This window comes from Dermacentor silvarum, chromosome 5 (assembly GCF_013339745.2).
Source record: "Dermacentor silvarum isolate Dsil-2018 chromosome 5, BIME_Dsil_1.4, whole genome shotgun sequence".
NCBI classification, from domain to species: Eukaryota; Metazoa; Arthropoda; class Arachnida; order Ixodida; family Ixodidae; genus Dermacentor; species Dermacentor silvarum.
The window spans coordinates 154,907,108-154,979,196 of NC_051158.1; the positions used below are offsets into that span (position 1 = coordinate 154,907,108).

Genomic DNA, 72,089 nt, shown 5'->3' on the forward strand with positions numbered 1-72,089 from the left:
TAGATCGCAGCATTTTGTGGAATATTCTACAAAGGGAAGGTATAGGCAACGACTGTATACAGCTATTGAGGGAGATTTACCGAGAAAATACCGTTTGCGTTGAATGGGAAGGGATGACGAGCGAGGATAAAGTTGATATCAACAAGGGACTGAGACAGGGCTGCCCTTTATCCCCGCTGCTGTTTATGATGTACGTGGCAAGGGTGGAAAGAGCGCTAGAAGGAATCAATATCGGATTTAACCTCTCATACAAACAAGCCGGCACAACAGTTGAACAGCAGCTTCCAGGTTTATTTTATGCGGACGACATTGTGTTGCTTGCTAACAAGCAAAGTGATATGCAACGTCTGGCTGATATCTGTGGAGAAGAATGTGAGAAGTTAGGATTAAAATTTAGCGCTAAAAAATCAGGTTATATGGTATTCAATGATAACAGTGAACAGACAGTGATGATTCAGGGCCAGGAAATACCTCGGGTAAAAGAATACAAATACCTTGGTATATGGATAAACGAAGGCGATAGATATCTGGAGACAAAGGAGAAAACAACAGCAGCAAAAGGGAAGAGAAATGCGGCCATAATGAAACACAGGGCGCTATGGGGATACAAAAGGTACGAGGTGCTCCGGGGTATGTGGAAAGGTGTAATGGTTCCAGGGCTTACATTTGGAAATGCGGTTGTTTGCTTGAAGTCAGGAGTACAATCAGGACTCGATTGTAACCAAAGGTCAGTGGGACGCCTCGCTTTGGGCGCCCACGGAAAGACTACTAATGAAGCTGTGCAGGGTGATATGGGCTGGACAAATTTTGAAGCAAGGGAGGCTCAGAGTAAAATTGATTTTGAAGAACGACTGAGGAAAATGGAAGAACGTAGATGGGGTGCAAGAGTATTCAGGTATTTGTACAGGCAAAACATTGACTCACAGTGGAGGAAAAGAACTAGGAAGCTTACCAGCAAATATGCGACCGGTATGGCCAGCAACATGGCAACAAAGAACGTCAAACGCAAAGTGAAAGAGGCTGAGACAAGGTTATGGGTGGCGGCAATGGAAAAGAAACCTGCTATGACTAACTACCTCAAAGGAAAAAGGGAAATCAGGAAAGAAACAATTTATGATAACTCAAAGGGAAGCTCCTTACTTTTCGAAGCGAGATCAGGATGCCTTAGAACGCGCAGTTATAAAGCGAAGTACACCAAGGACGGAGTTGCATGTGCTTGCTGTGGTAAAGCTAGAGAAACGGTGGAACATGTTTTATTGGAATGTGAAGAAATCTACCCAGCGGCAAGTGTAGGCTCCTCTGACCTCCTTGAAGTCCTTGGGTTCAGGGATAGCACGGGCAAAGTAAACATGTCAGCTGTAGAGATTAGTAAGAGGCGGTTGGAAGTTTGGTGGCAGAAAAGTAGGGAGACCACAAACAACGGAGACGTACAGAAACAGAGTTCCCAGTAATGGTTCAAAAGGGTGATGCCTGGAATTCTTTGTATTTGTATGTTTCTCAAAAATAAAGGTAGGACATTAGGCAAAATAATAACAAGAGCTTGGTGGCGCAACCCACCACCCCGTTTCAAAGGGGACGCTCACAGCATCCATCCATCCACCAGTGCGTCTCCTCCTCTCCCAGCGTGACATTATCACGACCAGTGCTCCCGCTGGCGCCGGCCTAGAGTTTCGCCTCCTGTTATTCTTTCTCCGTGGCCCAGGGGTGCCGTCTATGTGACGCAGAGGCCGAAGAGGTGTGTTGCCTCCGCCGGGGGGCCTTAAAGGTCCGAACAACCGGCATCAGCTCAACCTCCAGGATCCCCCTTTCCCCAGACACGGCTCAGCCGCGCACGGCTACACGCGGGAGGGTCCAACCCTCATGTGCTCGGGTCCGTGGTGGCGCAACTCACCAAACGCCTGCTTGCGCAGACGCCCCTTCGGGGGACCACGGTACGAACCAGCGTGACTTCCGGAGCGACTCTTCGCGCGGCGTGCAGGCAAGCCCGGGCAACTGCGTGCTTTGTGTTCGTCGTTCCGCGCGTTTGGTAGGTGAACAAGGCAGCCGCGACGAAACGCGCAGGGACGCGCGGCAACTCGTGCATCGTTTTGGTACGCGCCCTCTTTCTCTATCGGACGCGCCGTGGCGTCGAATGAGCTCGGCGCATGCGGACGCTTTCCAACGCGTACGTCTGGTTGGGGCTTAAGAGGCTTTAGGGCGCCTCACTGCAAAGCATGCGCCGCCCCAGCTGCTCGTCTCAGCTCAACCGTATTCTAGTACACTGCTCCGCCTATTCGTTAAAACGCCCAGCTCGCCTGTCGTTACCGGACACGCTCGGCGCTGCGACAGAACTCTCGCAACGCAAGGTGCTTGGATGGCTGTCGCTGGGGATCGACGGCCAGTCGGCTCAAAGACAACCGGAAGTAAACGACAACACGTCACATCATGATGTAATGCCAGCGCAGGCGGAGCTTAACCCCGATCACTCGGCGAACTAGTTGAGGAGAAAAAGCATGGCTAGAGAGGAGGGTAACTTGTAATCGTCCGTAGCTCTCTTAATATGAGACGCTTCAATTAAATTGTGACGCGAATGGTTTACTGTAGTTGTACCCTACGAGTCTACAAAATTTGTCTAAACCGCTTGAGGGACCCTTCAAACATTTCTCAAAAAATGCTACCATTTATTGCTCAATAGACTTTTCAAAAAAGGTGTTCATGCATTACAAGACGTTAACCAGGCGGTAGTTAGAAAGTGCATTCGTATCACCAATTTTGTAAATTGATATCAACCTGCCTGTTGCAGTTTGAGAGAAAAAAGTGGAATGAAAACTTTGAATGAAAACAACACTAGGCAGCATGCGACACACATGTACAATACAATACAATTTTATTTCCATCAAAAAGACGAAGGAGGCTGCGGCTAAAAATGTCCTTAAGAGCTTGACCGAAGCCCACAGCCCCCTTGGTACAATGCAATCGGCGACAGCAGCTTGCAGAAGACACTACTGCTAACTGTCGAAACACATATTAACCAGATCGCAAATAAAAAAAGGGAAATAAATAATATCCACTGAGAACGAGAAATCCCTAGGTTTCGTTGTACGGTTGTTATAGGGACACTAAAGAGAAACCGGAAGTTGAGCTTTAATGGTATATTATCCTATCACAAACACAGTCATACCATTTTTACGGCGAACAGATGTTTAATCGATGGATGGATGTAAAACTTTAATGAACGTCCTGAGGTACGCGACTCAGCGCGCAGCGGGCCGCTCCCACGTTGGGACAGTCAGGCCATGCCCGACCGCCGCATCGTGGGTAGAGCATTTTTTCAGCCCGGGCTCGGCCCGGGCCTGTTTCTACGTTGGGCCGTCCGCCCGAGCCCGACCAAAAGTTTTATGGCGAGACCCGGGCCCGGCCCGGGCCCGCAAATAATCTTTCCCGGCCCGGGCCCGGCCGGGAAATAACCCGGCCGGCCCGCCACCCCTTTACCTTAGGCCCGAGCCCGGCCCGAGCCCGGCTCGAAACCGGCCCGAACCCGGCCCGAGACTGAAAAAGACATGCTTTTCAGAGTCGATACGCACGCGGATAACTCGATGCACGTTACATGCACACCACCGGAAAGTCCAAGCCCGGCCCGGCCCCGGGTCAAAAAGCACATGCCGAGCCCGGCCCGAGCTTCTGAAAAAACTTCCCCCGGCTTTCGGGTAAGCCCGAGCCCGTGCAGTGTTCTAATCGTGGGCCCTCTGGACAGCCCATAGTTGCACCCTGGCATCGGGGCTCTTGATGGCGGAGAGCCACTTGTTCAATAAGCGAGAAAATAGCGAAAAGCTGAACGATAGGTGCTGACGCCCCTTCGAATTTCCCGCACTACACGTTCGTGACGTCGGAAATTACAAACGCAGGCCGGTCGCGATACGTCGAGAGCGATTTATCGCTGTTAATAAAACGCAAAATTAAATACACCTTAAACGTGCATAAACAGCATTTGCCAACTTTTTAAACCGTTTCAAGCGAGGAAGTACAAGTGTAGCACAAACTTAAATAAAAAAGAAAAAATGGCATGGCGTTACATCCGGTCGTGATAGTTTCATAGTTGCGTTTTTGCTCCATGCATCATAGCGCGCGCCTGTTCCGCTCTACAGTGTTTGGTTGCATGTTGCGTGGCTCGAAAAACGTTGACTTCACGGGAAACAGCCAGAAACTGCCTCGTGTGTGTAGTGTTGAGGGCTGTATAAATGGCCGAAGGCGCTTGTTCAGGGGCAGCGGCAGTGTTGATCCGATTGTGTGCTTTCATGTAGTGCCACGCGATGAGCCCCGGCTCCCCGGCGTTCGCAATGGCTCAGTGCTCTGCCGATAATAAAACCGGAAAAAGCCAGAGAAACCGATGGTGTGCTCTCTGCATTTCTCGCCCTCGGATTATGTATATAATCCTGCCCTCGGAAAGTATCTTCGCGTGCCCCAAAGGCCAGTCCTTCCTCGAGCAGCTGTTCCCTTAATGCGGCTTTCATCAAACCCCCTGCCGGTGCCCCTGCAGCAGCAAACTGGCGGCTCGGTGAGTGCTGAATGTCATTAAATAAAGCCACGAAATAACCGTACCGAGTACGTGCGCAACTTTCTACGCTTGTTCTGTCGGGAACATCGTCACTTGGCGGACCGGACGCCTTGCCTTCCGTCGACGAAAACGAAGCTCTGCTTTCCGCCGGCGCGGCCGGCGGCTGACCGCCATCGCACGCGGAAACACCTATACCACTCGAACACGGAGGATCATTTCGCGCTCCGTTTCACTGAATATCGCCGAGATGCAGTCCTGCTTCCCTGGCGAGCTCTTCGTTGCAAAGTTCAGCGGCAGCAACGGTATCCATCGCAGCGAACGCAAACGCAGCGGCCATGCAGCCATGATGCAGCCAGCGCCTCGGCCGTTTACGCAAGCGGTGACGTATCATGGCGCATTCTGATTCGCTGAGAGCAATGAAATCTGTTACGACACTGCTTCAGCGCCAAATCTGGGGCGAGAGAAATTGAAGAAGAGATATTTGGTCTTTGTTTACGAATTTTGTTTGCAAAGTATAAAAATGATTGAAAGTCTTCAGGATTGATGTTGATTATTTCACTTATACTCCTTTTTGTGTGAATATTGAGATATTCAAGGTATTATTACTTTCGTACTTTCCTGTACAAATTAAACACTGTATGACCTACACTGTATGTAAATGTGACTATGTATTGCCTTCACGTGTACACTTTTGCCCCTCCTGCTAGGGCCCAAGTCGGGCCTGCAGTATTTTGTAAATAAATAAAAAAATAAAAAAAATAAATTTATCCGCTAATAACTTATATTTTTTCACCCAACAAAAACTGCATGCATTCCTGAAGGTCCCTCTTTTATTCCAGCAGAACTTCCTGTTTTTCTTCAGTGTCCCTTTAAAATATCAATCCCAGATGTATTAAGTTCCTTCAAAAGTAGAGGGAGTGTATTTGACAATATTTCATTCGAGCAATTCGTTTTTGCAATAACCACTTTCCAATATTTTAAGATGGGTGGCCCATGATGTCACATAGTGCTGAAACCTAGCAAGGTTGCTCACAAATATGCAACTTGCCTTGAATTCTTTTTTGAAGGCTATAGTTAGCTTGTACTAGTACACAATAAAACCTCGCTAGTTCGGATCTAACGGTACCGAAAAAAACAAAACAACTCTGAATTAAACGAAAGTCGAATTATCGAGGATGTCAACAAAATAATAAACACATGCTTACTACAGCAACACACTTTTATTCACTGAATGAATGGCAAATCACATTTCTATTTTGCATAAATGCAGTGTGAAAGCTGCAATTCTCGTCATCTTATGAATAATAAATGCTCACAGCGGCTAAGGCCTCGCGACTTCCTTATCAGCGCGGCCACATTTTCATCCGAGACACGCATTTCGCTGCCGTGCGCACATCCCAATTATTTTTTTGCCAGTGAGTTGGTCGCCAACAGATCGCCCATCACCATGTAGCCAGCGCACTTCATCCTCGACGGCTGCCGCTGTTTTGTGAGATTGCGTGTGCAGCTGTTGTTACTGAGTCAAAGCAAAACTACTGTTTGCTTCAACTGCTGCGGACAAAACTGTGGTCACTTTCGATGCAAGCATGGACCAATATATAGCCCAACAAGACGCTAGCTTAAGGTGTTTACGCAGCTGGCTTGGACGGTAGCCTTCCGCTGCCAGCGAGACCGGCTGCAAATTCCGCTCTAAAAATAAAGATTACAAAACGTAAATCGGAGACCTTCACGCTGCCGATGCGAAAACAATGCGATGGTTTCTCGTCATATCGTTAAAGTACCACACGTTTTACATAACGAACTCTACGTGCAGCTGCGCAAAGTACCGCTTGCTGCCTATCCTGGCTATAGGCTGCCTGCGGAGAGGGCATCGTAATGGCGGACGCCGTAGCAGACGACGCGGTTGTCTCCCCCCTCCACGGCGGCGGAAGGGGGCGCACGCATCGAGGAACCCTATGCACAACTCCAGAGTCTGACGTCTGTGTGCGTGGGCGAAATGACCCCCCCCCCCCTGCTTTTCCTTCCCTCTCTTCGCTGTTGTCTGAGCCGGTGACTTTGATCTTTGATGCACTTAAACTCACATCCTGCTTGATCGTTAGGCACCCAATTACCGGGCATCGGGATGAACCTGGGGAGTAGTGGGTTTTTCACAGTACACTGTACTAACAAGGCTATGCTCAGGAAGGCAGAGCAGTAACATAGGGTCGGGCGATCATGGCGCCGACATGAAAGAAGGGAAGCACGGGTGGATGATACGCTCCATTGTGTTCATGGCCATGTCTTCTGGGTGAAGTATCGCGCCGGGCACAGCTTCGACCTACTCCACGTTTCTCGTGCGAAGCTTTACTGCCATTTTCTTTCTCCTGCTAGCTGAATTTTTGTTCGTGCTTACATTCGAAATACATTTCGATAGGTTGGACCTAAGATCGCATCCTCCTCAGAGAGGAGAATCCAAGCATGGGGTAGTGGGCCAAGTATGCGAGAACGTATGAAAAAGAACGGGAGCAAGACCCCGAGCCAAAGGTGGGTTCCGGTGCTTTTACTTCTAGATGGTTTGCCCGTAACGTCATGGATGCAGATACTCATTCTACCAATATCGAAACATGTTTGCCACGATGACATCAGTGCACCACGTCACATGAACTTCACCCACCGTGTTAGCTTAGCTTGTGAGGTGTCGTGCTGCTGGATCGATGATGCGGGTTTGATTCCCGGCCACGGCGGCCGCACTTCGATCAAGGCGAAATGCAGGAACACCCGTGTACTTAGGTGTACGTTAAAGAACCCGAGGTGGCCAAAATTAATCCGGAGTGAACCACTGCGTCATGCCTCCCAATTATATCGTGGTTTTGGCATGTAAAACCCCAGTAATTATAAGTGTTTTAGAATAGGGACCTCAAACGTAGCGGGGCCCCAAATAAATAGCGTCGAAGTCACTGCGCATGCGCAAGACGGCAACTGTGTTTGGGTTTTGGGTGGGCCACGCTATTTCATCGATTTAGTGGGAGTCCCAAAAGCTACCCCAAAAGCTTTCGTCAACAAACCTGGCGGCGCCGATTGAAGCGACGGCTCTAAACTAACACAAAACTGCGCTCGATTCGTGGTAACACGTGCAGTTTGTAAGCTAGAAGTGATTGCGGTTATCGCTTTCTCTCAACTAACATGTGTAATGAAGATTGATTCATTCTACGCCGCTGATTCCGAATTCAATTGTCGATTTCATGGCTCGTAGGCCTATCACGGATTGACTTTGCTGGGTGAAGGTGCGTAAAGTTGGTTACCCAAAACTAAGCGCAACAAGCTGCATGCTGCAAATAGAATTGGTTCTAAATTGTAATTAAAGGCGAAAACACGAAAGTCTAAATTAGTTTTCTTATCATAAAATTGTTTATTTTGTTTTAATATTTATAACAGCTTTCCTTTGACGCCGTAGTGACGCTGCAAACGCAACACGCTATCCGCAAACGCAAAACGCCTAATCCAAAACTCTTCATTCCTCCATGCCCCTATGCTAACACCCGCAAAGCTCTGCGGGACCCAAAACTTTAAGAGCCCCTATTTTAAAAAAGCCCGCATTTCCCCGAATGGAAGTATGAGGAAGTGCGAAGCACGGGGTGATGCTATGAGGGGGCGCGCGCGACTAAACTGCAGAGCCGAGCGAAGGAGACGGCAGCGAGAGAGCACGACTGACGCGCCGGCGCCACACACACAATACGTGACGGCGGAGCGAAACACGCCAGGCGGTTGGAGAGGGGGTGAGCGGTGGGGAGAGTACGCACACGAGGGGCTGTTACCGGGCGAGGAGGGAGCTGTCAGCGCGAGGGGAGAGGCGGCGGCCGAGGGTGAGTGCAAACCTAACGGGGAGAGAGGCACACCAGCTGCATGGCGCCGTGACGTCACGGCGCGGAGAGGGTGCGAGGAGCCGGCGCGGCGCGCGCAGCCACGGCGCGGAGGCGCCAGCTGCACAACGCGCCGTGACGTCACGGCGCGGAGAGCGGTGCGGAGCCGGCGCGGAGCGCGCGCAGCCACGGAGCGGAGGGCGGAGCGCGCGCAGTCACGTGGGGCGTGACGTCGCTGCGCCGTTGCTACAGACGCTCCTCTCCGCTCCTCGCGCCGTTGCTAGGGGAGAGGAGGAGCGCGGATGCCGGCGGAGTTTTCGGGGTCGCTTAAGAAGTGCATTCGCACTTAAAATTTATTAGCCATCAACATGGTTTGCTTTCTGACAGTAACCGGTGTTCACAGCATTAACACTCTTATCAATTTGTTGTTTACCATTCCTGTTTGTGCGCCGTCGTGGCTGTTACTATTTCGAGCGAGTTAGTTCGGGACGTGCTCGTCGCCGAAAACTGCGCGCTTCTTACACTAGTGTGCCGATTCGCGCAGAAATCTTTTGAAGCTCCGCTTACACCGATTCAGACAGTGAGTGGCATCTGTTGTCTGTCCCTTTTCTTAACGCATGTTCTTGGAGTGCTAGAGACCTAAGATGGCGGCCAGGTTGATGTAAATTGACGCTATATATATAGTGTGTGTCCCAGCTAATCCGGGCCAAGCTAATTGAAAAAAAAACAATAAAAAAACGAGAAAACAAGATAGGACGATGCGACAAATAAAGCGAGATATTATAGCGCAAAAGATTTGTTTTTGCTGACTAAAAAAGAAGCCGTGAGCATGTCGCCGTCGCAGATCACTGGACAGCTGAGCTTCTACGCCGTAGGCAGAGATAACGTGAGAGATCGATGACGCTGAACGTTATTTTGTGTTCACGACAGCTAAAAAGCAGAGTTTGTAGTTATTATTACTGTAAATAACTAAAAATAATAACTTAGCACTATCTGACATAAAATAAAAGCACCGATTTCGCAATCTTCAGCGATTCGCTGGAACTTAAGAGATTCCGGGGCCAACGAAAAAGTATTCTGTGCAAGCATGATGTCGCTGTTGTTGATGTAAAGGACCGACCGTCACGGTGGCACGGACATTTTGTTACGACGGGTTGTGCGAAAAAGGACTGCCGTGGTGGAATGTGAAAATGTATAGACAAATAAAATTGCAAATAAAAATGGCTATATTTGGCTACGAAATATTTTGCACTTTATTACTCTTTGGCTACATTTGGGCTACAATTTCTCTAGCTTTTGGCTACGCCGCCTCGTCGGACCTGGCAACACTGTTTGTTACGACGGGTTGTGCAAAAAAGGACTGCCGTGGTGGCATGTGAAAATGTATAGACAAATAAAATTGCAAATAAAAATGGCTATATTTGGCTACGAAATATTTTGCATTTTTTTTACTCTTTGGCTAAATTTGGGCTACAATTTCTCTAGCTTTGGCTACGCCGCCTCGTCGGACCTGGCAACACTGAAAGCCGTCTCTCTCTCGTTCTTGAAGCCGTGAGTATAGTGCCTAGAATATACTTACTAAGTATATTCTAGGCACTATACCGTGAGGAACCGTTCCTAGAGAGCGCTCAGGAGCGAGCCGGATTAAAGCCCCTATATAAAAAAGTAGCGACACTCTCCTCCTGCGCCTTCCCTCCTCCTCGTTTCTCCTCTCTCTCGCGCTCCTTTTTCGACCGTTGCGCCGCCTACACCGCTTGAAACACGTGCACTTGTTTATCTTTCGCCGCTGATCAGATTCGACGATCGCTGACTGTGTTCGCCGCTGTCATTGTGCTCCTCGCCAGTCGGTAGACGCTTCTCGGGCGAAAATGGCGATGGAGCGTGATCGTAAACAAACACAGCCAGCGCCCGGGGGCTCGACGGTCCACGTGATGCCATTAGGCCAATACCGACTCGGCGTCGGCCTCGGACAGGGTGTGCGAGGAGGCGGCGGCATTCTTCAAAGCGTGACGCTACTTTTTATATATAGGGGCTTTAAGCCGGATCTTTTGAGTCGCTCTTTTGTAGTAGAAAACATTTATTGTAAAAATATAGGACGAGCGGTCTTCAGGTTGGTCGGGGCCCCTATTCTAGCGCTCCGCTGGCGTGTGCTCTGCGGCTGGCCTGGAGTGTGGCAGCTCTCTGGGCCGCCTCCTCCGAGCTGGAGAGCAGGGCCTCCCATCCCTCTCGCGTTGTGGTTTCGTGAATGTTGTCTTGAGGAGCCTTGGCGCATTCCCACGTGATGTGGTCCAGCGTGGGCTCGGCCCCGCACCACGGGCACTCATCTGGATACCTCTGTTTATCTATTTTGTGTAGGAGATGCAGGTGCGGGTAAGTTTTAGTTTGCAACCTTCTCCAAGTGACTTGTTCCGTTTTGCTTAGTTTCCAATGGGGTGGGGTGAATTTCATTCGAGCTCTTCTGTAATATTCGAGGATTGCCGATCGGCTCCAGTCTACCGGTTCGGGTTTGATGCTCGCCTCACTGTCACGGTGGCACTGGTATGTTGCGTGCGCAGTGGCCACCATGTGGGCGAGTTCATTTCCCCCTATGCCAGTATGACCTGGTATCCAGATGAGTTTGATTGCGCCAAGGTCCTTGTGTTCATTTATTATCTTGGCGGCTGCCACGCAGACCCTACCGTTTCGGTAGTTTCTACACGCCTGCATGGAGTCCGTCAAGATGTGGCCTACCTCGTTTGTGTTTGCGTGCGCTGCAAGAGCCATAGCGATGGCTATCTCCTCGGCCTATATTGTGGGCCCGCGCTGTGGTACTCGTGACTTCTTTGTAACTGCTATCTATCACTGTGGCTGAACACTGTACACGTGTTCTGTGTACTGTGGCGTATGTGTAGTATGTGTTATTTCGGCCCTTATATGTTTTCTTGTAGTGCTTAGCCCTAGCTTCTCTGCGTCGCGGGTTTAGGACAGGGTCCATCCCTTGTGGGACTGGAGAAGCCGTGATTTTTTCTCTCTGGGCGGTTGTGAGGTCCGCCTGTCTGTTATGGAGTTTCGTGCAGTCTCGGAAGCCCAGTCTGCGCAGGGTGTCTCGTCCCGTTGCTGTCTGGGTGAGCCTTAACTTTTGTACATTGAGCTTTGCCTCCATGAGTTCGTCGAAGGTATTCGAGACCCCAAGGGCCATAAGGAGTTCCGTTGAGGTCATTTGGGAAAGCTGCAGGGCCGTTTTGTAAGCTCCCCGCAGACAGGTTTCTATGGAGTCTATCTCACTCTTTAGCAAGTTGTAGTCAGGAAGACTGTATAGCATTCTACTTTCGATAAGACTTTTGACGAGACGAATTGTGTCGTTTTCTCTCATGCCAACCTTTGTACTAGTGACCCTTCTGATTATTCTAGACACCTGTTTTACGGATGTCTGAATGCGGTGGAGGTTGACGGTGCATCTTTGGTTTGACTGAACCCACATGCCCAGGATGCGGATGGTGGTTTTCTCCTCTATCTTTTTCCCAGCCAAGTGTACCTCTAATTTGTGTTGCATATCCGCTGGAACCGATTCGTTGCCCTTGCCTTTCCATATTCTAATTAACTCTGATTTTTGTGGGGCGCATTGCATGCCGCGTTCCACTACGTATGCCTCGATGATGCTTGCGGATTCCTGCAGTCTCTCTTCCTTTTGCCCCAGCGAGCCTGTGGTAGTCCAGACCGTAATGTCGTCCGCATACACAGCGGACCATATATGCCGCTGGTCCTGGAGTGTCCTAGCTAGGCCTAGCATGGCTTCATTGAAGAGGGTTGGAGAGATTACTGCTCCTTGTGGTGTTCCGCGATGTGGCACTTGTATTAGTCGCGATTGTAGGGTGCCGATCTTGATTTCAGCCGTGCGATTACTTAGAAAGGCCCTAACGTATTTTTAGATTCTTTCCCCGCATTTTGTGTCGGTGAGGCCGTCCAGGATCCCCTGATGGCTCACGTTGTCAAAGGCGCCTTTTATGTCGACAGCCATAACAACGTGCTCGCATCCTGCTGCGGGTTGTATCAGCACCTCCTCTTTCAGCTGGAGCAGGACGTCCTGAGCTGAGAGGTGGGGCCTGAAGCCAAAGACGTTGTGCGGCATTAGGTCATTCTTTTCGAGATGGTCCTGCAGCCATTTGTTTATCACCCTCTCATACAATTTGCCTATAGGCATTACGTGAGGGAGATGGGGCGCAGGTTTGCTACTTCCAATTTCTTACCGGGTTTTGGGATTAGAATTACCTGGGCATGTTACCACTGTTGCGGGATAGTGCCAAGTGCCCAGTGCTCGTTAATGAATTTTGTAAAGGCCGTGATCGAGCAGTCGCTCATATTTCTGATCATTGCGTTGGTGATTTTGTCCGCTCCCGCTGCCGTATTCTTTGTCATGCACCCGATGGCTGCGCGGACCTCGAATTCGCTAATGGGGGCGTCCCACGCATGGTTGGGCTTTCCTTGATATTCTGCGTCGTAGGGGCGCGGGGCCATGTCTCCTCCAAAACGTTTCTCCTCCACCTCGGCCAGGAATTTCTCCTCCGTGCCTGCGCACGTATGGAGCAGGCGTTCTAACGCCTTATTGTTTTCGCCCTTAGTTTTGGTCGGGTCTGTGATAGCACTGAGTATTCGCCATGTTTTGCTCGTACTCAGAGTTCCGTCCAGACTGTCGCAAAATTTCTTCCAATTACTTTCAGCCAATTCTAGGCCATAGTCCTCTGCCTCCTTGGTGATTTCACCAATGCGGATTTTGAGTTTCCTATTTAGTTTTTGCCTCTTCCACCGTTTGGTGAGCCCTCTGCAGGCTTCCCATAGGTGGAGCAGATGCGGATCGACGCCTGGAGCTTCCTCTGTGGTGGCCACCTTTTTGGTCACCATGTTTTTGTGGCTGCGGAGGTCGTCACACCATTTGTCCAATGTTCCCATGTCGAGATCCGCATCTGTTGTGCGTTCCCTGTATGCGTGCCAATCCGTGACTTCAGCGGTACCAATTTGCCTTCTAATTTTGCGGGTTTTAAAAGAGATGCTGAGTATGTAGTGATCACTCCCCAGGTTTTGAGAGTGTTCAGCCACACTGCGCCAACGAGATTTCTTCCCATTGTTAGATCGGGACTAGTGTCTGCCTGTGCGCTATTCCCTATCCTTGTAGGGATTGTGGGGTCCGTGAGTAGTTGTAGGTCCCACTTGTCCATAAGTTCTACTACCTGTCTTCCCTTGACGTCGTGGGTGGGGTAACCCCATGCCCGGTCCCTTGCATTGAAATCCCCGGCGATTAGTAGCGGTTTGGTGTCCGCTTTTTGAAGCGCTCCTTCTATTATGCCGGTACAATCCGCTGTCCTTTGGCGGGGGGGGGGGGGGCTATAGATGTTTCGGAGAAAAACACCATGCCGTCCTGGGCCCTTACACAGAATTTCTACTAATATGTGGAAATTCAAAATCAAGAGGGGTGGCTGACAGATGGAGTAGTACACGAGGAATAAAGATTGTAAACAGGGATAAGGTGCCTCAGAAAGGCTGGCCAACGTTTCAAAAGGGGGACCTATCTTGATAGGTACCCCTATCGAAACGTTGGCCAGCCTTTCTGAGGCACCTTATCCCTGTTTACAATCTTTATTCCTCGTGTACTAATGTGTGGGAGATGTCCGTATCGACACCAGTATCGTGTTTGATTACCGTTACGGATTTGTGTATGAGCGTTGCTACCCTGTGCTCTTCCGAAGCAGTAAATGCTTCATAGCCCTGCAAACTTGGTACAGTGCCCACTTCTTGGAGTGCTATTGCGGCCGGCGGCGTCTGTTGGGACTTAACGAGCTGCTCCAGCAATCCCTTTTTACGCCCGAACCCTCTGCAGTTCCACTGCCATACCTGTGGTTTCCCTAAGGCCCCTGTGACGTCTAGCCATGACTGACTGAGGGGTCCTGTCCGAAGGTGCGCAGTCCGGGCCTATTATAGGACTTTTCTGCCCTCTCTCTAATAGTAGTGTCCTTTGTTTGCTTTCTTTTAGCTGCCTGCACTCAATTTGTATGGCCTGTGTTCTCTTTTCCATCTTTTCTTCTTGCTCGGCGAATTTCCGATCAATGTATTCTGTGAGGCGGGGGATTATCGTGTCTACCAGGTGTTTTACTGTTTCCTCCGTGACTGGTGTCTGCTGTGCGGGCTTGGCAGTGCTATTGCTCACCGTCGTTGTGTTGTTTGATTTAGGGGGTGACTGTTGAAACGCGGGTGTTTGTACCTGATTTTTAAGCTGCCTGTTTTCTCTCTCCAAGTCGCCTAATCTGACTCTTGTGATTTCTAACTCTTTCCTTAGCTGCGCTAGTTCGGCAGAAAGTGCGTTGTCTGGTTTGGGTTGGGAGGCCACCTTTGCCCAGCTCACCTCGATTTCTTTGTTAGCTTGTTTCAGTTTCTTCTGCTTTTGCTGAGGCGGTGGTGGTTGCCTCGCCTCTGGGGAGCTGGATCTCCCCTTAGACTCCGGTCTCGACCTGGACTTGGACCCTCCGGGAGTGACTGAGCGCTTCCTCTCCGAGCTCAGCCAGCGTTCCTTGATGTTCCCCCGCTGATTGGGCCGGCTCCGATGCTGCTGCTGTAGCGGTTTCGGTCGGTCCCGTGACTGGATTTGCTTGACCTTCTTCTGACATTCTGGGGCCCCGGTGGCGTGTTGCCCGCCACAGAAGGCACAAGTGGTTTTGCAGACGTGGTCTTGCGGTGGGTCCCCCATTCCACACTGTGCGCTGTGGCTCGTCACTGCTTTTGGGCAGACGTCCGTGCTGTGGCCCGTCTCCTGGCAGGTCCTGCAGTACTGCCTCGTCGGCTGGTATGGGACGCACGGTGTCTCGCCGCCGAAGAGGTAGACGTAGCGAGGCAACACGTCGAACATCAGCAGCACTGTTTTGCTTCCCCCAGGCGCCGGGCCTGGAGCACCTCCACTCCATGCGTTCTGACGCAGATGTTGTCTATAATTTCGTCATCCGTGACGTCTGTATTGATGCCGTGTATTACGCCCTTCAGGAGGTATTCGGGGGTTGTTACTTAGGTATACAACGGGTGGGACTTGCCGTTTAGGTTGAGATGCTTGATTTTTTCGATCCGTTTCCCGTGTTCTTCGAGCGCGGTGCTGACGATCACGATGTTCGAGCCCGGTCTGAGGCGGATAATCATGTCGTCGCATTCAAATCCCGCGGCGGAGCCCCCTGCGGCTTCCATGATGGCGCGCGCCACCTCGTATGTCTTGAGATCGCGGACGGCGAGCCCCGGTTTCGGTTTCAGGATGATCTTGATGTCGTTCCGAGGGAGAGGAGGCGCACGCTGACGCGGGCGGCTCCTTCTCTCTACATCCGCTGATTTCTGGTCGCTAGCAGTGCCGCGGCCGCCTGCTCCTCCGGAAGTTCCGCTATCTCCCGTGACTTTTCCCTCAAGGCCAGCGGGGTCGGTGGCCCCTGCGGCGTTTTCGGCTGTGCGCTCCTGCCTCCTGACCTTTTTGCGTGCACGAAGAGACATGGCGATGTCCCACGTACCTCCGTTCGGGTCATCTTCCTCGGTGTTCGTGACCGCGGCCGAGACCTGTCCGTTCGTGGCGGCGGGGTGGAGGTCTTCCACGGTCTCCGAGACGACGTCCATGGAATTCTGGGGGTCCAATGTGGTTTTCGAGGTGGTGCTTGACGTTCCGTGATCATGATCCATGTTTTTTTCGCCGCGCAGTGGGTTTACCGCATGCGGGCTCGATGTAGTTTCTACTCCGGCGACCCGGTAAGATGGCCGGCGCGGCGGGTCGGCGTGGTCGTGGCTTTCAATGCGCGCAGTGAAAAATTCTGGATCCGCTTTGCCAAAAATTGGTGTCAGTCGATCCGGAATGACTTCATGCACCACCGTAGCAAAAGTGGTGAAAATCCATGGAATTTATCAAACTCAGGAAAGAAAACAGTCAGGAGCCGATGTGCATGCGTCCGCACTCCTCGGCGCCACCTGGCGATCTGCTCTTTTTGAAGAGCGAGGGAGCGGTGGTTCAGTAAGTGAGCGGCGGTTCTTTCGGAGAGAGGAAGCCGGTTCTATCTCGTTCAGTGGGCCGTGCCGAACCGTTCCGTCAGAGCCGGGCCTTCTGCTGGGTTTCGAGGTTTCGTTTTCTGACCGATGAGCGGTGGCCGGCGTGGGCAGACTCGCGCTACTCGTACTCGCTCGCAGTGTGTGGTGTGCGCAGCAGTCCCTTTGGTTTTTTGTGCGTCCCGACGCCACCGAAGGGAGAAGTAAAGAAGCCTTAATTAAAAAAGGATTGTACCGTTCGTTGCTTGCTGCTGTTCGAACGATGTCTCACGGCTCTCACGGATCGCACATCGTGCGCTGGTGCAACAACACTTCGAAGATGGTCCTCCGTGTCTTTAAAGACAACAGGTGAACGTACAGTTTACGTCCTGGTCTTCATTTATGCTAATTAGCGTAGTCATGAAAATGTCACCTATGGCATCCATTTCATTGTATTTTCTGAGCGTGTATCATTAGCACGTCAATAAAACGAGGCGAATGATCTGTTGTGTTGTAATAGAACTTCATTTTTTTTCTTTTTTCGTCCTGGCGCATGATCGCCAGTATCGCGCGTGCGCTCAAGAGAGAGAGAAAAAAAAACGAAAGGTACGTGCGGTAGTCTTGTGGATCTTTAGTATTATTTTTGTATTGTACTTCAAGAGATGATTTCGATATTCATTTTGCATGGCGTTACAGCTCACTCATATTATAGTGAGCGTGCGTAAGAGAATAAATGAATAAAATTGAAAGATAATGTACAATAATTTTGTGTTCTTATTTTGACCAAAGTTGATTTTAAGGTACCACAGAAACAGAAAAGCTCCTGTAATGACGATGCAATTACTTTTTTTTCTGAGAAAATTACATCGCATTCTGCCTGTTACAGTATTATAAGCAACTTATCCTCGATATGAGAAAGGAAAGTTTAATTACAAGTAACAATTCATGCTTTTAAAATATGTAAAAATAATCTCGAAACAGAGCGAAAATACCAATAACACGGTTATTCAATTATGCATATATCGTTTTTTTTTCAAAGCCAAATAACCATAGAATATGCATAACACCGGTGACACGTTTAAGTGAACTGGTGAGCCGTTCAAATGAACCGGTTCATTTCAGTGAGCTGAGCCGTTCCGAGCCGCTCACTGAAGTGAGCGGTTTTGCCCATCTCTACTCTAGACTGACGTCATGAGCTGGGCAGCCGGTGACCCCACCGACGGAGGACATGGCAGCCCGCGCTTCGAGCTAGGCCGAGTCGCGTCAGCGGGACTATTTCTTTAGTCGCGGTGGATGCTGCGCTTCAGTGGTCAGGGCGGGGCGCCTCTCATGTCTTCTTAAGTTATAACCAACCTTTTTTTTTATATAGTTGCAACGTGCGGAAGTACGCTGCGCGGGAAAATTCGCAGTGGAGCGCGATCGGAATTGCGCTGAACGCAATTGCTTCTAACTTTGATTTTTTTTTAATATTTGCTTTCAAGTTGGAGGTGCGGCTCTTACACGGATTTATACGGGAAGAATCTCTTTCGTGTAATTGTGTTATGCTTCGCTATCATTAATACTGCTTCGCCTTTCCGGCAAAACTGCAGCCTTTTTTTTTCCGAGTCCTAGTAGAAGCTCTGCTGTGCATGACTGCTATTGATTCTGATTTCGAGTGAATCCGGCTTGGCCTCACTTTGGTTACTACGTTATTATATATATTTATGGCCTCTGCATGCACGTTGCGATGTTTCCATCCTCAATAAATGTTGTAAATTATTATAAGTTTAATTTTTCATGAGTCGCTAGCATCACCTACTGGAAAGAGAAGCAATGCTGAGACACATATCATTCTCGTGTATGTCACACACCGTTGATAAAAGATTGCCGAAGGGGTCACTGAAGTCTGCAGGTCTTTTTAAGTATCAAAAAAGTGTGCAAAGCGAGTTGAACATACAGCAACATATTGATTCTCTAGACATAGGCTATCCATATCAGTAGAAATAATTGTTAGTTGGCTACCTCTTTCTCTTTCAAAATATCATGAATTTTTTCCTGTGTACACATTGAAATATAATGTGTCTGTGCGTGGCGTTCACACTAGAAATTAAAATACCATGTTGAAGTGAAAAAATACGGATGAGGGAGCCGCCGATGGTGCTTCTAATAGGCTTGTTTTCCTATTGCCAGGATTTTCATAAATAAAGCGAAATTAGGAATAAAAGCCGTGCACGTCCTCGTCAACAATGATGCAGTTAGTTTTTAGCCACAATAACATTTTAAGGGAAAATGTAGAGGCAACTCATAAGAAACCAGAAAAGGTTTGGGTAACAGGACTCTGGTACTGACATTTCATGATTTCGGGGGGGGGGGGGGTGGGGCAGAGCCTTCCCCCGGAACGCCCCACCCCCCATAGTCGGCGCCTATGAACACAGCTATATTGAGGTTCTGAATACATGGCGTGCTAGACTTGTTGGGAAAAGTCACACTTCGTTATATCGAGGTTAACTGTATATTTAACTACTTCAAAATGTGAATTCCCGAATCAAATAGCAGACTATTCAATTCGTATTCAAAATCTTGAATATTCGCACATCAATACTCCTTCCTTTGCAGGTGAAGAAATTACTTTGCAAGAATATACTAATTCAGAATACTTGTGCATTGTTCTTTGAATTTTAAGTATTGCACATAGCATCAACATCGAAACAAAGTTGTGACAAAAAGTGGAGGGATGAAGTATGCAAAGGGGAGCATCTTTTCGGGCATTCCCTTACAAAAAAAATTGTTGAAAAGTTGTTGAAAAGTCATTGGTCAATGTCAACAAATAGCATTGAAAGCACATTGAGGCTTTGTTGAAAGATTATTGAGGAAATTGTTGACAGGTGTTGAAAATTGACCCGCGACATTTTGTTGAAACATCATTGGGTCGTTTCAATTTGAGAAGTCATTGATGGATTGTTGAAACCATGTTGAATTCCAATATTGAAAGCCCATTGAAGAACTGTTGAAGATGTGTTGAATGTCAATATTGAAAATCTGTTGAGACATTGTTGAAATATGTTGAATGCCAATATTGAAACCTTATTGACATAATGTTGGAACTGTGTTGAACGTCAATATTGAAACCCCATTGAAATATTATTGGAGCAGTATTGAATATCAATATTGAAACCCCATTGAGATATTATTGAAGCATTGTTGAACATCAACATTGAAACTCCATTGAAGTATTATTGGATGAGCGTTAAACGTCAATATTGCTTGATGGAGGCAAAAGTTGCTACATATCAGAAACAGGACACAAGAGGAAGAACACAGACAACACACACGTTAAGCACCAAACATGTGTGTTGTCTGTGTTCTTCCTCTTGTGTCCTGTTTCTGATGCACTATGCCTTTTGCCTCCATTATATTATACCAACAAGCCCAATGTGCAATGTTAGTCAATAATGCAATACCATTCAAATATTATTGGAGCAGTGTTAAACGTCACTATTGAAGTCACTTGAGAGCCCACTGAAGTATGCTGTTTGGTGAATAGTGTTGAAAACTGCACTAGACTTTTCTTTAAATACCGCTGAGCTACGTTGAGTCTCATGGCATTACCACTGATGCCATCCATATTGATGTGGTCTTTGCATACTAGAGGACAGGGGTAAACTTAAATTCAGGCACTTCTGTATTGAAGACCTGGGTCACCTAGGGATCAAAACCACTTTTAGATATAGCCTGTTATAAAACATATTATAGAGCTGCTAGCAGAACCATTAAGCCAGTTTTTGAATTGGCTTAACACACAAAATCAATACTCCTTCACAAAATCAACAGCTGAAAATTGATGTGGACAAAAAGCATTTTTTTCTAGATGAATTGTTTATTGAAGCCAAACATTTGTTAACTGTACAGCCATGTATGCCTTGAGATCTTGAGATCAAAAAATTCCTAACGCAATCTACAAACTGCCAGCAGCTTGATACAATAACGACATTGAATACTGAGAGATGTAAAGTTTGCGTGGCCCTAAAGTAAAACATTTCTCAAAATTGAAATATAGAAAATAAATATTATACAAGCATTACAGTAAATACCATTTAAAATGTACTTGATTTCTCTATTTGGTAGCCAGTAACTTAATAATTACGGCACAATCTGCATGAGCCCACTGAGACTCTTATTGGTTAAATGGTGTGCCCATTTTACTAAACATTATCTACCTCGGAAACGACATGGTAATTACAATAACTTGTGCCATGGCAGCCGTTTATTGTGCTGCATTGCTTGTTGCAGGATCCAGTTGCGTTTTCTGCCATGATTACTAGGTTCCTGGGCAGGTCATTACATACCAAGCAATTTATTCACTTTGACTACTTAAGATTTTTATCTGATACACAGTGGCCATTAGTTACCTGCTGGAAGCCTTAAATGAAACTGGCATGAGGAAATTTTGTTTATTTTGAGTGCCGCAAGACAAGTTAGAATGAAAGAATTTACAAGAAATCAGATTTCATGCATACAAGCAAGAAGGCACATCGCTGCCTTGCCCGAGAACTGTTGTTGCACTCTGAATTTAAGCAAACTTTAACACTTAATTCTTACTGTTTTGAAATAGCAAAATAAACCATTACTACAAACATATGTTAAGATGTAGTTTTTCTTAAACAGAACCACTCTGACAATAGCACAGATTCCACTTTCCGGTGTACGTATGAAACCTAATTTTCTGTAAAATTTCTCACTGGGCCTACTTTTACTTTATCAAACAAACTTGAAATGGTGTGCCGTCATGGAACAGTCTTGGCATGAAATGGTCATGGAGCAGACTTGAGCTCTTCTGGACACTTCAGGTCCCTTGCGAGAAGTGAGGCCAGAGTTTTCTTAATGTACGTCATGTTTGTCCCAGGAAACTTGTGACAGGTAAAGCCTGTAAAAAAAGGAAAAACAGCATGACGTTAAAGATCAATGTTCCACATGCAAAAGTGCGATATACAGTACGCCCTGTTATAATGAAACTGTTTCATTTGTTTTGTTTATTCCAAGTTTTCACGAGTTCAATTCTAGAGAATGACCAGCTTTCAAAGTGGAGTGGCACCGGAGGACTCCACTTAGTACAATATGCAGAAGGCAAACAGGAAAAGCCCACTGTGGCAGAATAACTTCATGAATATCCTTTGTGTTAAAATGTGAACGTTGCTTGCTTAGGAACAAAATGGTGGAAAAAAGACTTCATACAGTTGGTGAAAAAACTTAAAGGTAGACTACTGGCAACTAAAATTAGTTCTCTCAAAAATCATAATCAAAATGTGCAGCACTTTATTGCACTTTTCCTTGCAGGAGTTGCTCTAAATACGGTTATGCGGCCAGAATTGAGTGTGGTATATCTGAATTTGTTTTACAAGCTCATATGCTTCTGAAGTGCACTTCTCGCATCATGATGACCATTCTTATGCCTCTCTACTGAAAACAAAATACTGCTTATAACGAGGATTTACTGCGGTTGCACGCCGACCTGGTTACACTAACACAAATAAATGCGAAGAAGAAATACGAAGAAATGCTCAGTCTTACTAGAGAAATATGCAAGTGGACTGGCTCTGCTAATCCTTTGAATGTCACTGCCATGCATGAAGAGTGGTGGAAACAAATCGTGTGGTCGCGACCATAAATATGAGGCGGCGAAAGAACATATAAATAAGCATACCTTTTAAGAATGAAGTGTCCCCAAGCATCACATTACAGATTCTGTAACCTTCTGCGACTTCTACAATAATCCTGATTGTGCTGTTGCCACTTGGCTTCTTCCAAAACTGATCTTTCTCTTTATTCTATGGTGCCCATCACTACAGTAGTTAGGGAGTATTCAACTAGTTTAATGTTTTGTGAGTGTCATTACATTTGAAAAATGTGATTATGCTAGTTTGCCCTGCATGCTACAATAAACATGGTGTAAAACAGCGGACACTAAGAAATCTTTGTTACTTTGTGACCTAAAAAATTATTTACCCATTTTTTTTTCTCGAAAGGTCACTCTGAAGAACGATCCAGAATAAAAATATAACACTTAAATTGGGGGACGTTTGCCAGAAAATATGTGATCCTCAAAGGGTTAAACATGAACACCTACAAAGCTCATTCAATCTTTGATAAATCTAAACCCATAGTACTTGAGCACTGGTTTATAATAACGCTGAAAACAGGCAAGTGCGTCCTTGAATTAAGAAAGCCAGGAGACATTTCCAACAATTTCAGAGTGGGAGCTGTGGACATGCCTCATGTTCTGTAATAAGCTTTATATAGTAGCTGCCAAGGGCCTATTGAGTACTGATAATTTTATGGGAACGTGAGGAAAAGTCAAATAAATACCTTTGTTTTTTCCACATCCTAGAATACAATGTGATAAATTGGATCTTAATTGGTTGAGTCCTTAGAATGAATGGACATTGCTAAACATAGCAATGTTGACAACGAATTGGGCAACTGTTCCTATTGTTGCTTTCATCGAAACAACCAAACAATTATGCCCCGTAACTTAAGCTCATTCTGCTTAAACGCTACTGTCTGCCACCACACGGACCTCCTTCAAGACAGGAGCAATTCAAAATTCAATGTGGTCTGTTGAAATAGGTGAAACCACTATGTTTTGCGTTACAGAATCTGGAGGGCCATTTTGATTGCTGAAATTTGGTGGAAGTGCTGTCCCTCGAGTTGAGCAGTAACTGCACTTGAGCATAGCTTCTCCACAATTCCTATAACAACACTTTCAGGCTACTTAAGCACACCCACTATAGCAACAGATTGGTAGCAAGCTTCACAGATTGGTACTACAGATTGGTAGTTGCTTCATTGCAACTGTTCATTGCAATGACAGTCAAGTAGTGCAACTAATGCGCAAATACACCTAACTTTGTCAGTTGGAGCCACCAATCACTTCTGGCAGTTAATGCTGCTTTTAAAATTTAGCACTTTAGTATAGAGGCGTTAGAGACTTGAGATCAAATGAACGTTCATTCCATATAGTAGGCTATTGTAGCACGTAGTTGCAGACACAGGCTACTTGAAAGTCATTTGTTGTGCTAATAGCAAGCTGGTAATTCCAAGTACAAAATGTGAAGGCAAAAATGCAATGGGTAAAAGGATGTACGGTACTTGCCTATAACAGCGTTGACCCTGATAAGGCCAAGAGCCTCTTTTTGCCTATTGGTGGTGGTGTTTCCGAGAAGTAAGTGGCCCATGAGGTTCTCCTCAGTGAACACATGGTGAATCAAGGCCCTTGCAAACTTGCCTGGTCCACCATGGCAAGCTGTGCCAGGATCATCTGAATGAGCACCTCTCCAACCTATGTGAAACGGCACGTTTAGGTAAATAATATTAGTGAGGTAGTTTAAGGATTTTAAGCACATTTACACAACAGCCATACTCCGAATAAATCACAGAAATACTGCCTGCTCCAGACCTAAAATGTCAACTAATGTCACTAATAAAACAACTAAAACTAATGTCATAGCTTGTTATGCTGTTGGGATGTCATGTGCTTCAGAAAAACAAGGATTCACCCAGTACAAAATAAAATAGTAAGTAAACCAAAGCATTGAAAACTTTAATGCAAGTAGCATTTTTAGGATACTTCACATACTTTCGGGTGTCTGTCTAACTATTTTTCAGCCAATTTGTGTCACTTGGTGGTCAATGGCCTAATGGGTAGGGCTGCTATGTAGACGGGAAGTGGGTTAATAACCATCTGATGGACCTGCTTGGATCTCTGGGTATGTTACTCAGAGTATGTGCCATACTTCAATGAACCTCTTTCACGCCATCGTGGGCAACTGCCGCTTGTGTTGGCAAGCAGCAGTAGCAAGCAGCTCAAACAGGAAGATCTCAAACAGGAAGATAACTGTCGACGTTAATGCGATATTACCACTACACATCAGATTCGCTTGCTGTGTCCCAGACCTACTCAGCTGAATGTGTACATAAGACACAAAGACAGGGTGTGCCTCATCCACCTCATCAAATAAATGAATCGACTCACAAATCAAAGGCTATGCAAAATCGCAAAGGAGACACTTAATGCTACCATTTTTACTAAATCTTAAGGAGAATACCTCCCAGCAATACATTCTCCTGGCAACAGTGCATTTGATAATGGTGATGCTAGATGATGCATGGCCAAAGAATTCACCTTTTGCATTCCGGCTGTGGCGTCTCCAGGCTCATTTTGATTCTGAAAACAGACGTCAGTATTAAATTGTGACGCCACGATAACTGAAAAGCAACAATCAAAACATCTACATGGACGATTAGGCCGACATAAATGGATGGATATAAATGACTGATTGAAAACATTAAAGCATGGCTGCTCTTGCCACTGGCAGTGTGAGGTGGGCAAATAATTTATTTTTAATTTCTCTCCTAAATTTTAAAATTATTTTTGCTCATCTACTGCATGAACTGTTGCGGCCACATCTTAAAGGTAGCTCGTTCATATAAAACCAGTGTTGCATTTTTTACTCCCCATCTAACTGCTGCTACTGCAGTTTGCTTACTCTCTAAGTATTCCACAGAACTGCTCCACCAACAAAGCATTGTTCCAAGCTTATGGCAAAGCGTCATTTAGATCACAAGGATACGCTCCCCTTTAACTCTCTCTCCTCTTTAGTGTGTGAATTCAAAGCAAAATAACTTATTGACATAGCTGTCTCCTTCTATCTCATAAAAAGCCTTGCTAATTTTTGACATTTGTTGATAACGCTTACATGCCACTGGGAGCACAGTGGGACGACACGGCAAATATGCCCAAGCATCTCGTTCCTTTACTGATTTTCGAACTTAGTTATATCAATCAGTTACTGAAGGGCCAAAGGCTGAAACTTCACACGATGACATTATTTTGAATGTTTCATCCCACTAAAGCAGAACATAGCATCCCACAGAATCTGCCTTTTCCGTGAATATAGAGCGCCTACGCGAAGGCGTTAGCGCGAAGTACTCGATGGCGTCGAAGGGAGATAATGGTTAAAAAAAAGTTCACCGCGCGCGTACCAGTGGAAAACAAACCACACATAACCTGATGATTTCACAGCATTCACTGGCATCAGCCCTTTTTTATCTCACCTATCACATAGAATCACATATACGCCATTGCGATTCTTTATTATTATCACGCCACAGCGCGTGTCTACCGCACGGCGTATCAGCGGACTCTGGGCACTCGATCCTCAAGCGAACAGCGCAGCAGAATACATTAGAACGGCAAAACGCCCCGCGCATATTTTCGCCCATCCCGACACGCCATGTAGTAGATGCACGTCAATGGACGGCGTTGCGCGAACGAAATATACTTGATTACAGTACAGTTCGGATTATTTCACGTCGCATTGTTTCCACGAAAACGGCAAAGCACGAGCGCTCATTAATAAGGCTAATTTCAATCGGTGCTAGAACACCGTACCAAACATCGTGGCGCGCACAACATGCCCTGTTTTAGCTGGCTCCACATAGCTGCCCACCAAAACGGCAGAGCACGAGCGCTCATTAATAAGGCTAATTTCAATCGGTGCTGGAACACCGTACCAAAAATCGTGGCGCGCACAACCACGGCCGGGCGCGACTGGCGCGCGCGCCAGTCGAGCCCGGCCGTGACACAACATGCCCTGTTTTAGCTGGCTCCACATTGCTGCTTTACGTCGCCGCAAGCGCGCTGTGAAGTTAAATCAGGACAAAACTTCATGCTCAATATCACAAATCTAGTGCTGCACAACCAATTCTCGCAACGGAAGGATAGTACTAGTAATGAAAACGAGCACACAGGCGCGTGGAAGACACGCACGGGCTCTGTACGCACTTTTTCTGATAGCGTCGCAATGAACGAGCAAGTGGAATTCGAAACACTCGCTCACCTTCGATGTGGCTGAGTCGGAGGCGATCATGGTGATCTTCGAGGCACCGTGTAGCCCATAAAGACCGAGCAATAAGTTGTAATATACCAATGATGTCACAGCGAGGCAAAGGGCACAGAAAACACAGCAAATTCATCACGCAACCCGCACACATACGCCGCACGCACAAAGTTCCGGAATCCGCCAAAGAGTCAACAGCGCAAGCGCGCATTCACACAAAAGCGCGCATACAAATCCACGCTTTCATAGATGTGAATTGCCATATTTATTAACAAATCTTGTAATATAATGGTATTTCTTAACAATTTCTGTGGTTTGCAAGAGTGTGAAAGTTTTCTGCTTAGCTTCCTTGAGGAACTATTTTCTTTATCGCGGTAACGCAGTGCGCCGGCCGGTCACGTACGGAGCGCGCGGGAAATAGTGCAAAATTCAAACGTCGCAAATGTCGCGCCCTGTGTGCGCGCACAGTTATAATCGTTTTTATTAAAAAGAAATATTTATTTTAATACGTGAAGCAACCGGCGCGAAGTGAACTACGGACCAGCAAGTACACAATTGTCGCTGTTCGTGCTTGTTAGTTTGACATCATGACGAACGGTAGACAGCATGCCGTCCCGTTGATTAAACATTTGTACCGGTGCTTCTGCGCTACGATTTGCTACCGGCAAAGTATAACAGCGTAGATTGTGCGTGGTGGCCAAGCAGTTTCCCAGCACACTGGCCAGCACCACGTCTCTACGTGTTACAGAATAGACCTAGGCTTTCATGTAAAATATGGACACCACGTCGCAGAGATCACCCAAACTTGTTTCATTTTATTGTGCGCTAAGGGCTAACAACTAAACAAAACGCACTCTTTAAAAACATAGTTATTTATTATGCTTACATACTCCTTTTCCCACCATCTCGCCCATATTTAACATGGAGGCAATGCCGTTTTCTGACACAGACAGGGCACTGGCCACTTACAATAGAAGCCGATGGGAATCCAGGAGGTGCCCAATCATCGGTCATTGGTCACTGCTTGTTGGGACGTTTGTCTTGTGCTCCAATTTTGTGTCTATATATATATATATATATATATATATATATATATACAGGATGGTCATTGTTAAGTCTTACGGAAGCTTTAGAAATCGCCTGTGGCAGGTAGCATAATTCTTATCATTGAGCTGGGTTAATCGATGAGGCGGACATTAGTAGCACGAGCAATCGAAACAAACATTCAACTACTTAAGAAGAAATCACTAATTAACTTCTTATTTTATTACTTTACGACACATATTGCGATTTACGAATTTGAGCCGGTGATCTTTTCAGCCCTATCCACTTGGAATGAATTTCCAGAATGACACCAGTTTGGAGATATGCGCCATCAAACTCGCCGTAAAAACGCACTGTTGTTACACTGACTTTGTTACCAAAATGCTGTTTTATACGTAACTAAAACGTAACTAACTAAAGTAACTAAAACGCCCATGTATTTCGTCCCACACTTTGGGCAATAATATCTCGAAACTGGTGTTATACTGGAAATTCATTTTAGGTGGATGCGTCTTGCAAACTCACCGGCTACAATTCATATATTGCAATATGTGTCGTAAAATAATTAACTAAGAAGTTCATTAGTAATTTTTTGTTAATTATTAGAATATTAGTTTCAATTTCTTGTGTTACTAATGTCCGTTTCTTCGAATAACCAAGCAAAGTGATAAGAATTACGCTACCTGCTACAAGCGATTTTTAAAAATTTTCGTAAAGCCTATAATTTTGAACACCCAGTATATACAGGGTGTCCCAACTTTCTTGCACCGACACTTAAATATAGGCAAATGCCAAGTAGCTGGACAGAACCAAGGTAATGTTGTTTGCCGTCGCTTACAGATACTCAATTTTTTGCATTAGATAACTAATTAGACAATCATTATAATTAATAATTATTAATCAATTAATAATAAATAATTAGCTTCTCAGATATTATATTTAGCTGAAAAGTGTCAATCAGAAAATTATAGAGCAACAGGAAAAACTCCCGATACAGCTTTCTGTTGCCCAATACGTGGTACATAAAAGTGTTTTTTCCGAGCGTGAAAGAAGCCTGCGGATACACGCATAGTGCCTCGAGTGGCTAGTTGTTCGGCAATTTTGCGTGTATTCGCGGGCTTCTTTCACGCTAGAAAAAAAAAAGAATAAGAAAGAAAATCAATTTTATGTTGCACGTATTGAGCAATAGAAAGCTGTATCGGGAGTTTTTAGTGGCAGGAGCATCGAGTGCCATTTGTTCTTTGGACAGTACTTTCGGTTCACCTCCTGAGATGATCAAGAGGTGAAAATATATCGAAAAAAATAGTACAGTACAAAATTCACGAATTTCATTATACGTATGATATCAGAGCATAAGTTTAGCTATAAGTTGAGTTACTGAAGTGTCTGGAATAATTAGAAATAATTAGCTGAGACGACTAAATCAGAAAAATAGAAAAAAATGGTTCAGTTCAGAATTCATGACTTTCATTATAGATATGATATCAAAGCATCAGTTTTGTTGCAAGCTTACTTGCTGAAGTGTCTGGGATAATTATGACTAATTAGCTGAGACCAGATTAAAAATAAATCAGGAAAAAACGAAACAAAGTAGTACAGTGCAAAATCCATCGGTTTCTTTATAGACATGATATCAAAGCATAAGCTTAGTTCAAGTTGAGTTACTGAAGTGTCTGGAATAATTATAATTGATCAGAAATCACTTATTACTGTTTACCAAAGCACAGAACACCAACGCCGGGATGCGAGTGCCGAAAAGAAACACCTAAGTCAAAGTTTAAGGTTGCCTACTCTTTCAAGCATGAAATGCTTTTAGCTCCCGTTGTCGGCGATCTTCAAGTGACCTTGAGCCAAAAGCCAAAGCTGTTATCCGGGCATTCAAAACGAGAACATGCCGGCAAGTTGAAAATGAAATTTTGTCACCCGTAGGCATGAGTACAACTGTGGCATGGACGTAGAGTGCAATATAGCGTACTGTACATGCAATGCATTGTACCTGATATAAACAAAACATATGAGCAAACAAAATAGTAAATGGTGTCTGCTTGACACTGGCTTTGCCACACATCAAAAACCACTATGACAAGTTGCGACAACAAAACGAGGTCATCCGAGCAACCAGTCAAACTTGAAAAAAGGCGGTCTCTGGCACCAACCCTTTACTACACATGCTAGTTACTCTCCAAACAAATTACAAAAAAATATTGCTTGCGAGTTCTTCCCAATGTTTCTTGACAATATCACTCCAGCTGTAACTTCTATTACGCTGAAGTTTTGTCATTTCCAATAGCAACGTTCAAAAGGCAGATAGATACAGGGGCAGATAAAGTGGGCCGATCCTGGAGGCAGTGCAGAAAGGGTCCAAGATCAATGGCACCCGTTTCATGTGGGCCGATCCTGGAGGCAGTGCAGAAAGGGTCCAAGCTCCATGGCACATATCCCCTGTGGGCACGGGGACCTCTAACGCTTCCTTGAACTGCCCTTGTCATACGCGGGACCCAAAGAGACAAAGTTAACAGCCCTTCCTCTGTCGAGAAAATGGAGTACTGACTATTGATATGTTGTTGGCATATTGTTGAGGAATTGTTGACACAATATCCTTTCAATAATGCCTCAATAGTTGTTGAACGTACACAACAATACCTCAACAATAATGTTGTTGAGCGCTTCACAACAGTAAAGTCATTGACTAATTGTTGTTGACATATTGTTGAATAATGTTGAGTATTATTGAGAAGTGTTGAGCAATATTGACATTGAATATATATCTGAAAGCAAAGCATGTCGCCGTAAGCATCTTACGTAAGCAAAGCTTGTCGTCCGATTCTAGCATGCTGATTGTAGCGTGACGGCTTCCGAAGCCCAGGCGAAACGTCAGCGAAGAGCCGCCGACCCTGAATTTAGGGCAAACGAAGCGGAAAGCCTGCGGCAGCGTCGTCTTGCCACAAGCTCCCCCAGTTACGACTCGAGAGATAGGCATTTGTTTCAAGTTATGTGACACTCTACATATTTAGTGCTGATTAAGTGAACAATAAAACGATATATATGTGTAAAACACATACACGTCTACATGTGTGTTTCTAATGTATATTTAATGTCAATATTGCTCAAAAATTCTCAATAGTACTCAACATTATTCAACAATATGTCAACAACAATTAGTCAATGACTTTACTGTTGTGAAGCGCTCAACAACTTTGTTGTTGAGGTATTGTTGTGTACGTTCAATATCTATTGAGACATTATTGAAAGGATATTGTGTCAACAATTCCTCAACAATATGCCAACAACATTTCAATAGTCATTTTTATAAGGGTTAAGGACGGCACATTTTTTATACAGACAAATTATGGGATTTGCACAGTACCCTTAAAATTGGCCCTCAATATTATTAAAAACATCTATTAAATAAAACCATTCATGCACAACTTCAAACTGTTTTATGGTCCCTTTTATGTCAGCGAGTCATTGCAAAGGAAATGAAGGCAATTAACAAAGTAGTATTCATTTATTCACAAGACAGCTGCCAGCTGCTTACAAGTGCTTTCCCACACCCCAAAATGTAAGGTTGGACATCCTTGGAAACATAGTTCTAAAAAAAAAGTCCCAAAAAATATTGACTACAATGTCTACACACACTCGGCTATGCATCAATACCAAAAATGATAACACTAATGCCGTGCACAAGCCCAGTAAAAAACATACTGGCCTCACATCGTTCGAGTTCAAAACACACGCTTCTGCAGCATTGCAGCATCTCAGCTCAAAGAATGCGACCTAATCAAAACTTTCCCCATGTTGACCAAATTCTGACAGCTCAATTGTTTGGCTGTGTGTTTATAGAATAATATAGTACCACATCAGTTGACCAGGTTCTTAGAACAAAAACAACATTTTACAAGTGATGTATATAAGTTTTCTCAAAATATGGTGTGCTCAAGAATGACCTCGGCACTCAAGTAGAGTGCTAAACATGGACAACAGAAAAAGAACTCGCCGAAAATAGCACATTGCAAAGCAGGCAAAACTCGAATGCCTTACTTCCAAAAACACAAAATTGGGCACAATATCTAAACCCCACACTTCGTATTTCTGGTACATAAAAGCGTGGCAACACATAAAATGCAAAGGTTGTGGATAGTTTTTTTTTACCTCTATGTTGTGCAGAAAACTTGACACTCAAATGAATTGCATGCTTTTGGAATTACATTGTCTTCGATAGTGATAGACTTATATAAATAGGCACAAATCATGAAATAACTTGGCGTGCCCACAATGAACTCGAGAAGCGTTTGATGGGGGGCTAGTTGGTAAGACATTTAGGAAAATTATAACTGCGCTAAAACGAGACACGAGAACGAAGTGGACAGGACGATCGCAGACTAACAACTGGTTTATTGGAAAAGTACACCACCCTTTTTGAAACAAACTAGGTGCATGCGCAATGACAAACATGACAGGTTCCAAGACTTCTATCTACTAAAAATGAAATCGCGCTCTTTGCTGGAAAGATTGCTTTGAGGAAAGTTTGTTTCAAAAAGGGTGGTGTACTTTTCCAATAAACCAGTTGTTAGTCTGCGATCGTCCTGTCCACTTCGTTCTAGTGTCTCGTTTTAGCGCAGTTATTATTTTCCTAAGTGCCCACAATGCATTGCAACCTGGCCCTGAATGTGATGCAAACACAAGTTTCATGGTTGGAATGCTGAAAGCGGTGCAAAAAAACTGACAGACGGAAAGAGAAACAAAAGCGCTGCACTAACAATTAAAGTTTATAGAAGAGCACACTGTGCAAACTCTGTGAAAATGAGAAATCATAAGAACCCCATCCAGCCTCAAACAGTTTGCACAGTGCACTCTGTGGTATTATACATTTTCGAATATTTATAACATTTTGCTTCAATGAACTTCAGTTGTTAGTGCCGCGCTTGTCTTGGTTTCTCTGGCCCTCTGTCTGCATTATTTCACGTTGCTTCCACCATTCCAATTACGAATATGTACCAACTGGCCCAACTTAAACAGCTTCTGAACACAAGTTTCACAGACAAAGCAAGTACTGACACTAAAAAATGCATGGGTTAAAACACAATGCAAGTGACATCTGAAGTTCGAACAACCTCTTGCAGAAGAAAATATTTAGATATCCTGAAAGTGTGCCCATACCCGTTAACTGTTCATCAGGTTTAAGAAAAGTGCGAGAAACCATCTGTGTCGAATTGCTACCGTCAAAAACCTTTACGCAGTTCGGACAGCAGCTGAAGAACACAGCAACTGCATTGGTTAAAGATAGTCCCAAGAATATGTGAAACAAGAAATCGAAGTGCTTTTAAGAGGTGGTAAACAGTAAGTTAAATCATTTATATATGTGTGAAGCACTGAACTGATGCAACTTTCAAAATAAGTAAAATAGGAGGAAGCGTGGTTTCCCACTCGCAAATAATTTGGCCACTTTGAGCCAATCATCAGCATCCACATAGTGCTTTCGTGACATTTTTCATCACGGCACATGATGCAATACCGCTTCGACAAGCAATGCATCTTGAGATCAAAAAACCTCTAGTTCTTCTGCGACGAAAGTGCTGTGCACATTTCACAGCTGAACATAGGTGAAGACGGCATTTACATCGTCAGGAAGCACTGCCTATCAAAAATCGAACGTAATTTTGACAAATAGAATAAATGTAACGAAAGAAATAAGGCATAAAAATTCAAAAATGGCTGCTTCTTGTACTGTTGAAGCTGGGCTTTACAAACGGCGGTCCTTTTCAACCAGGAGATAATCCGTTGAATGCACCCAATGCGAGTGATGAAGTCTTCTGCACCTGGTATATCACCTGAAAAGCGTGCACAGTAGCTGCAGGCAGAGATATATACAATTATTCATTCGATAAGCAAATTATTATTTTAATTGCAATAGTATGAAGGATAAGAACCCAGAAGATCCCACAGCTTACAGTTGTCATTATCCCTTCCAGCTTCAACCTCGCTATACAGAACAAGTACTGATTGTCCGTCTAATCACTATTACGATGTTACTCCTCAGTGCAAGATGTGCCTACATGTATCCACAATGTTCCAGAATGTTGTTGCTGATTCTATAGTGAAAGAGTGTCATCTTATCAGATTGTGCATACAATGCAAATGGTGCTGTTCGTTCTCGAGCATATGCGAGCACCAGCAATTATGCTGGAATGTACGACGAGTCATGTATTAATAGCCAGTGCACTTGACTGAAAGACCACATTTCACCCACTGACGACTGTGCTCACCGCTATTGCCGTGGTTTGTGTATTGTGTCTATTCTTTTTTTGTGTTATGCACAAGTTCGCCCCACAAACAGTTAACTGTCACTTTTGGCAGTTCTGTGCTTCCCTCTCACTACAATGTGGTGTCTGGTGGAGGTGATTCCCGTTGTGCACCAGACACCGAATGCAAGTCAAAGACACGAAGACAATACCAATGTCACCACGAACCAACGAGCTAGCTAGAGGTTACAATAACTGCTGCCAGAGTAAAGACTCCTATACAAAATGACAAAGAAGCACGTGGCCAAATCAACGGCGACAATGAGAGCTACAGTGCGGGCATCAGCAATCGTGCTGCAACATCCTAGGGAGTCGAGGACCTTTCGTGGATCATCATTCGAAGACCCGGACAGCTGGCTGGGACATACAATAGAATAGCATTTGTGCATTTTACCCCCATTAGAAGAATGCTGCAGCTGGGAAAACCAGCATGACACCGCAGCAAGAGAGCCACAACGGCTGACGAATAATTAAAGAAGCTCCATCTGTCCCACCAAGGCTTAATGAATAGGGGAAGTGGACTTAATGAGGATTCTGCCACTGTTTCGGTAGGACGCCGGTGCAACTTTTCCTCTATTGAGTTGCACATTTGCAGCCCTCCGCGCTTGCGAAACTGTAGGAACAGTGAGAAAAACAAAGGAACGCTGGGAAGGAATTGCTTGAGAACAAGGCTTTTGCACAGAGCCCACCATCTGAAAACCAAACTCCCAGGTGTGCTCAGTCCTCGAGCGTGACGTTTCGGAAGAGGTAGGACATGGACCCCTTGTGGTGGATGCGCCGGATGGCCTCGGACAGGCACGCTAATGTCCACCGTCTTGATCTTGTGGCACTGCATCTTCTGCACTTCGTGCGGAACCGTGTTGGTCACCACCACCTGCACAGGAGGGCGCACACCGCCAATGAGTGGGATTGCTCTGTACTGTCAAAAATGTATAATTGTTGACCAGCTGAAAGCTGGAACAATTTCTTTCTGAGGCATTAGCATGAGCTTCCTTTGTAGCTTTTCGTGCTACTCGTGGGTAGAATGAAAACTATTCCTTTCATGAAACTTTGACCAATTTTCATATTTTCGCAAAAGTTATTTGCAACTGGTTGAGTAGACCCATGACACGACCGACTGACCTCATCGATTGGAGAGTTTTCGATGAGCTGCGGAGCATCGCTGGAGAGGAGTACGTGGGTGGCCAGCACATAGATCTTGTAGGCACCACGCTCATTCAACACTACGGCAGCCACCACGAAGGACTGCACGTCATCCACCATGTCATCCTGGGTGAAAATGTCAAGGTGCAGCGGCACTTTAGGCAAGCAAGGACAGGCTTTTAGGGGGGACATGGCTTTGAAAATCAACTTCCTGATTTCTTCATGCATTTTGATTAAAATTGGCACAAATGTTTAGAATGTCTTCCTGATATTTCCATAAAAGTTTGAGAGTGATACCTTGAGAACATTTTATTGAGCAGAAGTTTTCTCTCTTGAACTTCCTGGAGGGCCTGGGGAGCTTAAAAAACATGATGGAAGGCTCGTTGAGTATTGACTGCATAGCTCAATACATGCTTTAGGTCGTGACAGTATTACTTTTGCTTTTTTCGGAACACAAATTTTTTTAGATAGTCATTTTTCAAGTTACCTTCGCACCAAGCACACTTTCGGGGTGAACGAATAGCCACACCATAAGTTTATAAAGAGTCAAGATAAAAATGCGAGACTGTCTCGACCTGCACTGTAGTCCAAGGAACGTGACAAAAAAAACAGAATCAAAATAGGGTAAACGGTAATGAAGAAATCAGCTCCAGAAGCTGAGCAGAAAGGCGAAAAAATGTGGTTGATCCCTCTTATATAGGAATCGGTATAGAACACGAAAGTGAAACGTGTCTTCACAGAAGTAGTGTAATGTTTATTGCACATTGATATATAATGTCCATTGGTGTTTTGTGGCTAAAGCGCCCTTAGGCGTTGATGCACCCACGCTGACGCCTGGTGGCACGTCTCCTCCATCACGACTACCAACGTCGAAGACCATGAGCAACCGTCGTGCATATGGAAGCTGCACTACGCTGCACACGCTAGCACAACGCGAAAGACGAAGCACGTAACTGACACACTAATACAACGCGCAAGACAAAGCACGTAACTGAATCGTCACCGAGTCAAATCAGCGCGTACAGCGCGTCGTAATTGCAGCCTCCGCGATCAACTTCAGAAACATTTTCAGAGCTAATTGCGGAGGCCACGCTCCGCTGTGCTGAGTACGGTGAACGCCACCTAGGTGGCGTTGGTAGTGCTTCTTGATGCCAGCGTCCCTTCGAATGCTGGCATCGAGGCGTCGTAGTGCTGAGACCACCGAAGCGTTCACTGTCGGTGCGCGTTAGTGTCATAATGCAGTACTTCTCTTTTCTGCTCGTAGGCGGCGGCACCGCCCCGAGCAAGAGCGCGGGTACACGGAGGAGTTTTAGATATATAAGGCGTGTCTGTGTAGCTCTCTGCAAATGCGTTTGTGGCGCAATGGGTTAAACGCGCGGCGATCTATCGTCGCGGACCGAGAGGTCGTGGGTTCGATTTCGAAATTTTGCATGTTTGTGGAACTTTTTCTTCTGGTTTCTTTCTTTGTATTATGTTCATGTACATTTTAAGAACGTCATATCCGTGACGGAAATACGTCAGTGAAGTCTTGGTGGACCCCGGCATAAAACACTTTCGTGTTAAAAACAGTTTTGAGAAAACGGCTCTCAAAGTTTCACCTTCTCTTCAGTTCTCTAAAACGCACCAAATTTGTAATCTTTGATGTGTTTTGTGATGTGGGGCTTCTTGGACGTGTGGCCTCTGGTCTGCTGTGCCTTCATTCTGCGTTTTTCATGTTTGTATGGCTTTCTTTACTGCTGCTCTACAAAGAGCATGGTGCCTGGGTTTCAAACCAAGTGAGGTGCAGAACTATGTGGGCATAAATATACAGTAGTTCTAGCGTTGTACCTGCAGACTGCCTCATTGATAGCAGTCTCTAGTACAGTCAGTGAGGCATTTTCTTTGGTAGAATCGACCATGTTACTGATGAAGGCTCTCAGCAGCGTTTTGGATCATCTTCCATTGACAATAGCTATGGATGTTAGGAGAGCCACTGATAGATAGGCAGCAATGCAGCTGCTAGGTCCTTTCCAGCCTGTACTTTTGTATGATGCCTCACTTCTGCAGCCAGGTGTGTGCCAGCCCAAGTGGCCTAGTGAACAGAGCTCATGCTGAGGTTCTCTTTATGAAGGGTTGGTATGATAGGTATTGGTACGAGATATCGTGGCAATACGATAATAGAGTCGGCGCACGATGTGCTAAGTCGCGGGTCTGAGGTGCCGATGTGCGAAATGCCTGGTCGCGGGTCAAACGAATGGACGCTAGGTGAGCTCAATCGCGCAGTCCGAGGTGCCGACGCGCGAAATGCCTAGCCGTGGCCTTGAGGAGTCGACGCTCGAGGTGCCGATGCGCGAAGTGCCTAGCCGCGGGTCCGAGGAGTCGACACTCTATGAGCGATGTGCCGATGTGGGAAATGCCTAGCCGCGGGCTCGAGGAGTCGACGCTCCATTAGCTTAGCCGCGTAGTCCGAGGTGCCAACGCGCGAAATGCCTAGCCGCGGGCTCGGGGAGTCGACGCTCGCAATGCCGACGCGCAAAGTGCCTAGCCGCGGGTCCGAGGAGTCGATACTCGATGACCGACGTGCCGACGTGCGAAATGCGTAGCCGCGGGCTCGACGAGTCGACGCTCGATGTGCTTAGTTACGCAGTCGGAGGCGCCGATGCACGAAATGCTTAGGCAAGGACACGAGAAGTCGGCGCGCAATGTGCTTGTTCGCCGAGTCAGTTGCGCCTACGCGCGAAAGGCTTAGTCTCGTGTCCGAGGATTCCGTGCCCGAAACTTGGTCGCGAAGTACGCGTCGCCGATGCTCGGAATGCCTAGCCGCGGGTCTGAGACGTCCACAAAAAGCGGGATCGGCCACGCTACTGCGATTTCCGCGTAGCGCCCGTTTTAACACTCGTCGAGATTACGGAACGCGAGGAGACCGCAACAAGCGGTGCAGACGACGCCATCACGGAGCGAGCACCGGACCAATGGCGAACCGCGCTGGAGTCACGTGGCGGGCGCGGCCAATCGGTGGCTCCGGCACGACCTTCAATCATTTGCTTTTTGTGTGCTCGTTTCTGTATGGAGGAAATAGCTGAAGCGGCAAATTTTGAAGACGGAGAAATGCGCTTTCCATCGAGACCAAGATGGCGGCGCTCGGCTGCGCCGTTCCGGAGATATTGTTACGGTGACAGGAAAGAAGAAGGTGACGCGAACGAGAGGAAGACGAAGACTCTGGCCGTTGCCTGAACGCAATATACTTCGCTTGTAAATATACATCTTCTACACTCGTGGGCCTGCTTTCTTCTTGCAACATTTTGGTGGAAGGTGCTGGGTACAATCGCGGAACTTCGCAGCGGACGTCATCTACCTGCCGCCACAATGGCAGATCAACCGACACAACCGGCAAAGCATCAGCAGTCCACGCCAACGGTCATCTTCACTCATCTGCGGGACCCGGGGACATTTTGTGGCACGGACAACGCCGACGTCGAGGACTGGCTTGCGATGTACGAACGAGTGTGCGACAACAACAGGTGGGATCCAACAATGATGCTAGCAAACCTGATGTTTTATCTGAAAGGAACTGCGAAGTAATGGTACGATACGCATGAAGCTGACCTAACAAGCTGGGATGTCTGCAAAGAAAAAATGCGAGACCTGTTTGGCAGACCTGTCGGTCGTCAGTTGGCAGCAAAAAAAGAACTTGGATGCCGCGCTCTGACGTCCACAGAACCCTATGTCGTGTACATACAGGATGTGCTGGCTCTCTGCCGCAAGGCTGATAACACCATGACCGAGGCGGACAAGATTGGTCACATTCTAAACGGTATTGCAGACGACGCCTTCAATCTGCTGATGTGTAAGGTTTGTGCCACAGTGGATGCAATTATAAAGGAGTGGCGGCGCTTCGAACAAGCGAAAGGCCGCCGCGTACCTCAACATTTCGACAGACTGCCCAATACCGCCGCGACATCTTCGTGCGAAGACCCGCCGCGATTTGTTCAGCCGACAGGATCAGAAGATATAACGCGTATCGTTCGCCGGGAGCTTGAGGCCATGGCTCCGGCTCCAATTCGTTCCGACTGTCGGGAAAGTGTGCCCGCTATCTCGCTTATACAAGCGGTCATTCGGGAGGAAATAGCGAGTTTGGGCATTCCATCTCTCTGCTCGGTCCGCCATACGAACACCTACCAGATTTCTCCGGCCGCTCGCTGCCAGACGCAAAGCTTTCCGCCACTCCGCCGCAACCCCGCTGACTGGCGCACAGCGGATGACAGACCCATCTATTTTAATTGTTCCGGTATTGGACACATCGCCCGTCATTGCCGTAACCGCTGGTCGTCGTCTCCTCGGTGGTCGTCTCCGACTCACTACCGCCAAGTACCAGACAATCGCACTTTCTCGCCCTACACGCCGTCTAGGAACATCAACGCCGACAGTGCTCCACCAATATCCAGCCGCTCCCCGTCTCCGCAAGGCCGTCGGTCCCGTTCGCCTCTCGTTCACCGCTCTTCGTCCCCATCTGCAACCGGTCGCTTCCCTTCGGGAAACTAGGCGGTGCAGCTCCCGGAGGTGAAGCTGCAACTCCGACCCGGCCCACAAATCCTCTGTTGACCCTGCCTACACGTGGGAACCTACTGGACATTATAGTTGATGGTATTCCTGTTACATCTCTCGTTGACACAGAAGCGCAGCTTTCAGTTATGAGCGCTGCTCTCCGCCGAAGGCTCAAAAAGGTTATGACGCCCGCCGTACCATGCACTGTGCGAGTCGCCGATGGGAGTACTTCACCTGTTCTTGGAATGTGCACAGCACGTGTGACCATTGCGGGCCATTATAGCGTTGTTTTATTTATCGTCCTTGAGCACTGTCCACACGACCTAATTCTCGGCCTCGACTTCCTTTCGAAACACTCTGCCCAAATTGACTGCTCCGCAGGTGTTGTACAGCTGGATCTGCCGCTTCCTGCCGACGCAGACGCAACAACTTTTGCTTCACCCCGCTTATGTTCTGCTGAGTTTGCAAGGCTGTCTCCACAGGCGGCTACCAATGTCCTCCTGACGCCCTGTCCTCCCGTACCTGATGGCGAGTACGTCGTGTCACCGCTTACTGACGTGGTTTTGTCACGCCATATTGCCCTACCGAGCACCATAATCCGGATCCTCGTAAACTGCGCTCGGGTGCCCATCCTCAATTTTGGATTTTCGACGCATGTGCTGCCACACGGTATTGCCGTCGCACTTGTCACTCCTTTGGAAGAATTTGAGATTTCTTCTTTGACCTCCGAATCCTTCCTGAGTACCAACGCACCTTTGTCACCCATTTCTTCGTGCTCGACGCCTGCAGACGATGTTTGTAAGATGATCGCCCCTGACCTACCTCCCGAGCAAACAACAGCTCTTCGTCACCTCCTGTCATCTTATCGGGATATCTTTGATTTGGACGACCGTCCACTTGGTCAGACATCTGTTGTCACGCATCGCATCAACACCGGTGACGCAAGCCCCATTCATAGGCAGCCATATCGTGTCTCCGCAACAGAAAGGGCCATAATCCAGAAAGAGGTCGACAAGATGATGGACAAGGACATCATTGAACCTTCCAGTAGCCCGTGGGCATCACCGGTTGTCTTAGTAAAGAAAAAAGACAACTCGTGGCGCTTCTGCGTTGACTACCGTCACCTCAACAAGATAACAAAGAAGGATGTTTATCCCCTGCCTCGCATTGACGACGCTCTTGACTGCCTTCACGGGTCCCAATACTTTTCATCAATTGACCTCCGCTCCGGCTATTGGCAGATTAGCGTCGACGATATGGACCGCGAGAAAACCGCCTTCGTCACACCGGACGGTCTGTACCAATTTAAAGTCATGCCCTTTGGATTATGCAATGCGCCAGCTACATTCGAGCGCATGATGGACTCTGCTGCGCGGCTTGAAGTGGTCTACATGCCTCTGTTACCTCGACGATGTGATTGTGTTTTCGTCGAACTTTGAGAGCCACCTGAGGCGCCTCACGACCATACTCTCCGTGTTTCGCAGGGCTGGCCTTCAGCTAAACTCCTCCAAGTGCCATTTCGGTCGCCGTGAAATTACCATGCTCGGCCATCTCGTAAACGCCGCCGGAATCCAACCTGATCCACAGAAAGTCCACGCCGTGCGCAATTTTCCTGTACCTTGTTCAACAAACGATGACCGTAGTTTTCTGGGCTTATGCTCTTATTTCCGGCGATTTGTGAAACAATTTGCCGACATCGCTCGCCCTCTCACTGACCTTCTTAAGAAAAATGTCTCTTTCTCTTGGGGACCACTGCAGGAGCAAGTCTTCTCTACCCTGATCGAGCAGCTTACAACCTCCCCGATTCTGTCACACTTTGATCCTTCTGCGCCTACTGAACTACGAACTGACGCGAGTGGTTATGGCATCGGCGCTGTCCTCGCTCAACGTCAACAGGGCCACGACCGTGTCATCGCTTACGCCAGCCGCCTTCTTTCCACGCCCGAGGGAAATTACTCCATCACTGAGAGGGAATGTCTCGCGCTGGTGTGGGCGGTCGCGAAATTTCGTCCGTACCTTTTCGGTAGGAGCTTCTGCGTCGTAACTGACCATCACGCCCTCTGCTGGCTCTCCTCTTTGAAGGACCCAACTGGACGACTTGCACGTTGGGCATTGCGTCTCCAAGAATATACATTTTTTATTACGTATAAGTCAGGGCGCCTGCATAAAGACGCTGACTGCCTGTCCCGCAATCCCGTGGATCAACCGGACGATACCGATACAGACTCGGACATCAGTATTCCGTCCCTCTCCGGCTTTCTCCATATTGGCGACGAGCAACGCCAAGATCCTGTTCTTCGAACACTTATGGAACGCCTAAGCTCCTCGCCTAATGACCCGTCTCTGCGGATGTTCACCTTGCGCGATGGAACTTTATACCGTCGTAGTGTTCGTCCTGATGGCCCGGAACTCCTCCTAGTCGTTCCAAAGCACCTTCGACTGGCCGTGCTCCCGCAACTTCACGACGCTCCTACTGCTGGACATCTGGGCATCACTCGTACTTACGACCGCCTGCGGCGCCGCGTCTTCTGGCCCGGCATTTATCGCTCTGTGCGCCGTTATGTCACTTCTTGCGACCTGTGTCAGCGCCGCAAGACGCCTGCTATGCCTCCTGCTGGTTCGCTTCAACCAATTGATATCCCTACAGAGCCCTCCTTCCGTGTGGGCCTCGACCTCCTTGGCCCCTTTCCTATTTCTATGAAAGGAAACAAATGGATTGCTGTAGCGACAGATTATGCCACGAGATATGCCATTACACGAGCAATGCGAACCAGCTGCGCTACAGATGTCGCCGACTTCCTACTATAGGACGTCAACCTGCACCACGGGGCCCCTCGCCAGTTACTCACGGATCGCGGCCGCTACTTTCTCTCGAAGGTCGTCGATGATCTGCTCCACTCCTGTTCTACAGAACACAAGCTTGCTACCGCATACCACCCTCAAACGAACGGCCTCACCGAAAAACTCAACCGCACACTAACTGAAATGCTGGCCCTGTACGTTTCCGACGATCACCGCGACTGGGACGTCGCTTTACCGTACATCACTTTCGCATACAACTCGTCTCGTCACGATACTGCCGGATGCTCCCCATTTTACCTTTTGTATGGCCGCGACCCCATCTTGCCTTTCGACATGTTGCTACCTTCCGCAGTACAATCACCCAGCACTGGTTACGCTCGCGATGCTATTGCCTTAGCCGCCCAGGCCCGAGAGGTTGCCCGTCATCGCCTCACAGTCTCGCAAGCTTCTCAAAAACGACGCTACGACGTTCGGCACCGAGACCACCATTATTCACCTGGTTCCCTTGTCCTTCTCTGGACGCCTTCACGTCGCGTCGGCTTGTCGGAAAAACTACTTTCCCGTTATTCTGGTCCATACCAGATCTTACGACAACTGTCCGACGTGACATACGAGATCGCCCCAGTCGGTCAGCCTTCAGTGCCTCCTAACGTCATTAGCGATGTTGTTCACGTCGCCAGGCTCAAGCCCTATGTCCCCCCATTAAGCGACGCTCTATAACCTGCACCGGGACGGAGCTAACCCCACCGGGAGGGTGATGTTACGGTGAAAGGAAAGAAGAAGGTGACGCGAACGAGAGGAAGACGAAGACCTTGGCCGTTGCCTGAACGCCATATACTTCGCTTGTAAATATACATCTTCTACACTCGTGGGCCTGCTTTCTTCCTGAAACAATATCGTGGCTTGAAAAACGCCGTTCTTTCGCGATTTCCGCGAAATTTTTCGGCACCTTGGCTGATACAACAATTTTTTTAGAGCACTTCTACTTGGTTTTCAGCGATGATATTTCGGAATCAGATAGAATAATAGTTATAGAAACCGAAAATTTTATTTTCAGAAAATCGATTTTTTAGCTGTTTTTCGCGATGCGAAAGCCGCGTCCCCCCTTAACTTTGTTTCATGTGAACTATCATAACTAAACTAGCCAGTGCTAGCGATTCCACGCCTGCCTCTTCCCGTCCAATTAAAGTTATACTCGTTAAGGCTTTCGTGGAATCCCTTTGAAGGGGTGCAGGAGTATCCCCACAAAAGTTTAGAACAGACCTTACTGTGGCAGACGCTGTGGCTGCCTTCACCACCAACCTATAATATGGAAATGCCTCGTTACCCAGAATGCTCTCCGACAAGAATCCCTTAGTGATTTTCTACATAGCCAGTTGGCATGCTTGAATGGTTAGCTGCAAACATAGGAGACTATATTCCAAGTTACACACTGCTTTCCTGTGTTTTTCCACGCTTGAACCAAGCAGTGGTGGCCGAGAATAAATGTGGCCACCGTGGTGTGTTGAGGCATACAGCTCCATCCTCTGTCCTACAATGTCCACTAGTTCAGTTTTGTTTGTTCTGTTGTGTGATTCCGTAGAGAACAGAGTCAGTCAGTAACGAGCACATCTGCAGTGTTAGTATAGGTGGCTGTAAAAGCCGATTCGTTAGTGGTGTGGTCTCTGAGTGGTGGTTTGGAAGCTGACAGCCCTTCTCCTTTCCCGCAGCCACCATAGCCGGACTAAGTGTCAAGAGAGAAGGAGGGCTGTCGCCACTGCTTTGGTGTTGCTCTCGTTCTTTGGCAAGATGCCACACCCAAAGAAATGTACACAGCAGCCAAAGAAAGCTATTCGCTTCAAATACTCACCACCATGATGGCAATGCGGCCACCAACATCACCCACCACATAGATTGGTGGCTTCTCCTTCGCTGCAGGCACTGCGAAAGAAAAGTAGTATAAATGAAATTCATTGGTCAAACATGGCACAGAAATAGTAGTTTACTTTTTAAACTACAGTTGTTGATGGATTTTTCGGACTCCAAAGATGCAGACTTGTTGGATATTCCGGACTTCACAAATGCACTGTCAGGATTCCCATAGAGTTAATGCATTTTCGCGTCACAATTTCCGGACTAAATCACTCGTTCCGAGCCCTGCTACCCGATAGATATTAGAGGCTGTCATGTTGGATTTTCTGCTGGCTTGGCCAGGCTTCGTTTCCAGTGGCCCATGCTATAGCCGCCAAGAATGGGAGGCGCATGCTATCAATCGAGAGCGCACGCCAAGGAGGTTAAAAAATTTTCGAGCGGCAGCCCTCGCTACTGTTTACCAGCAGGGGTGAAGGCAGCTCTTGCCTTGACTTCACCTCTAAAAGAGTACCGCGCAGGCTGCAGTCCGCACACACTTTAAGTGCTTTTGTTTTGCGAATGTAAACTCTAGGGTAAATGGAAAATAAAGCTCGTTGTTTTTAGCTATAATATTTTATTTGACTGAGTAATGACATCAAGAACTCTAAAAAAATGTGCCACGGAATTCAAGTTTCCTTCTAAAACCAGCGAAACAAAGATATATATTCAATAGGATCTGTACAGCAAAATCAGCCACCTTAATCATGAAGAAGGTGAAAAGGTGTTTCCTACATTCCACTATTCCCTGTTGTCTCTTCGTGCCCGGAGTAAGATGGCAGCGGCCTGGCTTCACTTTGAAGCAGCATTGCCAATCCAGAATTTTTCTTTACACCTCCTCGGCACGCGCCATCCTCCAGTCTTGGAGACCATGCCTGCTCGCCCTTAGCTAACGAAACGCTCGAGGGACGGCAGTTTTTCTTGTTTCTTTCTTTTTTCGGTCAGCACTATCGTGAAAATCACTTTGCGGGATCCGTTCTTTTTTTTTTAATAGTTTTGGCTGCTTTTTTGCACGTGGTGTGTGCGCCTCGGCGATGTCACATCTTTGCATGTGGTTTGTGCGGCTTCGAATTTGTGCGATCGGCGCCACCTGCTGTGCCTTCGCGACAGCCAAGTGGCGCGAAGTAGCAGGGCTCGTTTCTTCAATTTCCATGGCGATCTCCGCCAAGGGAGATGGCCAACGTGGTGAGTGCTCTTGTCGACTGTATACGGAGACGACGTCAATCTAGCACAAATCCACGCACACCTGATTGCCTGCAAGTGCTAAAACCTAAAAGTACTCCTTCGATGTCGTTGGCATACTTAAGTGACTCACGGTTGTTGATCCTTTCCGCGTGAGGAAATCTGAAGAAGTCACTGAATATGTGAAACACAACGAGAGTATAGATTATGGCTTGTCTGTCGACGTTGAGGACTTGTTTTATTCAGTACCTCAAGATAAGCTTTTAGTTGAATATGGGAAGTGCATTGAACAGAGTGGCGAAAGCGATTTCCAAAACTCCGCTTGCTTGTTGGTTCATAATTTAACGCTTTTAGAATTTTATCTTAGTGTAACATTTATTGTTTTTAACGAGCAGCCTTTTCTGCAACGTAGAGGAATGTGTATTAGGTCTTGCGTGGCTCCGATTCTATGCGACATATTTTTAGCTCATATTGACAGTGCGCTTGATTTGGCTTTTAATGGGGGAAGGTAATCAAAGTGCTTCGGTACGTCGATGACCTTTCAATTCTATTAAAGAAAGAGGACGGTTTCACTGCTCTTGGGAGTGTTTTAGATGTTTTTATTCAAGCTGGGCAGCGTTTGAGTTTCACTCATGAATTGCTTGGAACTGAGGGGTTACAATTCCTGGATCTCAGGCTAAAATTTAGTATAGGCCATGTTTGCTGAGAGTACCTCCCACGGGTTAAGAACAGGCGCGTAGCCAGGGGGGGGGGGCTGATGGGGCTTCAGCCCCCCCCCCCCCCCCCCGCAATTTTTTCGTGCTGGCATGCACAGCCGACCTAAATTACCACCGACGCCGGGAATCATTCTTGATTTTGTCTACAATGTCTTTTTCGTGCTCGAAAAGACATTTCGGCATGAACATTGCCAACTCGGGCTAGATTTAATGGCAACGCTCTCGCACCAGGAGTCACGTAACGCAAGGAGCCCCATCCGAGCACAAACTTTCAAGGACTTTTCGATAGCGAGCGGGCGCGTTGCAGCATCTCGCAGCGGCCGCGGAATCTACGGAGCGCATGGATTTCAATTACGAAACTTTATGGGTATAAAGTTCTCATAAACTTTTGACGCGAAAGGTGCACTGACATTTCCAAAGGCTGCTTTAATAGATTTTCCATTCTGGAACTTATGGGGTTAGTGTTCTTATAACTTGGGCCAACATGCGCGCACTGGAGCCCTCGTGTCCAAGCCGTTCCAGAAATGGAAGCACGCGCTCGCAATCTTCCAACAACACGAAAATACTAAATATCACCGTGACTGTCAGCTAGCAGCTGATAATTTTCTCCAAACATTTTCAGGAAGCGTACCCAATGTGATCGATGAGCTCGACCAGGGCAGTCAAAGTAAATATGAGAAAACAGAAGAAATTAAAACGGCCTATTATTGAGATTTTTTTGCGGGCGACAACGTCTGGCTCTCCGTGGACACAGGGACAGTGGCCCTATGGATTTAAGCATAGCCCCCGTTGAAAATGCAGGTATTTTCAGAGCGCTTCTTCGCATGCGAGCTGATTGGGGAGATACAAATCTGAAGAACCATTTGGAAAATTGTCCCAGTAATGCCTCGTATTTAAGCCCAGATGCACAAAACCAAATTATAGAAACTTGTGTTGAAATTATCAAAGAAAGCCTAGATGCACAAGCAGGCTGCTTCTCCATACTTCCTGACGAAACGACGGATATCGATGGAATCGAATGAACGAATGAAAACTTTATTTCATGAGCTTTTCAGCGCATGCGCCGGATGGAAGTGGTTCCCACTTCACGGGAATCCATGAACTGTACTCGCCGCCTGGTCCCTGGTTACGAGCCAAAGCTGGTCTTCCAGGCGGGGCTGGACAGCAAGATCTTCCATCGCTCTCTAAGGGGTTGGATGGGTAGGGGGATCATGTTGGGGTTAGGACTGGTGAGGAGTGGTGGGTGTTGTTGGCTAAATTTACATTGTGCTATCATGTGTTGGAGTGTATCCGGCTCGCGGACACACGGGCATTCTTGCCCGTACTGGCTCGGGTACATGCGCTTGAGTAAGCGGGGTGGGAAACGACTGTCTGGATCTGCCTATATGTTGTCTGCTGCTCCCTCGTTAACTTGAGGTGTGGCTCGGGGAAGCTCTGTCCTCCCGTTTCTGTAATATTCCGCTATGTCTTTGTACGTGACCAGTGGTTGGCTCTTTGCGTTCTCCTCTTCCCTCTCCGCGGCTGCGGCTCGGTGTGATAGCGCTGCGGGCCTGCTGGTGGCAAACTCATTGCCCTCCACTGCGGAGTGGGCCGGAACCCAGATTAGTTCTATCTCCTCCCCTTACGGGGTTCCTTGCCTTTTGAGCACCCGAAGCACCAACCGGGACTCCCAGCCCGACTGGAAGCTTCTTACGCTTGTTGCGAGTCTGTGACCACTCTGGTCCTGCCTTGTATAGTGAGGGCCCGGGCAATTGCCAGCTCTTCTGCTTCGTCGACGTCCGTTTGTTTTTTACCGTCGCGCACGTTAGCAGCTTTTCGTTGGTTGTCACCGTTACGGTCGCCCAGCTTTTTCCTCTGTCTTTGGAGGCGTCTTGTGAAGATTACCCCCTTCTGCCCTGCCAGCAGCCTGTTGTAAGCTTTTGCTCTGGCCTCCCGTCTGCCGCTGCGGTGTGCTGGGCTCATGTTCTTGGGGAGTGGTTTTACCTTGATGGCTTCTAGCCAGACGTCTGGTAGTTGTCCTCGCTCCGTCTGTCTCGCCTCCTCCCAGCCGATCTTCTTCAGGACTCTTCTGCCGGCCTTCGTTTGACTTAGGCGATGCTTCTGGCTGGAAAGGTGGCCCTCGATCAGTACGTCCACCGTGTTATGCAGGCCCAACCTCATGAGTTGTCCGTGGAGGCACTCATCGGGACTCCGATGGCTTGCTTGATTGCTTTTCGGATCATCACGTCGATCTGGTTCCTTTCGACCGTGCTTAGCAGGGGATACGGTGCCACGTACGTAATTCGGGAAATCACGAAGGGCTGTACGAGCCTCAGGGTGTCGTTCTCTTTAATTCCTCTGCGTCTCATCGCCACTCTGCGGAGCATGTGCAGTATTTGCTTGAATCGAACAGCCTACGTTTTGTGCAAGGTACCTAAACAAGTATGCCAACGTCATCGAGGGAGTGTTTAGATTTTAGCACCGGAATAGATACCCATCTCTCATTGCGACTGCAGGTTCTGTGTAAATGTGTAAATACTGCTGCAGATTCTAGTCACCCTTCCAGTGACCACTGCCTGCGCAGAGAGAATATTTTTTAACAAGAGTTTACTAAAAAACTACTTGCGCTCTACAATGTCTGTGGAACGCATGGTTAGGCTGGCGCTTCTATACACCCACAGAGACGTTTGGCATCAACGTGTCCGAAGTCATTGACCGCTTCGCTCACTTCCCCGCCGAGAGAAGTTTGTCCTTTAGATAGCGAAGCAGCAAAAATCAATGCAAGTAAAAGCTCTGTTCCTTCAGGTTCATAAGCTCTTAATTATGAAACGTATGACTGTTCATTAGCTTTTAAACCGCAGAAATTTTAGCCGTTTATTCTAGCAGTTAGCATCATGATCAAAATTATCATGCGAATACGAAAATTACGAGGACATCAATAACCAATTTTGACCGACCTTGCTCATTGAAAGCCCGGCCCACGCGGAGTTTGCCAAAACACACTCGGATATTGGGTAGTTCAACTTGCCGCATCATCTGTGGCTTTCGTTTGTCCTTTTCTTTCCTTTTTAGCTACCTGCTTTTATTTCTTTTTTGAAACGAAGCAATACCCTCCTTTAATTTGGGTGCAGATTAATTATTGACGTTGTGCAGGCAGTTAAATTACACATTTTCGTACTGATTTCTGCATTATTCCTCTATTATTCTACCCATATGGCTTAGGAGTGAGGATCGACGGCGAATATCTCAGCAACCTTCGGTTTGCAGATGACATTGTCCTATTCAGCAACAATGGAGACGAATTACAACAAATGATTGAGGATCTTAATCGAGAAAGTGTAAAATTGGGTGAAGATGAATATGCAGAAGACAAAGATAATGTTCAATAGCCTGGCAAGGGAACAAGAATTTATGATCGCCAGTCAGCCTCTAGAGTCTGTAAGGAGTACGTTTATCTAGGTCAATTACTCACCGGGGACCCTGATCATGAGAAAGAATTTACAGAAGAATAAAATTGGGTTGGAGTGCATACGGCAGGCATTACCAAATCCTGACTGGGAGCTTACCACTGTCGTTGAAAAGGAAAGTGTACAATCATTGCATTCTACCGGTGCTAACATTTGGGGCAGAAACTTGGAGGTTAACAAAGAAGCCGAGAACAAGTTAAGGACCGCACAAAGAGCGATGGAACGAAAAATCTTAGGAGTACGTTAAGAGACAGGAAGAGAGCGATGTGGATTAGAGAACAAACGGGGATAGACGATATTCTAGTTGACATTAAGCGGAAGAAATGAGCTGGGCAGGCCATGTAATGCGTAGGATGGATAACCGGTGGACCATTAGGGTTACAGAATGGATACCAAGAGAAGGGAAGCGCAGTCGAGGACGGCAGAAAACCAGGTGGGATGATGAAGTTAGGAAATTCGCAGGCGCAAGTTGGAATACGCTAGCGCAAGACAGGGGTAATTGGAGATCACAGGGAGAGGCCTTCGTCCTGCAGTGGACATAAATATAGGATGATGATGATGATGATGATGATGATGATGATGATGGCGCTGTCGCGACCGCCGCATGGCCCGAGTGCATATCACGATTTCTGCGATCATAGTTTTGTTCTTGCCTGGATCATCTGTCTTTCTGTGTGCAAAGTTTACTATCTGTGACTGCGCAACATCTTTATTTGTCTTTTTTGAGGCATTAATACAGTGACGTTTGCTTAAATACGTAGATTTATTGGAGACTTATACGTATTTTTAAATATATTGTTGTGAGGTTTTGTGTATACAAGCAGTGAACTTGTTTCCAGCGTCTCTGTTTTGCCCTTTAGCGAGTTGTATCTTCGTATTTGCATATTCTATTCTATCTTCGCATTTCTAATGTATATTTTGCAGAACTCCTACTTTTTTTTGTACTCACTGTTGCGAGTATAATCTCGGTGTAATTACAGTACACGACCGGTTACAGCTGCTCCTGCGCAATTTATTGCGACGAAGAACAGCGTCATCGAAGTTTTTCCTGGCCGTTGCATATGTACAAAATGTAAACAAGGTTCTTGAATGACAAATATTCATCAAAATATTTCCTCGATTTATTCATTTCATGACCTTTACGTTTTTCATATCAGCTGCATGCTCTGGTTTGCTGGTTTCGAACTGGTATAGTTCTAAAGTTCTTGTGATATTTTGTTTACTTATTAAATGGGCAAAAAAAACGCGGAATCATTGATATCAGTTATTTATGCCACAATTTTTGGGGCATAGGAATATATTCTTTTATGAAAAAATATATTTTACTTGACAGTGCATAGCGTTCAATAATTCGTTTGCAGCATCTAATATACAATGGCATTGGCAATGCAGTTATTATTCATACATTTGATCCCTGGACAAATTCTATGAGGAGGAGGCCGCACTGCAACCTGAGCCCCCCCCCCCCCTACGCCACTGGTTAAGAAGTATCCCCTGCCTTTTGACTCTGCCCACTCTAAAATAGTAAAAAGGGGCATCGCATTACAATGTCTGAATGCTGCGCTCCGTAAGTCATACCCGCATTCAATGCAGCATAGCTTTCAAATCAGATTGGTCGCCTTTTAGCAGCGGGATTCCCTGAATTGCTTGTTGTTGCGGCGGCCGAGTCTATCCTGCAGAGGGTAAAGAAGAGAGCTGGCGGAAAGGGCTGCGACCCAGCGATGGATGGACCCGTAGCCATGCCTTTATGCATCAGGTCTCGCACAACCTGAAGAAGGTCGCGAACAGGCATCGTATTCCTGTGGTCTTCACGGCTCCTAATGCTATCCAGGCTCTGCCCTCGAATTTGCGGTGACAGGAAAGAAGGTTGCCAAACAAGCCAAGATAGCCGCTTCGTGGGGTGTGCGACAGGAGTGGTATACTCCGTCCCCTTGTTGTGCGGGAAGGTGTACATCGGCCAAACCGAACGGTGCATAAACGACCGGCTCAGAGCATGCGCTAAAAGTTAAGAAAAAAAGGACAAGTATGCACATTTGGTTGCCCACATCATTACGTGTGGTTTCGAGGCGCGATTTTATGAGACCACTATCTTAGGCAAATCAACAAACTACACGGCTCGAGTGGCTCTAAAAGCATTCTACATCACAAGAACTCAGGTATTTGTATAAGCGAAGCGTCAATTGTTTGCACAGCGCCGACTGAACTATTTGAACTCTGTTGCCTGAGGGACATAGTACTGTTAACTTTTTTAGATTTCTTTTTATCACCTCGCATGGGAAAGGGGCGTGACACTGGTGTACGTGGTTCACCTTATAAATCGGAGGGTTTGTTGACTGAAGTAAACGGTTGGTAGTAGCGCTCGTCCGCGTCTGTCCGTGTCTTCGTGTGTGTTGTGCGTACTTTTTTGCGCTATGTCTGAAAGTAACTCGTGATATGTACTTGGGCCATGCGGCGGTCGCGACAGCACCATATGGGTAGATAATAGAGGAATAACGCAGAAATCATACGACAAATGTGTAATTTACTGCCTGCTGAGCGGCGACAAATTTTCTGCACCCAAATTAAGGAAGGGTGTTGCTTCGGTTCAAAAAAGAACTAAAAGCGGGTAGCAAAAAAGGAAAGAAAAGACCAAACGAAAGCCACAGATGATGCGGCAAGTTAAACTAGCCAATATCCGAGTGTGTTTGTTGGGAAACGCACCGCGAGGGCCGGGCTTTCAATAAACAAGGTCGGTAAAAATTGTAATTGATGTCCTCGTAATTTGGTTTTCACACGATAGCTTTGATCATGATGCTACCTGTTTGAATAAACGGCTGATAATTTCTGCGGGTTTAGAAACTAATGACCAGTCATACGTTTCATAATTACGCGTTATGGACCTGAAGGAACAGAACTTTCACTTGCATTGATTTTTGCCGCTTCCCTATCTAAAGGACAAATTTCACTCGGCGGGGAAGTTTTAGTGAAGCGGTGCAATGACTTCGGACACGTTGATGCCGACGTCTCTGTGCACGTCGACATCCTTGTCGAGCCAGACCTGTTGTCCGCAAAAAAGAACCGCCTCAAAAATAGGCCGTTAACTTTCTTCTGTTTTCTCTTATTTTACTTTGCCTGCCTAACCATGTGTTCCTCAAACATTGTAGAGTGCAAGTATTTTTCTAATTTCATGTTAAAAATATACTATCTGCGCTTGAAGTGGGTCACTGAACGGTGGCTAGAATCTAAGCCGTTTCTACACATTTACATAGAACCTGCAGTCGCAATGAAGAGGGCATCTATTCCGGGTGCTAAAACCTAAAGTACTCCTTCGATGTCGTTGCATCCTTGTTTAGTACCTTGCACAACAGTAAATGTTGGTACCGGAAAATATCCATCGTTTCGTCAGCAAATATGGAGAAGTCGGCCTGCACCATTACTTTTGTTCATCTAGACTTTCTTTGATATTTCACCACAATTTCTATATTTGGTTTTGGTACATCTGGCTCAATGCGAGGTATCACTGGGCAATATCTAATGGTTCTTCAGTATATTATCTCCATATCAGCTCGCAAATGAATAAGCGCTCTGAAATACCAATATTTCAGAGGGGATTTGCTTAAATCCATAGGACCACTGTCCCTATGCCACGGAGAGTCAGACCTTGTCGTCCGGAAAAAGAACCGCCTCAAAAAGGCCGTTAACTTTCTTCTGTTTTCTCTTATTTACTTTGCCTGCCCTGGTCCAGCTGATTGATCACATCGGGCGCCCTTCCTGAAAATGTTTGGAGAAAATTATCAGCTGCCAGCTGGCAGTCACGGTCATATTTAGTATTTTCGTGTGTGTGGAAGATTGCGAGCGCGGCCTTCCATTTCTGAAACGGCTTGGACACGAGGGCTCCAGTGCGCGCATGTTAGCTCAAGTTTATAAGAACATTAAACCCATAAAGTTCCAGAATTGAAAATCTAAAGCACGCCTTTGGAAATGTCAGTGCACCTTTCGCGTCATAAGTTTATGAGAACTTATACCCATAAAGTTCCGGAATTGAATTCCATGCGCTCCGTAGATTCCGCGGCCGCTGCGAAATGCCGCAACGCGCCCGCTCGCTATCGAAAAACCCTTGAAAGCTTGTGCTCGGATGGGGCTCCTTGCGTTATGCGAGTCCAGGTGCCAAGGGCGCGCGAAATCCAGCCCGAGTTCGCAATATGCGTTGCCGAAATGTTTTTCGAGCGTGAAAGAAGACATTGTGGGACAAAATCCAGAATTATTTCCGGCGCCGGTGGTTGTTTTGGGTCGGTGGTGCATGCCAGCACGAAATAATTTCGGGGGGGGGGGGGGGGTCTGAAGTCCCATCAGTTCTACTACTGCTACTACTACCCCTACTGCTACTACTATTACATTGCATTAAATACATTATTATTAAATAATTATTATAGAGGAAGTACAACAACAATGAAAGCTTTACGTGAGATCCAACGCAGTGTTTTAGCATAATTGATGCGAATATTCCATTGCGATTATAGAAAAGTTTTCACGTGTTAAATTTGCCGATTTGATGCAGATTGACAGTGGAATCAACATTATCTGGCTTACTTATCGTGATTATTTTTTTTTCATTTACCATAAACCACTTCTCCACTATTAAATCTCCTAAGCAAACTTTAGTGGACACTGGGCTTGGGCTCCCGTGTACTGGTGAGGGATGGTGCCCCTGTATACGCAGGGCCTCTCTTTTCCTCGCGCCACCAGCACCGCCGTTGGCCGAGCGTCGTCACGCCGTGACAAGTGATATAAGTCGTTCTACTCAGCACGGAGCAGAGAACATGGCGGAAACAACGCCGATATACCACTTGCTTCAGCTCTTGTGCCTCCGTATTGGCAAAGGCGCTTTCCCACCACTGCGTCAGGAGCACATCTGGCCGCTTAGGCCGGAGCAGCGGTCTCACTCCTATCGCGGGCACTCGAGCAATATACACGCTTCGCCCTCGTCGCCGCGCAAGAACTATCTGCAGCAACTCTGAGCATGACGGGGCGCTGCGCACCGGGTCTGCGCAAATCGCAATGAAAGTGGGAAAGCTGTTTACTCTGCGCCGTACAGACGGACCGTTGTCGTCTACAGTGGTCATTAATGCGAAAGCATTACATGAGCCATGAGGCAGAAAAGCCGGCGTCGTCCACAACGAGTGGTATGAAAAGTCAATGTGACTTCATCAGTGTCTTGAATGAAATCAGTAGTAATAGAGAAGATAGTAAATGGTATGACAACGTTAATTAGTAGTAATAATGGGTAGTTATTGTGAATTAGGGTGAATTACAGTGAAGTGAATTAAAGTTACAACAAGTTAGAGTAGGGTGACTTAAGGTGGTGTCAAGTGAATTTAGGTGAAGTAAACTAAATTACAATGAATTAAATTTGGTTAAGGTGGATTAAAGTGGATCATCATATCAACTCGAAGCTACTTGGCGATGAGTTCTGAATGGTTGTGGTCTGGTGATTAATGAACGCAGAGAAAAGAAAGCGAAGGAAGGATCGCAAACAGGTTGTAATACTTAAGAAGTCTTTATTGGTAATGACTAAGAGAAGTCATAATGCTTTCGCATCCAAATCACCTAAGGATACTTAAGGTACAACTTTTTTTGCCCATGGGCCGCCACAGGGCTATCGCTTTAAACCCCACCGCGCCTCTGCCCGCCATATAACGCTTTGCCGTAAACCTTCTCTGTGATAGCGTTCATGATCCACCAATAAAACCCGCCATGTTTGGCTACATCCTAGTGCACAGCTGTCGCTTAATATCAACAATCTTTTTAATCTTCGGCGCGAACGTTCCGTCACATCCAATTATCCTCGCGTTGCAACGGCAGCCCCTGCCACATCCGAGTTTCACCCCACCGCCCGTATATTTCGGCCGGCAGCATGCTGCACTGTCAATGCTTGAAGGGGTCTGGTGCGTCACGACATGAAGCTCCCCTCGCTAGAAACCAGCGAAGTTTCTGCGCGCGCTAAGAGTGCACGTTTATTCCCCCTTAAACACTACGATTAGCAACATCTAGGTTTTAAAATTTTAATTAAATTATCGGCTTTTACGTGCCAAAACCAAGATCTGATTATCAGGCACGCCGTAGTTAGGGACTCCGGAATAATTTGGACCACCTGGGGTTCTTTACCGTGCACCTAAATCAAAGTACACGGGTGTTTTCACATTTCGCCCCCATCGAAATGCGGCCGCCGTGGCCGGGATTCGATCCCGCGACCTCGTGCTCAGCAACCCAACACCATAGCCACTCAGAAACCACGGCGGGTCGGAACAGATAGGAAATTGAAATGAATCACATGCATCAAAGTTTGCGTTGCGAGTATTATGAAGTACAGTTTTAGTTGTTTTTTTCTTGCAATATATGACAGCCTTTGTGGTGACTTCAATTTCCTGTTTTACGTTTAGGCTACTGACACTGCAGAAACTATATTTTTTGTCATAATGCAGAATACAGGCACCAGAGTGCGGCTGTTAAACACATCGGTATAATGAGGTGTAATTTGTGGATACATTTCTCGCTATGGATAATATAGGAGCTCCTTTCTCACAAATATGTGTCTTGGGTCAGAGTGCTTATGCTGAAAGTGGACTGATTTTCCGCGTTTTCCGTGGAGCTACCGAAGTGACTGTGAAAGCCTTTTGCTGTTTAAAGGTGTAAGCCTTTCGATGCAAGGCGCCTGAATTATACACAAAGAACGCGCTCGTCCGGAACCAGAAAAGTCGCAAGCATCATGCCAAACTCGGGATTACCCTTCTACGGCTTAGTCGCGTCCTTGACAAAAAAATGAAAAACCGGGGAGTGACAAGTCATTTTTAACGACGGGTGGTCGTTCTTATCGTGATCACACTTGTCGACTTCCGCCAACGTACCGTGCTTTGTCGGGAAGCTGTGATGGTTCCATCTTTAGAAAGGGTATTTATTTTTTCCGCAACGTAACTAACGTCATCGGGGCAGATTTAAAAATTTAAAGGTCACGAGTCAGGCAGTGGTGCCCTAGGTGAAATGAACGCCCGAGAAAGCTGGACTTGTAGTCGCTTTGTTTTGGAAACGCTGATGACGTTGCAGTTTAAACCACAATTGAACTTCGTACACAGTATTTTTACCAACAGCTTAACAGAAGGCTATTCAGTCGTGATATTAAACTTATAACTTTTTACCAGAGACACTCTCACATGACTTCAACATATATACAATAAAGGGCTCAGTAATTTCCACCGTGACTTAACCTAGGTACGTTGGCGTACTTCATGTAATAATCCCCGTCAGCCTACTCACATATACCGCATTACTAATCACATCTACCATGGCCTCGGCTACATCCCAAGAAGCAATTGCCTACCTCTTCTCATTGCTAAAGATTCGGTAGGCGTAAGACAGGCCAAAATTAGAATATGAATGCCCTGTATGGAATTAGCATGGAACCTTCAGTGATATAGAACGTATGCATTACTCTCGAGTCTGTCCAGAAACGGGCAGTAACATTAATTTACTCTGACTATTCATTTATCATCAGTGTTAATAAACAAAAAGCCTGATGAGCTTCTATCGCTACGTTTGCGTCGTGAAGTCACCTGACCTTGCACAAGTTCTACAATTCTACGCTCTAATATTCCATCATCAAGAGCTCGGCGCTTGTCATCATGTATAAGCTAGAAAGCAGCCTGGCCTTCAGAACGTATAGTCAACGTCAACAGCTTTCGTACCCCGGAAGGTGAAAACATATTTATATTTCTACGCCTTAGGCACGCATCGTGGTATTCGGATTTACAGCGTATATTGGTCTAGAGTAAACAAAAGTTTTGCATAATTTTACTGGCTGTGGGCGTAGCTGCGTTGAAAATGAACTTATTCGCAGAATCTCGGCCGCGTAAACTTTTGAAGGTGACTGTGCCATTGAACACCTGTATTTTCTTTATTTTGCACACATTTTTAATGAATGGCCTTCCAGCCAACGTCATGCAATGCTTACACCTGGTTAATTTTCAGGACAGCCATCTCAGGCATGATGTATTAAGTGTAAGAACTGAACTACTATGTAGTACGTCATTATTATCACCAATGAGGTGTAATAAATTTGTAAACAAATAAAGGATAATATCATTGCCTATGAAATTTTACTCAAATCTCAGGACTACTTCAAAATTTCGCCTGTTCGTCTTTTTTACCTCCCTATGCTTTCTAGGAAACTGAAAGAGCGAAAATCAAGTGTGAAATTGACATGTCCTGTGGCACCATGGCAGAAAAGGCAAGGTTTGGCTTAGTAGGACCACGTGCAAGGTTCAGCTACCATTGTGCTACTCACACACAAGGAACGACACTTTTGTATTTTATTTATAGGCAGTAGACAAAATGATAAATGATGCTCAGTGCACGCTGGCGTGATCATGACAAAACGACCGTACCGATATGGGTCATAAACGATTCTAATAAAGGAACATTTCGGCAAACCATCACGGTCCTTTCTCATGTTTCTTCAATTATTCAAACATGTTAAATTTAGGGTAGGAGAATATTCGCACAGAATTACTAAAGAATTGCACCAGTAATTATATCATGGTGCTGTGACCTGATTCAGGAATAGAGTTAGTCAAGAACAGAACAGCACAATGCTATATGGCAACTTCGGTAATTGTAGCCGAAAACAGTGTCTTCTTGCACAACTTTGTAGGCATAATTCAAAAAGGGTGTGGTCTGTGATTGGAGTCGTTCTCTATTTTTACACGACAGGCTACATTGACACGTCCCAGAGTCTTTTCGCATAATTTCCAATACTTCTCTGCGTAAGTTGTGGTAAAAGGGTAAAAGGATATGAAGACCTTTAGTATTTCTGGAATGTTGTGAAGGTATATGGGAATGGGTCAAATGATAGGACACGTGCGCCGCGTATTGAGGGTAGAATGTTTATGTTTCGAAGTACTGCTTTGTACTAAGCAAACAAGGTTGTGCATTAATTCGGACCGCCTTCATTTGCACTGAAGGTCAGGTATACGCAAAAATTCCGCTTTGAAATAATGCAAATATAGTCAGTCAAACTGCTTCAACTGTATTCCTTTGTAAAAATACTACTTCTGGGGCTGCAGCCAACTTTTCTACTTCTGTGTCTTTTAATTGCACACACTGGAAGCTATTTATTCTTGTGGTACGTTTCAAGCCGCACAAGAGTTGCACAAACACGCCTTTCCCAAGACGTAGCTGAAAAGTCAAGATATTTCTTAGTAATGTCTTCATAAATATTCACCTTAAGAAAGAAATGTACTTTCAAAACACGTTACTAGGGTTTATTCTCCAAAAAACAATATACCTAAAGTGCAAAAGATGTTTGGAAGCACGTTCGCATGTTCTCGAAACCAGCCAGCTATTTTTTTAGGAAAACGTTGGTAAAGTAAAAAGAAACCAAACAAGAACCGTAACCAAATGTCCTGCATATCGGAATATGCCATCGGGTGGAAAACTGCCAAACTAAGCAGCGACAAAGTGATAAGAAGAAGCGCGGCACAGCTGTCTTCGAACCTGTGAACTCACGATCGTGCTTATCAGTGATCTTGATCTGTGGTCGCTGAACACGCTCGGCTACCGCTTCGAAGGGCTGCTGTTGGCGAAAATTAGGTTTATATATGTACCACAATAAATTCCGCGACCTTGTTATGAACACTGCGATTTTGGAACGACTTCTTTGCAATTTCACGAGCTGCTGCTGCAACTAGCTGAAAGCTGATTCATTGAAGTTGATAAATCCCCAGGAATACATCAGTCAATGCAATAGGTTCTTCGCTAATTGCTTTTTACTGGCCAAAAAAAACCTCCAAAATTTTGGCTTTTCAATAGACTTCCATAATTGAAACTTCGCCCGCAATTTGGAACGAGTTTTCTGCCGTAAGTAATGGTACCATTTGCATGATATTTCGAGCTAAGCGCCTAGAGCCTATTTCCACGGGAATATTTTAAAAGATGGCTTCTATGATTAGTTATTTGGAAAAAAAATGACGGTCTCCCATAGAAAACGCGTATGTTTTCAGAGGCGGCCGCTAGAGGCGCTGTTCGGCGATGTCCTAAATTCCTGGTAATGTAGAACAACTTTACACGCCTTCAATTTCAATATCTTTTTATTTTAGTCTCATTGTAACTACTGTATGCTACATACTGGGGCCGGATTCACAAAAACGTTCTCACGCTAAAACTGTTCGCTGAAGCAGGTGTCAGCCAATCGTGGTGCAGCACTTGCGATCGAAAAGCTTTGTGAATTCGGCCCCTGGTGCTTTGTTTCTCTGTTTTAGATCTTTTTGGGTTTGGGTATCACTTATAATGTTACCTTGAAAAAAGTTTTAATGCGTGTATACATCCTCCACGCTATAATCCTCCTCGAGCGAATATGGGACTGTGTGGTACATAAATGAAAGGCTGTTCCAGGGACTGAATTGTCCTGGTTCTGTTTTCAAGAAGGCTTAAATGTGCGTGCGATGAGGCGAGATTTAGTCACGGTGTTACGCAGGCTAATAACCAAAGTGGGCCATGCTGCAATAAAACATATACGTACCGCGGCAAATATACACAGGCTTCAAGCGTTGAGTTGTACTAACAATGCTGAAAATGTGTTCCTATAATAAAGTTTTACCCCATGGCCTGCACATTGGTTCTTGGTTCACTAAAGCCATGTTATTCTATTGATGGTCTAGTCGTATGCGCGCCGTCATATGCAACAGTTGTCGCCTTGCGTCACCCTTGAATCACCTGTTAACAATAAGATTTTCGAACTTAGTGTGTCCTAGTGGTTTTTCCCACATTCCTTTGGTGCGAGATATCATTTTGTAGTTGGATTCATGATCTGTCTCGTTAGCGAATTTATTGTAAGGATTGAACTTGACTTGCCACCGCCTTGCGCAGCGCGCTCGAAACGCGTTGAAGGTAAGGTGGAGAGGCCACAGCGTCTTACACCAGCTTCTTACACGGGCCGTAACGCGCTAGCACAAACGCGCTAGAAACGCGGCAATTCGTTAATGTTGGGTATTTATTGCCATCGCGGTGCGTTTGTCTATGTGCGCGTCGTGGCGTAGTGGGCTAACGCCGCGCGCTCGGAAGCGAGGGGTCCCTGGTTCGATTCCGCGCTACGGACACAACTTCGGAATTTTTTTTCTCATTTTTCTCAGACTGGTTACACACTACTACTACGACGACGGGGACGGAACGGGTGCCGTTATAAGGAGCTTCGCTCCTAAAAGACTCCTGCCTCTGCCGTACTCCTCGCAGTACCGGGCCCAGGCAGTCACTCTCAGACTTCTACAAACAACCACTTACTCGAGCCCTGCGGCACTGCACACAATGTACCCCGAACGGTTCCCAAGGCCGGACTGCCCCCTGTGTGGTGGTTATGCGAACTTTGCGCATGTCCTGTGGGGCTGCGCCTCTGGCGGTCCCCTTTTCACCCAAGAGGAAATGATGAAGCTTATTAAGGCCTAGGATCAGACCTCTCAAATCCTGGCAGTCCAGAGGGCCCGCAAGAGGGCCGTCAGGTTTGACCTGATGGTCCCTGAGTGTGCCTAGCCAAGTGACGTCGAGTTTACTCGCATCTATTGTGGACCGAGTAAAGTTGTTTCACTCACTCGCACACTTAGAATACATGTTCATGAAGTTTTAACTATACAATGTGTCGCAGCAGACACCACTTAGATTCCAATATACATAGCTTTATACTGTGTGTACCAGCTAACGTTAGCCAAGCTGTTTAATGACAGTAAAACATTTAATAACATGGTGCAAGATACAATTATAAAACCTAAGGCATGTGGTCATCAGAGGTCTGACAACCGAACACCAAAGATCTTAAAATCGTATTTTGCATCTTAGTTTTTTAATCATTTTTAAATAGCTTGACTAATGTTAGCTAGGACAGCCTATATATGTGAATACTGGTGAAGTACCAGCTGCATTGCAGCGTCCTTAGCATTACAGGTATTGCAGGTTATTGGTGCTCTTTTGGAAAAAGAACCCTTGCCAGTTCTAACACTGCGTAATACCTGTAAAATAATGTTCATTTCTGAGATGGATGTACCCAGGCACCTTTATATGTCTTCTGCATCAACTGACTTCTTAGCAGCTTGCAATTAATCGCACTAGCCATTCTATATATGTCTCATTCGTTGCTCTTTGCTTGGGCTTGCGTGTCAATAAATAGTGCTCCTGTACAAAAAACACCTTATCTTCATTGTCTCCTTTGGTTGCTAGCTCATTGCTCCATGGTAATTTTTAAGTGAATCTCTCTTTTCCTGCCCTTCTCAATAGGCATGGCTGCTGGCTGCTGCTTGGTCAGGCATTATCTCGACTCGCCCACTCATCATGACCACTCTCAGTATGTAGTATTTCTGCATATGTCTAAAGGAGTTAAATATGCGTCGAATGCAAGTACCAGTTAACAGGGTTGTATAAACATATGCCTAGTATTGGCTACTAAAGGAGTGCCAGGACTAAAGCATCTTGTTGACCTAGTTGGTACACATTCATTTTCGTGAAAATGGCATGAAACAGGACAACACATAGTCAGGACGGGACAGGTGCCACTAACAAATTTTTATTATGTAGAGTCAGTGCACGACTAGTATACAACATTCTCTTCCCCCGCCAGTGCAAGTGCAAGCTCAAGACATTCATCACATAAAAGCATTCCCTGAGATACTGAATATCGCACACATTCAATAATATAGATGTGTCACATGTTTCTCACCTTCTTGCTATAATTCATAAAAAACCATTTCTACTGCCTCATAGGCAACCTCCCTCACTTTGATGTGAAGGCACATGCAGGCGCCGAGTTCACCGTTGACACCGTGCCGACTTGCTATCTTTTTCAGATTGTAGGTCACCCTAATTATGTACATGAGGGACCGCTTTAGGCCTCGTGTTGTTTCTTTGATCTTCTTCTGCTATTTGTTTTGTGCCCTTCACTTGACTACTAATGGTAGAAGACTGACACTTAGCCGTTTCATTTTATACCGCTATTACTCGTCTTGTTTTGTGCCATTTCCTGGAATACCCATGCCAGTATTTATTGCAAGTTTTTTAAAGTGACTAAATAGCATAGGAACCTGTTATGCTGCTTACCACAGATTCAGCAAAATAATGATACAGCACTTATAATTACTGCAATGCAATGTGCTTATGCGTTAAGTTCTCTGAAAGAGAAGGAATTAGGAGAGAACATGTAACTAGGCACATTGTAAAAACTAGAGCACTGCCCTTACGAGAAACTGCACTTGCATTGACATGTTCTCTGCAAAATACATCCCAGAGAAGTACTTGGACGTACCCATGTACTTTCATGATCATGCCCTCGGAATCTTTGTATTCCCAGAATGCAACACTTTTAATAGCCATTTTCCCCCAAAACACTACCTTAAATACATTTGCAAGAACACTCACACCTCGAAAACATTCCGATTCATCTTCATCACAAAGAGACACGTCAGCTATCAACATTAACCTCATTCATAACTAAGCATGAAGAGTTTTGTAGTTTTTCGTTTGCAAAGATTTGTATTTTCAGCTTTTGTTAAGCTTTGCCACTCAAGAAAAGGTCATTCAATGTGCTGGTACTTTAGGGTAAACCCACATACGTGGTCCAGCAAACAAATTCACCAACTCATCTAAAATATATTTATTTATTTATTTACAGTACCTTACAGGCCTTCAAGAAGGCATTGGATAAGGGGGGATGTACATAGTCATATAAGCATAAAAAAGGCATTAGTAAAACAAGAGAAATATCCGAACAGCGTAAATATATCAGAAATATTATAACACAAAAATAAACAGCAACAGCCAGAAAAACACAGGCAGCAAAAATGATCACTAAATGTGCTATGAATTTCAGTCTCACCAACCTGCATGCACAATTTCATGAATTTGACAACGTTTTTAACCATTCGGCTTATTACTAGTCCTACTACCTCCTGATAAGTCACCTGTTTACTTCCCTAAGCAAACAGTTTAATCCATTTGCATGGAGCTATTTGCATGGATTAGTATAATGAAAGAACGCCAACATTATACTAATCCATGAGAAGGCAGATGTTAAAGAATTGAAGAATTATAGACCCATCAGCTTCCTTTCAGTACTGCATAAAATATTCACCAAGGTGATTTCCAATAGAATCAGGGCAACACCTGCCTTCAGCCAACCAACAGAACAGGCTGGCTTCAGGAAGGGATATTTTACGCTGGGTCATATCCATGTCATCAATAAGATAATCGAGAAATGTGTGAAGTACAATCAACCTCTCTATACGGGCTTTCATAGATTATGAAAAGGCAGTTGATTCAGTACAGGTACCAGCAGTCATAGAGGCATTGCATAATGAAGGAGTACAGGAGGCATACATCAATATCTTCGCAAACATCTAGAAGGATTCCAGAGCTACCTTGGTTCTCCACAAGAAAAGTAGAAATTTACCTATCAAAAAAGGCAAGGAGACACAATCCCTCCATTGCTATTCATTACATGCTTAGAAGTATCCAAGCTCTTAGACTGGGAACCCCGCAGGGGCGTCTGCGTCAGCAGGCGTTTGGTGTGTTGCGACACCACGAACCCGAGCACACGAGGGTTGGAGCCTCCCGCGTCTAACCGTGCGCGGCTTAGCCGTGTCTGGGGAAAAAGGGATCCTGGAGGTTGAGCCGAAGCCGGGTGTTTGGACCTTTATGGCCCCCCTGCGGAGGCAACACACCTCTTTGGCCTCGGCTTCGCGTAGACGGCACCCCCGAACTGACCCACCCGGGGGAAATCGGTGGTCGCCTTTTCCTATCCCCCTCTCCAACCTTTTGCTTTCCTGTCTCTTTTCTTTTACTATCCTATCATCTCCTCTCTTCTGTTACTTCTACATTTTCATAGGTGGCTTGGGTTAACCTTGTGTATGTGCCCTCTCTTGGGTATATTATATTAGGTTATAGCAGCAATGCACGGCTGGCGTCTGCAGCCTTACACGTTAAGTGCTGCAGCGTCCCCTAGTTGGGCTCCGTGGTGGGTGGCCGCCATTGCCGCCGAAATAAACGACAATAATATGGGAACGCCTGCATTTCCCCGTTTACTTGATCGTCACCCTTACAAGAGGGGACGCACCGAAGAACTAATAAGCCTATTCAACCGAGAGAAATCTTTCCCCGTTTCCAAGTTGTTCACAGCGAAAAAACAGAAAAACCAGCTAGAACCGTATCCCCTTTACTAGTCGCAAAAGGCCTGACTGAAGCCCTTGGCCCTGGTTATAAGGTTACCAAAATGGCGAGCGGGGACCTCCTCCTTGAGATCCGTGATAAAGAACAGCGCAGTAAAATAAACAAGCTTGCGGCATTTGGGGACATACCTGTTACCATTTCACCGCATCGGTCTGTGAACACAGCACGTGGAGTAGTGTCTGATGCAGATCTCATCGACTTGTCCGAAACCGAACTATTTATAGGCTGGAAAGAACAAAATGTAACAAACGTACAGCGCATCATTACCAGAAGAGACAATAAAGAAATTCCCACAAAACGCCTCATCCTGACCTTTGCAACTTGCGATCTGCCACAAACCATAGAAACCGGATACACAAAGATAGCTGTGAGGCCATACATACCTTATCCCCGAAGATGTTTCCAATGTCAACGATTTGGCCACGGCTCGCAGAGCTGCCGCGGTAGACTCATATGTGCGAAATGTGGAGTACAAGGTCATGCCTCAGACAACTGTGAAGCGACACCTCACTGTGTAAACTGTGATGGTGAGCATCCAGCTTACTCCCGGTCTTGTCCGAACTGGAAAAAAGAAAAAGAAGTTATCACTCTCAAAGTCCGTGAAAACATATCGTTTAAGGAAGCACGCAAAAGGTGCTCACCATTCCACACGAACACTTACGCTGATGCGGCGCGTCAAGGGGCAGCGTCGCAGCGGCTATTGCCACCTGCCCAGCCCGCGCGCAGCGAGCTGTCGCTTGTGGCTCCTGCCCCCAGGGTGGAAGTAGCGAAGTCTACCCCACCCAACCAGCGAACAGGTCCGGTTACCCTAGGGTTACCGGCACCACAACCGCCCTCGGTAGCAGCCTGCGCTACGCGTAACGAACCCGCAGGCCCGCCAGCAGCTCCCACGGTGGGTGCAGTCAAGGCTGCCTCACCCTCACGGGCCCCTGCTGGCGCTCGCAACAGCCGGCGCAGCTCAGGCCCAAAGGCAGCCTCATCGACCTCCGGGCTGATGCGCGCAAATGTCTCGTCCTTCGCGGCGAGACTTTCTCGTGAAACTTCTCGCTCGCCAGAGCGCGTGTCCGGCGCCTCACAAGAGGCAATGGACACCACAACCATTCTGACGGCGCACCAAGCGCCTAAGGAGCGGCGAGGTTCGCTCGACCGCTTCAGAAAGGACAAATCCCGCGTTACAGGGCCTGGAAAGGGCTCTGTAATCTAAGGCAACACTTCCTTTTTTAGGATTCCATTCAGTATGGATACACAAATCATACAATGGAACATCAGAGGCCTTCTTAGGAACCTCGATGATGTACAAGAACTTCTCCACGAACATAATCCAAAAGTGCTGTGTGTACAGGAAACTCACTTAAAATCGGAACATGTGAACTTTCTCCGACAGTATGTTACGTTTCGTAAAGAGCGTGATGATGCTCTTGCATCCTCAGGCGGGGTTGCCGTTATAATTCACAAAAGCATAGCGTGTCAACGGTTGAAGCTGCAAACGCCACTTGAAGCAGTGGCAGTCCGGCTTGTTCTCCTAAACAAACTCGTCACCATTTGCTCGCTTTACATACCCCCACATTACCACTTACACAAACACGAATTTCAGTCCTTTATAGATGAATTGCCAGAACCTTATCTTGTTCTTGGCGATTTTAATGCACACAGCAGTCTGTGGGGCGACTCTCGTATTGATGCGCGAGGTCTTCTTGTTGAACAATTTCTTTTCTCCTCTGGTGCGTGTCTGCTAAACAAAAAAGAACCTACATATTGTTGTCTTGCAAACAAAACCTTTTCCTCTATAGACCTCAGCATAGCTTCTCCATCCTTATTACCTGAACTTGAATGGGAAGTTATAACAAACCCTTACGGGAGCGACCATTTCCCAATAGTGCTGAGAGCAACAAGACAATACGAATCTCCACCACACGCTCCCCGAGGTGGAAGGTCGATGCAGCGGACTGGAAAAAATTCCAAACACTTACCAGTACGATCTCGTGGACTGACATGTCTTCGCTCGGAATTGATGGTGCCGTCGAGTATTTCTCTAACTTTATCATTGATGCAGCTTCTAAGTGCATCCCCCAAACAAGTGGACTTTCCAGCAAACGCCGCGTTCCGTGGTGGAATGAGCAACGCCGGAACGCGCGTAGGCAGCAGAACAAAGCACGGAGGCAGCTACGCGATTCTCCTACTGCTGAAAACCTTGTAAATTTCAAGAAAACCAACTCCCAACGTAGGAGAACACGCAGACAAGCCAGGAGAGACAGCTGGCAAATATTCTTATCAAGTATCAACTCATACACGTATGAGGCCAAGGTTTGGAACAGGGTAAATAGAATAAGAGGACGACAAACACATCCGCCTCCTCTGGTAAACATGCAGGGAGACAGCCTGGAGGACCAAGCGAAGCACCTGGGTGCACATTTTAAACATGAGTCCAGTTCATCGCACTATTCTCCAGCATTTACAAGATACAGAGCAGCAATAGAAAAACAAAACCTAAACCGAAAGGGCACTGGGAACGAGCCATACAACCTACCTTTCTCGCTAGCAGAGCTGCATGCATCACTCACCTGTTGCAACCAATCTGCCCCAGGCTCTGACCGCATACTATACGCGATGTTGAAAAACCTGTCCTCTGAAACGAAGAAAACCCTTCTCTGTCTGTATAATGCTATATGGACATCCGTCGAGATCCCCTCTGCCTGGAAAGAGGCCATAGTGATCCCTATCCTAAAGCAAGGCAAGGATCCATCGTCCGTATCCAGCTATCGGCCAATAGCTCTAACAAGCTGCATCTGCAAAGTCTTCGAGAAGATGATAAACCGCCGTCTGATACATTTCCTAGAGTCAAGCAAGCTGCTTGACCCATACCAGTGTGGGCTTCGCGATGGCCGCTCCACCACTGACCATCTGATACGCATAGAGGCTCAGATTCGTGAAGCCTTTGTCCACAAGCAATTCTTCCTGTCTGTTTTCCTCGATATGGAAAAAGCATACGACACCACGTGGCGGTTCGGAATACTGAGAGACCTCGCACACTTTGGAATATGTGGCAATATGCTGAATATCATTGAAAGTTATCTGTCGAACCGCAGATTCCGTGTTTGTGTGGGTAATGTCCTATCAAGATCATATGTGCAGGAAACTGGAGTACCACAGGGTGGTGTGCTTAGTTGCACCCTCTTTATCATAAAAATGAACTCTCTGCGTCTGTACATCCCACGCAACATATTTTATTCAGTATATGTCGACGATGTACAGGTAGGGTTTACATCATGTAACCTTGCAATCTGTGAGCGGCAGGTTCAGCTTGGTCTGAACAAACTATGTAAGCGGGCAGACGAGAATGGGTTTAGGCTTAACCCACAAAAGTCCACATGCGTCCTCTTCTCCAGAAAGAGAGGTCTGCCACCTGATCCCAACATTGAGATGCAGGGCGTGGGTCTACCTGTAAAAACTGAACACAAATTCCTAGGCGTATTTCTGGACGCGAAGTTAACATTTGTCCCACACCTAAAGTATCTAAGAAACAAGTGCATGTAGACAATGAGCATCTTGAAAGTGTTGTCTCGCACCATGTGGGGTAGTGACACAAGATGTCTATTAAATCTCTGTAAGAGCCTAATTCGATCACGTATAGACTACGGTTCCATTATATACCACTCCGCGACTCCGAGCGCCTTGAAGATGTTGGACCCTGTCCACCATCTGGGCATCCGCCTTTCTACGGGTGCATTCAGAACAAGCCCCGTAGAAAGCCTTTATGCAGAATCAAATGAATGGTCGCTCCATCTGCAGAGAACGTACTTGTCCTTTGTGTATTTCCTTAAAGTAAACTCAAGCAATACACACCCTACTTACACAACTATAAATGATCTATCCAGTGCCCAAACCTTTCAGAACCGCCCTAGCGTAAGAAAGCCCTACGCACTGCGAGTAAGAAGTCTTGCCGAAGAAATAGATGTGTCGCTGCACGAACACGATGTCATGCCCCCTCCTGTACAGCTGCCGCCATGGCAATGGCAGCTGATTGACTGTGATCTGTCCTTCGTTGATGTTACAAAGCAAGCGCCGGTCGTCCATATCCGTATGCATTTCCTCGAATTGCAGCACAAATACTCTTGTCCGGAATATTTTACTGACGCCTCAAAGTCACACACTGGCGTGTTTTACGCGGCGGTCGGTCCATCTTTTTCGAAAGCCGGAGTTCTACACCCAAACACAACCATCTTTACAGCGGAGGCCTACGCCATCCTCGCGGTGGTTAAACACATCAAACGGTTAGACATACCCAAGGCAATCATCTATACTGACTCTTTAAGTGTGTTGAGATGTTTAAAAGCTCTAAGTAGGCACAGAAACCACGTAATTATAGCTCTTTATTCCAACATTTGCACCGCGTATGCATCCAAGCAACAAATTGTGCTGTGCTGGGTGCCAGGGCACCGCGAGATCGAAGGGAATGAGTTGGCCGACAAGCTAGCCACATCTGCTCATACAGACGCTGCCACTTCGCCCATAGCCGTCCCTGTAATGGACCTAAAGCCATTTATCAGGAAGAGGGTCAGGGCCTACTGGCAGCGTCTGTGGGACAGAGAAATGAACAACAAATTACATACTATCAAGCCTCATCTCGCTCATTGGCCACCAGAATCGAAAACACGCCACACACAGGTTACACTTTGCAGACTCAGGATAGGACACGCATACAGTACACACGCATACTTATTGTCCGGTGGCGATCCGCCTATCTGTGATGACTGTGGTGAGCTACTCAGTGTACTCCATGTCCTCCTGCAGTGCGGTGAACTGGAGCCTCAGAGGAAAAAACATTTTCCATTATCATTACGACAGAATCTACCATTGCATCCTTGTATGTTTTTGGGCAATGAACCTATTTTTAAATATCAGTCCATTATCGCGTTTTTAAAAGATATACAGAACTTCCGTGTTATATATCCAGGTGACTTGTAGCACGGCCTCTCTGGAGAGGCCGCTGCTGCGGTATTTTATTAAAGAAAGCACGTGCCTCTTGGTCTCTGTCCACAAAGGCCTTCGGTAGGCGTCGTGCTACTCTATATGTTTAGTTTTAGCACCATGACCACTTCTCATCTATTCACCACTCACAGATCATTCCACACGTCACTGCCATAATTATATTCTATATATGTTTTACGCTTCTATACCGCGATTTGTTCTTAGGCCCCCTTACAGCCACATCGCATCCTATCATCGGAGCTCACTGATCATGGCAAACATATCTTTCATTGTCTTGGCGCTCTTTGGCCACATTTGGCCCTTGCGCCACGAAACACCAAATATCATCATCATAATCTTAGACTGGGAAGTCTTAGGAGTGAGGAACAACGGCGAATATCTCAGCAGCCTTCGATTTGCAGAAGACATTGAACTATTCAGTAACAATGGGGACGAATTACAACAAATGATTGAGGTCCTTAACCGAGAAAGTGTAAGAGTGGGGTTGAATATTAATATGCAGAAGACAAAGATAATGTTCAATAGCCTGGCAAGGGAACAAGAATTCATGATCACCAGTCAGCCTCTAGAGTCTGCAAAAGAGTAGGTTTATCTAGGTCAATTACTCACAGGTGACCCTGATCATGAGCAAGAAATTTATAGAATATAATTGGGCTGGAGTGCATAGCGCAGGCATTACCAAATCCTGACTGAAAGATTACCACTGTCGTTGAAAAGAAAAGTATAGAATCATTGCATTCTACCGGTGCTAACATATGGGGCAGAAACTTGGAGGTTAACAAAGAATCTCGAGAACAAGTTATGGACCACACAAAGAGTAATGGAACGAAAAATGTTAGGCCTAATGTTAAGAGACAGGAAGAGAGCGGTGTAGATCAGAGAAAAAACAGGGATAGCCGATATTTTAGTTGACATTAAGCGGAAAAAGTGGAGCTGGGCCGGCCATGTAATGCGTAGGATGGATGACCGGTGGACCATTAGAGTTACAGAATGGATACCAAGAGAAGGGAAGTGCAGTCGAGGATGTCAGAAAACTAGGTGGGCTGATGAAGTTAGGAAATTTGCAGGGGCAAGTTGGAATCAGCTAGCGCAAGACAGGGGTAATTGGAGATCGCAAGGAGAGGCCTTCGTCCTGCAGTGGACATAAATATAGGCTGATGTAATGATTTTCTTCATGATATAATCTAACACTCTATAGTTCCCTCCCATTATTGTCCGGTATGACAAAAAATTTTATGCGCTAGTTCATGTCATCCATTTTCACCAAAACACACACTGTATGCCTTTTAGCACTGCATTACAATGCATCAATGTGGAAACAGCAGTTGATATTATGAAAAGGTATTCAAATATTAGGGCCAGCTGTCTAGTGGTTCTAGAGTCACAGTGACAAGCACACTTTGATTAGTTAGTCGCTGTAAGTAGTAAAGCAATATAATGTTGCCCCTTTCCTGCAACAGTCTCAAATGTGAGGCTAGCAGTATGTTCAAATAAAATAAATAAATATACTTAAATATGCTATTTAAATTAGGATAATGCCAGGTAAACAGTGTATCCTGAAGAAAATATTAAAAACCAATTGCTCAGTGCAATATTAGGCAATGCTTTGTAATGAGGTAGATATACATAAGTGCAGGTAATTCCTTCAATATCTTCATTGCTGACATATTTTCATTGATACCTCAAGATCCCTCTCTATTCAATTTGTTTAACTCCTGCAACCATTCACAATGTCTGTGTACCAACCATATCAGGTATGTCCCACAATTCAGCGAACCAGACTGTATCTCAGGTGTAAGGGACCCATGGAAACATTAGTGCAACAATTATATTGAAATAGATAATTTAACAACATTCTTAAACAATGTTCAATTGGGACACACTTTATTAAAAGGCACTTGAATTAAGATAACATTAAACAAATAATTAGCAAGAACAGCCCGTTATATACAATATATTTTAAGGGTAGCATCAAAAAGGCACAGGGGAAGGGGGCTAATCAAATCGAGAATGGAAGGAGGGCTTATTGCATGCTCAATTTTATCAGTGCAGAAGTGTGGACATTTTTTGGAGATGCCTCTAAAGTTGCCAGCGCATCTTGAGTTCTCATAAGCCATGTATACATGCGTACTTGACCGCTACACGTTGTAAGAGCTATAAACGTTTTGCCTAATTGAACTGGACATTTCCCAGACTGTGCGACTTACCTCTGTTTGTGTAGTGAGCCTGCACACTAACACACGCAGCACTTACTTTTAACATTAAATGTAGTTTATTTTCAATCATACAATAAAACACCCATTGTAGACACCTTTAAAAATACACACACAGCACCTTTAGAATTAAAAGTAGTTTATTTTCAATCAAGCATGGAAACACCCAGCGTTCACACCTTTAAAAAAATTGTGAATGCGTAGGTGAGTCCTATAACAAAGTTAAAAAACAAAAACAATTAAGCAAGTAATACAAAAACTGAAAACAGATTGCTGCTTTGCTATGCCTTAGGAATTTGAAGCCTTCTCAGGTGACTAGAATGAATCAATAATGAACTAGCATGTGCTT

The 72,089-nt window shown here is 46.1% G+C and overlaps 1 protein-coding gene and 1 long non-coding RNA gene across 2 annotated transcripts; both read right to left on the bottom strand.

The window, feature by feature from the left end:
* Nucleotides 1-23,376: 23,376 nt before the first annotated feature.
* LOC125946077 (uncharacterized) lies at nucleotides 23,377-26,713 on the bottom strand. Its single transcript, XR_007467389.1, has 3 exons — nucleotides 26,262-26,713; nucleotides 24,545-24,586; nucleotides 23,377-23,701 (listed from the first exon to the last, which is right to left on the bottom strand). It is a non-coding gene; the product is annotated as an uncharacterized LOC125946077 (long non-coding RNA).
* Nucleotides 26,714-32,121: 5,408 nt separating this feature from the next.
* On the bottom strand, nucleotides 32,122-44,335 carry LOC119452635 (phosphoribosyl pyrophosphate synthase-associated protein 1-like). Its single transcript, XM_037714645.2, has 4 exons — nucleotides 43,926-44,335; nucleotides 34,730-34,876; nucleotides 34,297-34,481; nucleotides 32,122-33,136 (listed from the first exon to the last, which is right to left on the bottom strand). Exons 1-4 carry the CDS (start codon nucleotides 43,929-43,931, stop codon nucleotides 33,133-33,135), a joined length of 342 nt encoding a protein of 113 aa, XP_037570573.1. The 5' UTR covers nucleotides 43,932-44,335; the 3' UTR covers nucleotides 32,122-33,132.
* Nucleotides 44,336-72,089: the final 27,754 nt, after the last annotated feature.

Bases quoted from the DNA above. Each gene is read 5' to 3' on its own strand.
- LOC119452635 (XM_037714645.2), bottom strand. The intron at 34,482-34,729 runs GTCAGTCGGTCG...CCTCCTGTGCAG, and splicing joins AAAACTCTCCAATCGATGAG to GTGGTGGTGACCAACACGGT.